General features: G+C 33.1%; 1 long non-coding RNA gene across 1 annotated transcript; it reads left to right on the top strand.

Annotated features, from left to right (window-relative positions):
- The first annotated feature begins 17,558 nt into the window (after positions 1–17,558).
- LOC140452916 (uncharacterized) lies at positions 17,559–64,827 on the top strand. Its single transcript, XR_011952247.1, has 3 exons — positions 17,559–17,925; positions 22,061–22,293; positions 64,455–64,827. It is a non-coding gene; the product is annotated as an uncharacterized lncRNA (long non-coding RNA).
- The last annotated feature ends 7,262 nt before the right edge of the window (positions 64,828–72,089 follow it).

Here is a 72,089-nt window from a genome sequence, read left to right as displayed (position 1 = left end):
GATCATTTAAACTAATAGGGTCTTGCAAAAAACTTGTTTTTTACAGAGAGGCAGCATTTACGCCACGAATCATTAATTTCGGATTTAACTTTTTTGGTTTAGTAACAGATTAAGTATTTCCTAGTTATTTGGTAAGGCACTCTTTTAATTTTTCTAAAGACATTTCGTTGTTACAGTAAATTAAAACTCCATTTTTTTTCAACTTAGTACTATCAACAGTAGCTTTTGTAGAAGAAAGATTAATTTTCGATTTAATATCGCTATCTACCTGAACCTTAGCAATATTTTGGTTCGTTGACCTTACAAGCAAAACAGAATCACAGTCAGTTTTATTTACTTTCAAGGCACCCGAGTAACTTTTTGCTGGCCTATCACTAATTGGCAAAAATAAGCTGGTAGAATTAGAAGGTTGTGCTTGAAAATCGTCACTTACCGTCGTTTTTGATTTAAGCAGTTTATTTGTGTATTCCAATTCAGCAACGTACTTATTTAAAACTTCCCTTTCTCGTGACAGACATTCAATCTCCTTCTCCAACACAACTTTTTCACATGATAACTTATCACACATTGGAACAGAACAATGTCCTTTATTAACCGAACAGTTACGACAATAGAACGAGTTTTTATCGACAAATACAACTTTCGAAATTGCATCAAAACATTTGACGTACAGAACAACATCACAGGTATTACCCAAACATTTAATGTCATTTGTTGAAGTAAATTTAGCACAAAATTTACATTTGTCAGGAGGTTCACTGATCGAACCACCTGCCATCGTGATCGAATCGATTAGTTCGAATCTAGCATTAAATGAGCTATAGGCTCTTGTCCGCGCTAGCCGCAACTCAGAAGGTTTAGCACCGTCGGTATATTAATAGGTTTTACTCAGTTCGTATCAATATTGTATCACCGACAAGTTATCTAGTTTTATAGTTTCATAAATCAGCTATTGGCGGCAGCAAGTTATCGGCGTCCAAAATACGTTGTTGTAATTGTTTTAATAGACTTGTTAAAACGTTCTTTTCGAAACTTTCATTTGTCCTAGTTTCCTGGGTGGTCCTTCAAAGAAGTAAAGTAAACATATTTCCCTAATGACAAAACTTGTTTCCCAAGGAAAAAACCAGCGACCTATGACTGGTTGGCGAAACAATGGCATCAGGACAAGGTGTAAGGACAAACACACCTGCATCTTCGCTCATGTTCCTTCGAACCAGGTATCTTCACATTTCAACTTCAAATTAGAGATCTTCGCATGTCTCACCTTCAAGTTAGACATCAACGCAGCATCTTCAGGGTCTTCCAGTAGAACGCCTCCAGACTCCTTCATCCTGGTAGCTGATTTAACGCCTAGCATCACACTCACAACAAGCTGTAAGTTTTTTAATTTTAGTAACATTTGTGAAATGCATACTATAAACTCTTTTTGGACATTTTCGTTATTTCGCTATTCTTTTTATAATTATTGGACATTATCATATTTTCGAATTTTAGTGGGAATTCTCAAATTTTCGCTATCTCTCTGTGTTTATTACTATTCTTCTGTTTTTTAATTTAAAGATCAAATTGTTTCGCATATTTCTCGCTCATCATATTTTTATCTAATTCACTCAGCTAGTCATGAATAAAACGGTTGATGATCTTGTTAAAGTAAAAGATTACCTTGTTAAGGCAAGAGGTCGAAGTAAAGCTTCGAGAACTAGATTGGAGAATTGGTTTAAAGAAAATGAAAAAATTAATATTTCAAAAAATGAACTGATTTCTAAAAAAGACTATTTATCAAAAGGTTTTGACAAATATCTCGAGGTTCAAAATGAATTAGAAACAATAGATGATGCATTTGCTGTTGACATGGCAGATGTAGAGGACAGATTTTTAACCTTAGAATCAGCTCTAAAGGATAAAATCGATAAAATTTCAGTAAACTCTGTTGTGAGCACCTCAGCTCAACAAAATCATTCAAATAACCATCATATCCGCCTACCGGAAATAAAAATTCCACATTTCGATGGAAATATAGCAAATTGGCCTAGTTTCATCGAGATGTTTACAAAACTTATCGTAAATGATTCAAATTTTTCAGATATTGAAAAACTAATTTACTTAAAATCAATTCTCAAGAACGAGCCTTTACAACTAATTGAAAATTTGGAAGTTGTAGGCTCAAATTTTTCCGTTGCTCTCGATACACGTCACTTAAGAATAGATTTAAAAACAAATGTTTAATAATTAACACGTATTTAAAACAACTTTTGAACGTTCCTTCATTAGCAATAAATACTGCTCAAAACTTGCGAGAATTCTTAACTCACATTAAAAAGAATTTAAGTGCGCTAAATAATTTAAATATCTCCAACAATCTTACAGATTTAATTTTAATTCACATATTCACACAAAAATTAGACTTGAATATGAAACGATCCTTTGAATCCGAAAGAGATTTCAACGAACTTCCTACAATATATGAGTTTTTAAATTTCATTGAAAAGAAATGTAAGATATTGGAAAATTTGATCTTTGAAGAAAAAACAGTTTATAAATCAAAACCGTCTCTTCATACTACTGTAAATAATAGGGATACACCTTTTAAATGTTTCGTATGCAATTCTAATAGCCCAGGGAAATAAGCATTTTTTCATGACACTCGTCCGGCCAGGCAAACGACAGTTGTTTTGAGTAGTATGGACCTCTGTAACAAAAACCTATATGTTTCCTGCAGTCGATTTTTTGAACTTAATTAGTTATTAACAAATTAAGGTCAAAAAACGGAAAATTTTTGCTTTTTTCGTCCATCAGCAAAAAGTGAAGCATTTTAAACGAATTTTAGAAGAGAAGAAACTTATAAGTCATATAAAAACCTTCAAAATGGCGTTTTCTAAATGTTTCTATCCTTATTTGTTGCTTGGAAAGTTGCAAAATAAGTCAAAATGTTCGGTTTTTTATAAATGTTAATAACTTTTTTGAAAATAAACTTATAACATATATATTTCATGGAATGCTGTGCCTTCTAGTGCTTAAAATATGGTCGAAATTTCAAAGTAATAAGTCAAATAGTTTAAAAGTTATTTTATTTGTTATCCCAAATTAATTTTTTTTGCAACAATATAAGTCAGAAAATTATATAGTTTTAGCAATTGTAATGATAGTTTCTGGAAGAAGAAGACTTGTTCTATTATCAACATTAAAAAAAAATTCAGAAAATTAATTTTAAATATTGCAAAATAATTTGGCAATAACATGTCGCTTTTTTGCTTATAAACAATTAGAATAACTTTTTAACCATTGTCTGCAAAAATATTATTTTTTTATATTTAAGAAGCCTGAATTATTTCACAAATTAAAAAAAAAATTTTGTCCTAAAATAATTTGCGACAAAGTTAGCCTCTTTTTTTATTTTATTCATAGCAGCTTTGTTTATAACAATTAATAAATCTAATTAGCGTTATTTAAAAGACCATACTTTATAGTTTTAACGTACCAAATTCTAAAAAGATTGCCCTTCAATAAAATCGTCCACAAAGCTTCAAAATGTGGTCCTTAAAATCGGCTGGCTTCGAAACTCACGGGAGCCGAAGGGAGGGGGAAAGGAGCTGTTATCTGTGTCTCTGGTTCTTATTTATGGATTTCGACGTTCCTTTTTTTAATTTGTATGTACTGTTTGCGTACATTACGAATATGCATTATTTCAATAAATAAATTGTTAAATAAACTTTTTTTTTATTTTTATTGTAATATTTGAGATAATTTTAATTTAAAAACATAAATATTTATAATTAATTTATACCTCTTTAATAAAATTGAAAATAATTTATTTATAATAGATTTTATGAAAACAACAAATTGTCGTAGTCAATTGTTTCTAAAAATAGTATTGCTTTGGAAATATTAATTAAAATAATTTTTCTAATGGCTATTCTTTATTATTTTATTATTATTCTTTTTAAGTTAATTTCATGTTATCGAATGAACTATCCTACAATAAATTCGTCCCAAGAATGCAACTCAGTAATATTGGGAATATCATTTTAAACTCATCTATATCTACCAAATTAGTACTTTGATGGAAAAATAAAAATATCTAGAAAACTATTAACTTTAGGTACTTTATAAAATTTGAAGTACGATATTATTACTTTTCGATAATGATATAAAATACAGGATGTTCTATTTAAAATTACCAAGAAAATAATGTACTTGCATTTTGACTTACCCTGTATTTGATTTAACGAATATTATAAAAACGAATATGTTTTAAAATTTTTAAAAATTTTTAAAAAACTACGGTTGCAATAGATCAATGTTACTATACTCCTTTTTAATTATACAGGGAGTTAAACTTAATACGATTTTCAGGTAATATTGGTTATAACTTTTTAAATCCCCGGTATAACATAATAAAACTTTACATTGTTGTGATGTGGAAGTGAAGCAGATTTCAAATTTAAAATAAAATACAGGGTGTTCCATTTAAAAAAACATAAGTTTGGTCTGCCATCATCTTATGGAACACAATGTACGATTTTAACTATTTATAAAATGTGGAGTTTAAAGCTGCCTATAATTTTTGTTAATAACTTTTTTTTGTAATTTTTACAACAACAGATATCTTAATTGTTATAAACAAAGCTGCTATGAATTAAATAAAAAAAGAGGCTAACATTGTCCCAAATTATTTTAGGACAAATTTTTTTTCTTTTAAATTTGTAAAAAAATTTAGGTTTTTAAATAAAAAAAAAACAATATTCTTACAGGCAATGGTTAAAAAGTTATTCTAATTGTTTATAAGCAAAAAATCGACATGTTTTGCAAAATTATTTTGCAATATTTAAAATTAATTTTCTTAATATTTTTTTTAATGTTAATAATAGAACAAGTCTTGTTCTTCCAGAAACTGTCAATATAATTACTAAAACTATATAATTTTCTGACTTATATTGTTGCAAAAAAAATTAATTTGGGATAAACAAATAAAATAACTTTTAAACTTTTTGACCGATCACTTTGAAATTTTAACAATATTTTAAGCACTCCAAGACACAGCATTTCATAAAATATGAATGTTATAAGTTTATTTTTAAGAAAGTTATTAACATTTATAAAAAAACCGAAATTTTTGACCTATTTTGTAATTTCCTAAGCAACAAATAAGGATAGAAACATTTAGAAAACGCCATTTGAAGGTTTTTATATAACTCAAAAGTTTACTATGTTGTAAAATTTGTTTAAAATGCTTCACTTTTTGTCGATAGACGAAAACAGCAAAAATTTTCCGTTTTTTGACCTTAATTTGTTAATAACTAATTAAGTCCAAAAATCGACTGCAGGAAACATATAGGTTTTTGTAACAGAGGTCCATACTACTCAAAACAACTGTCGTTTGCCTGGCCGGACGAGTGTCAAAAACAGGGTACTTTTTTTGCTTATTTCCCTGGTCTATAACTCACACAAAGTATACTCTTGCCAACAATTTTTAAATTTGTCTCGAATTCGAATTAAATTCGAACAATCTACAAATTTTACTCGCAACTGCTTTGGTAACTGTTTACGATGTTCAAAATAATCCCATCTCTGTTCGTTGTTTAACAAACTCTGGTAGCCAAGTTTCGTTCATAACAGACAGGTTAACCAAAAGAATTTGTTATTCACCCTATACAAGAAATCTTTAAATATCAGGTATAGCTCAAACTTCTTCTGTTTCAAACAAGATGGTAGACCTTAAAATCTATTCAAACACATCTCCTGGTAAAAACTTTAATCTGTCCTATGCTGTCCTCGAAAGCATTACGTGCCAGCATCCACAAGTCGCTCTGGATTTAAATTTATTAAAAATACTAAAAAATGTAAAACTTTTAGGAGCTGATATTTATTTCGACCTAGTTACTTATGGCTTAATAAAATTAGGCCCCAACCTTTCTATTCTTCAAAACACTCATTTGAGTTATATTGTAGGTGGAAATATTCCATACGCTCGTTATGCAATGTTAGGATCAAACGCAACTCCTTCAACGAACAATGCTCACTCACATTATTCAAATATTTCATTACACGCACAAACTGTTAATCTTGATTTTCTTTTAAAGAAATTTTGGGAAATAGAAGAGACTAAACCACTCACTTCTATTCATGTAAAAACATTAACTCCCTCAGAACAGCGAGCTGAGGACATATTCAAATCCTCGCTTACAATTCTTCCTAGTGACAGATTTCAAGTAGACCTACCTCTGAAGATCCCTAATGAATATCAGAAATTAGGTGAATCATTTCATTTGGCAAAAAGACGTTTTTTCAATATTGAAAAAAGGCTCAATAGGCTTCAATATTGAATTACGGCATCAGTACACTGAATTCATATCAGAATATATCTCTTTAGGTCATTGTAAATACGTTCCTCTTTCTAAGATTAATGAATCGTCCGAACATAAGTTTTTTCTCCCACATCATTGTGTTTTCAAGCATGATAGCTTAACTACTCGACTCAGGGTTGTATTTGATGGATCAATGAAATCAACCTTAAATGTGTCTCTCAACGATATTATGCTCAAAGGTTATACTGTACAACCTGATTTGTTCGAAATTATAATTCGCTTTAGACTCTACAAATATACTCTCATCGCAGACATCGAAAAAATGTTTAGGCAAATAGGAATTAACCCGAAACAAACATTTCTATTAAACATTCTGTGGCGCAATTCCCCGCAAGAAGAATTAAAATGTCTGGAACTTCAGACCGTGACCTACGGCACAAATTCATTAGCATTATCGGCATTAGCTGCTGAATCTCTAGAAAATTCTTGTTATGTAGATGATATTTTAGATGGTGCAAATGATATCAACACTTTGTACAAGACTTATAAGCAATTTTCTACGAGTTTAAATTCAGCTGGAATACTACTCCATAAATGGAGTTCTAATTCTTCCGAGTTTCTCGATTCTATTTCCTCTGAATCTCAAAAATCTAATTATGTAATAAAACGCGGTAATTCGTTAAATAAAGTTCTTGGAATATGTTGGAATTCTCAGTCTGACATATTCTCTAGGTCTAATAAATCCGATTACTCTATCTGCAAAGTTGTTAATGCAAAAAATATGGATAAGCAACTTAATTTGGAATGACAAACTCACAGGAGAAACATCATCAGAATGGTTGAATTTTTTAGCTCACATTCCTGATCTTGCAAAACTTACAATCTCAAGACCTCTGCTCAATCCGCTTAATATTTTTCGAATTGAAATCTATGGTTTCTGCGATGCAAGCATGAAGGCATATAGTGCTTGTATCTATTTACGGGTTTTACATAAAAATGGAGCCGTTTCGTGCAACTTAATCACTTCAAAGAGCCTTGTAGCTCCGCTAAAAACCATTTCCTTACCCAGGCTTGAATTATTAGGGACTGTCTTGTTTTCTACCCTGATTTCAAATATCGTTCTCATTATTTCACCAAAGGTTTTTTCCATAGCTTCGGTTAGGCTGTGGACAGACTCCCAAATTGTACTCGCGTGGATAAATTCTCATCCTTATGACAATACATTATGGTGGCATGGGCCCCACTTTCTAATGAACAAAGCCACTAAATTTAATGAATTTGTTCCAAATGTTTTTTTTTGTTTTTTTATTTAAACAAATATACCCGCATCAACCACTAAGGGTTATAAGCGGGGAGACATACACAAACAGCAAGATGCATATTGTTACATAAAAAAATATTTTTTACTATCTGGTATATAGTTTAGTCATTTTAAGATAACTTAATAAAAACTGTAAATTTGATGTTAGTATACTTTTTAAATTATCACTAAGGGCACACGCGATTCTTTCGTTCTGGTACACTGGACACTCAACAATTAAATGGGTCTCTTCTAGGCATATGACTAAAGGAAGATATTCGTGTATAAGAAGCTTAATGGATTCTATATGTGTAAAATAACCGTTGGGGTTCCACTGTAATATGAATGTGCTAGCCATTAACTCTTTATGTGTTAACTATATATTGTTGAGAACTTGATTCTTAGTCAGTTTCGTCAGTAGAAGAAGAACTGTTGAGAAGCAGTTTCTTCTTCAATCTGGTGGTATTGTTTTTTAAAGTTTTATTTTGTATTTGAGAATATATAAAGTTTAAAATTTCTTTTATTTCTTGGCTTGCATTTGAATAATTTTTAACAATGCGTTCAGGATGTTTTGAGTGAAGGGAATTTGCCAGAAAATCACATATTTCATGAAAGTAAGTGTAAAGGAAGGGTTTCTATTTTTAATTTTTTCTTTAATTTGATTTAGAATAATTGGAATATCTTCTTGGGTTTTAGGCTTTTTCTTAGGTTTTTGAGTATCGGGAGGAGGTAGGTCATTTTCAAGAATTTCAGAAGAGGATATTTGTCTTTTAGTTGCAGGAGTAATTTCAGTGGTTTTTCTATCGCTTTCAATTACTAAGGAATTATCTTGGAATATTTTTGGTTGATTCAAGATTTGTAATTCATTGTTTGTTTGTGAGGAAGTGGTTTGGTCCTTTGTAGCTGATACGTGATTTTGTATGGTATTGGGTTCTGGTTCCATTAATGTTTCGGTATCTTCTTGGTATTGGTTTTGTGGTTGATCTTGTAGCTGATTATATTTTTCATTGGTAGAGTTATGTATATTCACGTGATGGTCAGTTTCCATTTGATTAATTGAGTTACTTGATGATGATAAAGAAGGACAGTCAGAATCGTGATGTCCGACAATCTTGCATCTGGAGCAGTTTAGAACATCTATGGAAATGTATAGTCGATATGATGTATTGTCGAATGAGATTAGAAATTAGTCAGGCATTGATGCATTTTCTAAAGGACTTATGAACATTTGCCTCCTAAAGCTGAGTACGTTTCTGTATTCTGAGTCTTGCATACCTACTCGTAGAAACGTCATGTTGGAGGCGGATTTTATACCCATAGTTTTTAAGTGCTCTTCAATTATGCTATTAGGTATAGTAGGACATACATTAGATATGATGAGTCTCTGGGCAGGGGTTATAAGTCTTCTTACTTCAATCTGGTTACCATCAATATTTATATATTTGTGGGAGCTAAGAAATTGATCAACTATATATTTAGAGGAGAGGTAGATGCAGATGCGGTTGTTTGCTATTTTGGATGCCCAAACAACATTTTTGGGCTGTACTATTGATCCAACAGCTTTTATGTATTCGAAAACTTTTATTCTTTGTATGGTTGAAAGTAGTTCACATCGATACTACAAACCGAGCTGACGTTAGGTGGTTCTCCGTTATCAACGTGCGACCGGTTTTATCGAATTGAACAGATAAGTAAATGTTAAGTGATTAAAAAGCAATCAATTAGTAATAGACTTAAAAACAATAAACTCATCAAATTAAATTTAAAAACAATTCAGTAATTTAATTATAATGTTTCCAACTGGGAATGGACCAGGATTCGACAACTACATAGTTAGCCAACAAATGCAAAATGTAAACAGCCAGCCATTACCAATCCAGTATCCATCAAACCAAATGAATTGTTACCCACAAATGCAGATTCCAAACAACACACAGGGTCAATCAAAAATCAACAATATACAGGGTTATCCACAAATCTCATCACAAACACCAGGTATGTACAATATGCAAATAAATCAACCAACCACCAATTCTTCGACGAATATGATATTTCCGCCCAATCAAGAACAATATATAAATCAACAAAACGCGCCACACAACAGCAATATAAATAACAGAAATAGCCATCAATACTACAGAATGTCATCAACAAGCGATGACGAACCAGAAAGTGCAAATGTGTCAACAAAAAACTCATGGCAAGTAGTTAAAGCTACAAAACGCAGAAAAATCAGATCAAATGTAAAAACAGACAAAGAAGATGATGCCATTACACTATCGAACAAATATAATACACTAACGAATACCCAAGAAAATGAAACCAATCAAAATGAAACAGCGCCAAGAAAACCTAAACCACCACCAATATTTGTTTACGGTGTAAGCGACTTCCCAGAAATGAGGAAACAATTTACAGAAATAGCTGAAGCTGAACAATACAAAACCAGGACTATGGCAAATAATACAGTCAAAATAATTTGTAGCGATCCAGAAATATACAGAAAATTATCAAGATATATGAGAGAGAACAACATTATTCATCACACATATCAACCAAAGGAAGAAAGGGCCTATAGAGTCGTAATTAAATACCTTCACTATTCACATGCCACAAAAGATATCAAAGAAGAACTGACAAAACTGGGTCATAAGGTAAGAAACATCATTAATGCTAAACATAGGATTACAAAAGAGCCGGTAAATATGTTCTTTGTTGACCTTGAACCATCAGACAATAACCAAGATATTTATAAAATTCAGAAATTACAACACTGCAATATACAAATTGAACCACCCATCAAAAACAAAAATATCATCCAATGTATGAGATGTCAATAATATGGCCATTCAAAAACATATTGCAATAGACCATATGTCTGTGTGAAATGTGGAGGGCAGCACAGTACAAACAGCTGTAAAAAGAACAAGAACACACCAGCTACGTTTGCTTTATGTGGAGGAGATCACCCAGCTAACTATAAAGAATGCGAATATTATCGTAATTTAAATAGAAATAAAAATATAGCACAAACTACATATAATCATCACCAAAATATGTCGCAAGCACGTAACAGAAACTTTATACCCAATACAGTAAGACCAAATGTAAGCTATGCTAATGCAGCAAGTAATAGACAACCTCCTGCTGCTCCTTCAGATAACCAAGATTCAAATACTATTCTTATGAAGTTTTTAGAAGAATTCAAAGCCATGTTTAATCAAATCTTGTACCAAAACAGCATGGTAATAAAAATGCTAAGTAAACTCGTATGCAAATAAAATTCTTTTTACGAATAGCTGAATGGAACGCCAATAGCTGCTGAATCATAAGGACGAGGTGATAATATTTCTACAACAAAATTTTATAGATATATTATTAATAAGTGAGACACATTTTACAGACAAATCGTATTTTAAAATACCTCATTATCTAACGTACCATACTAACCACCCAGACAAGACAGCCCATGGAGGTACAGCAATCTTGATCAAACAATCAATTAAACATTTCATGATGGAAAGTTATATAACAGACTGTATCCAAGCTACAGTAATTAAAGTGTGCTCATTACCTTACGAAATAACAATAGCAGCAGTATATTGCCCTCCAAAGCACAATATTAAAAAAAAACAATTTCGGATCCTTCTTCAATACTCTAGGTCCAAAATTTATCGCAGCTGGTGACTTTAATAGTAAAAACACTTACTGGGGATCAAGATTAATAACAACAAAGGGAAGACAGCTCTATAGCTTATTGCAAGAAAATAAATACTCATATTTATCAACAGGAACACCAACGTACTGGCCAACGGACCCCAAAAAAGACCAGACCTCTAAGATTTTTGCATCATAAAAGGAATATCTAACACCTTAATTGACATAGTTCCAAGTTATGATCTATCTTCAGATCATTCACCAATTATTGCAACAATTAGCACATGCGTTATTAACAAACAACCTACTCCAAAACTGCATGGACCTAGAACAGATTGGAACCTTTACCGAAAAATACTGGATGAAAAGATTAAACTAAATGTAAGACTAAAAAGCCCTTCAGAAATAGAAGCAGCTACATACAACCTTATAACTTTATTGCAAAACGCTGCAAAAGAAGCGACACCGAACGATGCAGATAAAAATAAAATCGAGAAAAGAATAAATATTCCATAAGAAATTAAAAACCTCATTGCTGAAAAAAGAAGAGCAAGAGCCAAATGGCAACAATGTCGGAACCCAGCGGATAAAACGTTTTACAATCGCTTAACCAATAAATTAAAAACACAACTAAAAATTGCAAGAGAATGGTCAGTCAAAAAATATGTAACACAACTTAATAGATACGACCATTCAATATGGAAACCAATCAAATCATTCTTAAAACCTCAAGCAATATCCCCACCAGTAAGAAAAACCACAGACACACAGAACCAATGGGCAAGAAGCGATAAAGAAAAATCAGAATTATTTGCTGAACATTTAGCAACAGTATTCCAACCACACAACAATGAAGAAGATCAAGAAATTATTAATTATTTAAACTCAGAACAACCATCAGTAAATCCAATAAAATTAACAACACCCAAAGAAGTTAAAGAAAAATCTTAAGACTGAATATCAAAAAGTTACCAGGAATTGACCTAATAACACCAAAAATGCTAAAAGAATTACCAAAAAAAGGGTATAGTAATCCTTACATATATATTTAACGCAACATTAAGATGTAATTATTGGCCTAACAATCTAAAAATTGCAGAAATACTATTATTCCCAAAACCAGGAAAGGATCCAAGTGAAGTCTCATCCTATCAACTTATCAGTCTGTTATCAACAATCTCCAAATTACTAGAAAAACTTTTAATAAAAAGAATAGATCCAGACTTTACAGGCGCAGATTGGATACCAAATTATTAGTTTGGATTTCGACGAGAACACTCAACTATCCAGCAATGCCACCGAATAACCGATAAAATCAATACCGCATCAGAAGAAAAGGAATATTGCCCGATGGTATCACTAGATGTACGTCAAGCTTTTGATAAGGTTTGGCATAAAGGACTTCTTTATAAAATTAAACAAATATTACCACCATTCTTTCGAATACTTACATCATACTTGGAAAACCGACAGTTTAGAACAAAAGTAAATGGAGAAATATCCAAAACGCATCCCATTAAGGCGGGAATTCCACAGGGAAGCATCCTGGGACCTTTATTATATTGATTATATACGTCTGATCTACCAACATCACATAACGTAACAATTGGCACATTTGCAGATGACACAGTAGCACTTACAAGTCACAAACACATTAACATAGCTACACAACAACTCCAAGACTATTTGTATGATCTTGAAAACTGGCTAAAACAATGGAAAATAAAAATAAATGAAAACAAGTCAACCCACGTAACTTTTACTTTACGACGAGAAACACCACCACCAATATATATATCAACAATGAGGAAATACCCAGGACTAAAACAACCAAATACCTAGGGCTACACCTGTACCAAACCCTGTGTTGGAAAGAACACATCACCAAAAAAAGAAAACAAATACAACTAAGATAAAAAGAAATCAATTGGTTAATTGGAAAAAACTCCAAGCTGTCAATAAATAATAAAATTCTACTTTATAAAACAGTTATCAAACCAATATGGACATATGGCATAGAGCTATGGGGCTGTAGTAGTAAATCTAATATTGCTTTTATGGAAGGATGCCAATCAAAAATCTTAAGAGCACTTGTTGATGCCCCCTGGTACGTAACCAACCAAAGAATCTATGAGGATCTCAATATCTCAACAGTGAAAGAAGTATACCAGCAAAAGAAATTACAATATATTCAAAAAGTGAACACACACTCCAATCCATTAATTTCCGCAATACCTCAACATCGAGTTATCAGAAGACTAAAGCGACGTTAGCCAACAGACCAGTAACATGGACCCGTGATTCTCTCACTGGAGGGAACCACATCACGCCAGAACCAAGGGACAGGACCCAAACTCATCACATTAACTTATAGAATACATTGTTTTATTCTGATTGTTAATTTATTAGTTATAATAAAAAAAAATGGTTGAACGTATAATACCTTGGTCTTTTGAAGGATATTTGAAACTGTTTAATGCATTGGAGTAAGATATATGTGACGTAGTGGGTATATTTCGTGAGGTAGTAGCTGATTCCGGTTCATCCATCTTCCCGCTGAGAATTTACGTACATTGGCACAGAGAATCTGAAGCCGGACCTGGCCACTTAATAAAATTGAACAGCAGCCTAGCCGTATTACTTGTTAGAAGCAAGAACCAGCAAAAAGTTGTTGTCGATAATCGATAAGTTGAATTGAAATCGATAAAATATTTTGCCTTTTAAATTTCCGCTTTTTGTAAATTCTCATCTTTCACTCGGTTACAAAGAGTAATTGCATATTGCAATAGGTATATTTACAACCTTAAAAATAATCAAAACATTAAAGTCAATGATCTTGTACTCTTAATCGATGACAACGCTCCTCCTCTAAAATGGCCACTGGCAAGAGTAATCGAAACAATGCCAGGTAAAGACGGCAGGGTTAAAAACTAAGAACTAAAGACGGAGCAGTTAAAAGATCTATTGTTAAAGTATGTCCTTTACCTCATACTCATTTAGATGTAGGTCACATCAACCGGGGGACTATGTTGCGTAACAACAATATCTAATATTTTTATTTTATTTTTGTATCATATCATTATATCCTACTGTATATTAGTTTAAGATTTATAAAATTCTCTGTACCATCCAATAATCTGTACGGCGCCGATAACTTGCATTCAAATAACTTTCTAGACATAAGCTTCTAAAATCGTCAAAGAATCATAACAATGAAAGGATTTGCAATTCCAAATTATCGGTTTGAGTCATTTGAAATTTCCCAACATTAACGAAAATTACCCTTCTTAGGTAATTGTAATAATAAAATGAAAGTCGAAGGTATTTTAAATGTAAACATATCCTTTAGATACGTCGAGGGGTTCAGGGGGAGATTTCTGTATGTTAAGAAACGATTACTAGCCGAGTGATTGAAATCAGTTTTCATCAGTTTGAATCCAGCATTGGATGAGCTATAGGCTCCAGTCCGCGCCAGCCGCACCTCAGAAGGTTCAGCAAAGTCGGTATATTAATAAGTTTTACTAAGTTCGTGTCAATATTGTATCACCGACAAGTTATCTAGTTTTGTAGTTTCTTAAAGTTTAGTTTCATAAATCAGCTATCGTAAGCAAGTTACCGGCGTCCACAATACGTTGTTGTAATTGTTTTAACAGACATGTTAAAACGTTCTTTTCGAAACTTTCATTTGTCCCAGTTTTCTGGGTGGTCCTTCAAAGAAGTAAAGTGAACCTATTTCCCTAAGGAGAAAACTTGTTCCTCAAGGGAAAAAACCAGCGACCTATGACTGGTGCACGAAACAAAGGCATCAGGATAAGGTTTAAGAACAAACACACCAGCATCTTTGCTCAACTATTAAGTGCAAAACACATTAAAGACAGTTGTTTGGACTATCATCAAGATATTACGGGTGAACTTTTCAAATCGTGGTTTAGAAATAACTTATTGCCAAATGTAGCAGACAACAGTGTTATTGTTTTAGATAATGCATCATATCATTCTAGACAACTTAAAATTCCGAATTGCAAGATTTTTTATTATCACAAGATTTATATTTTGAAGATTGGTACACTAAAAACCAATTAGTAGAGGTACTTAACACAAAATTATTTGTAAAGGAATATATTATTGATGATGCAGCAAGAAAAAATGGACATATAACTTTAAGACTACCACCATATTACTGCGTTTCAAATCCAATAGAGTTGTTATGGTCTCAACTGAAATATAATGTGAGACAAAAAAATGTAAATGCAAAATGTTAAAACACTGTCGTGAAACTAATAGATTCTGAATATAAAAATATCTCTAAGGATAACTGGAAGAAAGCAATAGAGCACGTAAAAAATATCGAAAAAGAATATCTTAAAAACAGTCGTGTTTTAAATAAAATTATTATCAATGTGAAGAACAGTGATTCAAAGGAAGAAAGTGACGAAGTGTAATACCAAGACAACTTTCTCTCAATACTGAGCTTATCCGGAATATTTTCTTACATAATCAGATCTAGGGATTATCGACATATGTTCAACACCAAACTACTGCTTCAATTTTTTAAGAAAAACGTGGCCTTATTATGAAAACTTCACTTATTGTTGCAATATCTATATCTTTGAAAATCAGTTCTTAGGAGAAAATAATAATGTAAGTAAGTGTTGACTAGAAAAACTTTTAATTTTTACTTCAAGGTTTTATAAATTATTTAAATATATATTTTTTATCTTTAAGTGCCTACCGTTCGCTCAATTATTAATTAGTTTTTGTATATTAACCAATTATTGTTTGAACATTTTATAGAAAATGCATTGTAGAAATATGATTAAAGTAATTTAAACTTACACAAAATCATCAATACATACAATTTTCTAAGAACCTATTTCTTATAAAATATACCATATTATTATAATTCATTTAGGTCGGTACTATTCTGTTCCTCACTGATCATAGTGCTGCTTATCGCATTTTTCTCAAATAAATATAACCGACCTATACAAAATACTACATTTAATGATTAAACGTGACTATTGAAACGTAATAATTACAATAATGATAAAAATATTGATTTCTTCCTTTTTATAACATTGGACATCGGAATCTGCTGATTCTTAATAGTAGGGAAGCATATTTCCCCTCCCTCCATTGGTTGGGACTTCGTCCTCGAATTTTTGGTTACTTCGGCTATCAGCTCGTCCAATATCTGGATCTGGGCAGGATGCAATTTTTCTCCAAATAGGATTTTGGATTTCTTTTCTTAATTAGGAAGATTATTAGGAAAGCTAAAATAGGTAAAAATATTATAACAGAAGTGGTGCTCAGTCCTATTGATAATCGGGGTAGTACTTCTATGGTATCTAGTGGTTAAATTTGGCCATGTGTCTCTGGGATTGTTAACTTTTCGATTTTCATCTCATGGTTTGGTATCAATTTTATTGGAACAATTTTTGGAATGGAAATGTCTCGTGACGTCTTCAATCATTATTGGCACATCTGTCGTCAAGAGGCTGGTTGAATTAATTTCTATCTGCTGGATTCTCATCGGGTAAACTATTCCTAGCAATATGACTTTGCTGGTCTCTTGGAAAAAGTTCTATGTGATTAATGTTTTTGTGTAATTATCTACATTGAGTATGTTACATTTGGATTGTACATAGTTGAAACAAACTATGTTATCGCCTTGTCCTATACAAGTGTCGAACCATTTATTATTTGTATAGTAGCTTGCAGGTGGCAGAATCATAACATGATCTTTTTTTGGAATGGGGTAGATTTTATAGGTAGTGTAAGGAATTTCATGAAGCATAGGGATTTTAATTATTATGAGCATTGTATTTGAAGTTACACAAACTAAAGTTTTTGTTGACTCATAAGTGAATTAAGTTCATAAGGGTGTTCCCTACTATTGGGGATTGAATTTCTGGGATAAATTTTGAGAAGGATTTGTTTAAGGTCTATTATTTCCTTTAAAGTGAATAATTCTATATTAGAGATATTAAGTTCAGATAAGGTAATGGTTTTAATAAGTTTCATTAGAAATTCGTTTATATTTTGGAGATTTATTATCTCATTGTGTAGAATGATATAGCTGTCGAAATCAGCTGATAATTTATTAAGTGCAGATATGAGAATTGAATTATCAGAATTTAGTTTTTCTAAAAGTTTATCGAATCTCGTGTTAAAAGAGTTTCAATAAAATATTTGGTTATTAAATTTTTTAATAATTTCATTTTGTTTATTTTCTAAAGAGATTATGTGTGATTTTAATAAGTTAAGTCAGAGTCGTCTGGATTTCCAGTCACGTATTTGATGGCTGTACCTAGAAAATTAAAAAGTCCGCGTTTCTGTTTTCGCGTAATCTTGTGTAGATCTTTTGTTTGTTCTTGTATGTGAGTGTATTGGGAGTACAGTAGCGAGAGAGGTGCATTTTTGAAGTGATCTCTGAAATAGCTTGTCGGACTAGCGTCAATAGTGTCGGATAGCTTGTCTAGTAGAATGTGAAGAGTGTCTGTGGTAGTGGGAGATTTCTCTTGATTGCCTATCTCTTCAGCATAGTAACCGTTATTCTCCTGAATACTGAGTGGATGGACCAGGGCGAGGATTGTCCTGTGAAAAATTTGGGTCTTGAGTAGGTTTGTCCACATGTTTTCGTATTCGTTTTACATATTTAAGGTGAGTGCTTGTTAAATTTTGTTTATCTGTTTTACCGATAATTTTTGTTTTGTCTTGTTTTTCTGGATGAATAGTGGAGAAAGGGGCTTGTAATTTAGACATGTTTTTTCTTAGAAACATATTGGGATTTTGTAAGGTCTATTTCCGGAATATCTTCGGCGTTTTCGTTTTATCTATCTAAAAGTTATTGTATTTTTTGCTTTTGTTTATTATATAGTTCTGCAATAAAGGGTTGGAGTTCTTCTTCATGTCTTTAAATACATGTTTCGTATATTGAAAGATCAAAGTCGAAATGTATTTCTTCTGCATAGCGTCCATACAGAATTGAGAAAGGGGAATAATCTGTGGAACTGTGGATTAATTGGTTTTAAATGAGAATGGCAAGTGTTAGAATGTCATCTAACGAATCATTTGGATTTTGGGAAGTAAGGGCCTAAGTTTTTCAATAAGAGTTGAATGAAAGCGCTCTACTAGAGAGTTTGAAGAAAAAATGTTTACTGTTGTAAAATGTATTTCGATTTTGTGAATATTTAGGAATTCTTTAATGACTGCGGAATTGAATTCGGTGCCGCTGTCGCATACAATCTTTGATGGATAATTGTGGTGCAAAAAGTAGTGTCTAAATTTATTTAGAATGGAAATGGAAGTTTTGTCGGTAAGCTTACAGCATTGACCGTATTTGGAAAAAGAATCTATTATTGTGAGATACAGGTTTTTATTGCAGTGGAATAGATCGATATTTAATATCAAAAGGTTTTTGACCTACAATGGGCCTAATTGGGGAAGTTTGTAAGGACGTTGTTCGTATTTATTTTTTAGGCAAATTTCGCATTTTTTGATAAAATTAGAAATAGTTGTCTGCATTGAGGGCCAATAAAATTTTTGTTTTAAATATTTGTAAGTTTCAATCATTCCGTTGTGGTTTTCTACGTAATATTTCTTTATGCATTATATTTGTGGGTTTTCTTCTTCTATGTCCTGAAGTAGTATATTGCAAAATATTACTTTGACTGTGGAATTTATTTTTTCTTTAAAATAGTTACCGATAAAAGGTCTAAATTCGTGAGAGATTGTTATTACAAATTTTTGGTTTGGTCTAAGGATATTTTGGAAGGTATTTGCTATTACTGTTTTCCAATTTTTTGTTAAAGTGATAGTGTAACGGTGTTTGTTAAAAATTCTTTTGTATTTTATTTCAAAATTATTTGACTCTGGTTTGAAAATAATTTGGTTTGAGGATAAATTAATTTGGTTCAGGTGAAATCTCTATTCCTGTGATAGGGTTCTCAACTGATATATGTTGTGTATTAGTACTGTTTTGTAAGTTAACAAAGTCGGCGAGGAAATCGTCAATGTCGAAATTGTCTGGTCGTTCAGCACATTCTGAACCATAGCTTAGGGCATTTATTTGGACTCGGCTAAGAGCATCAGCGACTTGATTCTCTTTGCCTTTTTTATATTTAAACTTTAATCAGATAAAAGGCATATATCGAGCACAGTTTAATTTAATCTTGCCCAAGTACTTTCGATCCCTAGATCATCTTCACATTCTGTCTCCGGCTTCTGCACGTAATGTAGCCTTTCTTAAATAATTTTAAAGTGTTTGTTTGTCCTTTTGTAGTGTAGTGTGATGTACATTTATATGTTTATGACATTTTGTTCTTGTCGGATAGGCCGCAATTGACGAAATGCCCCTGAAGATGATCTAGGGATCGAAAGTACTTGGGCAAGATTAAATTAAACTGTGCTCGATATATGCCTTTTATCTGATCAAAGTTCATTTATTCGAGCACTCAACCTTATATTTATTTATTTTTTTTTTATATTCTACTTCAAAACCACATTCTTCTAGTTTAAGTCTCCATATGGCTAGTCTAGAAGTTGGATCTGTTTCTACAGAGAATTTTTGATTGTATATATACATACGGAAGTATTTACAAGAATCTAGTATGGCTAAAATTTCTTTTTCGATGGTGGAGTAGTTTTGTTCTGCGGAATTAAAAGTTCGAGAATAGTAGGCAATAGGGTGGTTATTTTGAGATAATACTGATCCTATAGCTATATTAGAGGCATCTGTAGTCAGTACAAAAAGTTTTTCGAAGTCTGGGTATTGTAAATCTGGGGAATCAGTTAAAAAATTGTTTGCATTTTGCAAAACATTCTAAATAATTTGGATAAGTAGGGTCAATAGTTGCTCCTTTTCGAGTACACCTCGAAAATGGGGACGTTATTTTTGCAAAATTTGGTATAAATCTTCGGTAGTAACCGATTAAACCAAGAAATGATTTAATTTCTTTTACTGTTTTTGGTAGAGGGTATTTTTGTATAGCTTCGATTTTTGCTGGGTTAGGTTTGATTCCTTTGGTTGTCACTACGTTATCTAAAGTTCTTTCGTGAAAACCTCTGATTTGTCTAACTGAATTTTTAAATTATTTTTTCTGAAAGTGCCAAAAATAGTTGCAATATGAACTTTGAAGCGTTTTTGCAGTGACTTAGAAAAAATAATGACATCGTCCATGTAGACGAAGCAAAACTTATGAATAAAGGGTCTAATTTCTTCATTATTTAATTGAGAAGTGCGTATCGAATTTTCATTGAAACCTGAGGCAATGTTTGCTATTTCATAATTACAGAAGTTCTCAACTTCAATTCTCTTATTAAATTTCATAGGCCTCGGTAATTCGATAGTCTCTATAAAACCATTTTGCAACGTGAATAGAATGGGGAATTTTAAAACCTTGAAATTGTCATTCAGGGAAAATAACGTCGCCATTAGGAATGTTTACGGGAAATTTCTGATATAGTGTTTGAAATGGAATACTGACATGAGGATTCTCAAAGGTTAATGTATAAGTCGCATAATTAATAGTGGCATGGAATCTTTTTAAGTCGAAGTTTCCTAGGAGAATATCAAAATATTGGCTGAAATCGGCGATTTTTACGTCGAATGTATGTGGAATTCCATATTCCATAAATAGTGGCGTCTTAATATTTAATTCATGCTTGGAAGTAATTTTCATTGATGTTAGCGAAAAAGGTTTTCGATAAATATGTTTTTTATGAAATAGTTTGAGAGCTCGCGGGTTTATAATTACATGCAAACCGCCTGTGTCAATCAAAACGCGTAGATGTGTTTTGGGTGTGACGAAGCAGGCAACCCAGGGGAACTTTCAATATTATGTAGGTTTATACAGGGGGTGGATGATCGTGTAACGGGATGGCTTGAAAATCCTGATGATTTTCATCATGCAATTCGGGCTCTTGTTCGGATTCATAATTTTCGAAATTATTGGATGTCATTCGAGTCTATATTAAAATTGTGGCTTCTATTAGTTGTGATTGTCATAGGCTGATGGTTTCTGGTTGTCGTAGTTTGAACACCGCTCATTGGAGTCTCAAAATTTGGTTGGGGTCGAGGAGCTTTGTATTTGTTTAATCTTTGTTGGGCATTTTTCGGGACATTGTTTCATTGGAAGGATATATTTTGTTTGTAAGAACCGAAATTTTGTCTCTGAAGAAAATTGTAGTTCTGTTGTGGAGTGAAGTTAAAGTTGGGCTCTGTGTTGTGGAAAGGTGTGTTGTGAGTCTAGGGTCCCACATAATTTGAATGCGTGGGTTGGAAGTTTGAGTGTGTGGGTTGGAAATTTGAGTGTGTGGGTTGAAAGTTTGTGGATCTTTGATTATTCGAAGATTAATGGGGTTTATTTTTTATTGGGGGCTTTTTGTTTTGTTGGCTCTTCAGAAAGTTCATATATCGTTGCTGATTTTTGTGATTATCGTATACAATACACTTTTGAAGGGCTTCCTCTAGGGAATTTAGTTCAAGATGCGATAAGTATTCCCAATAAGGCTCATTGATTCCAGTACAGAAGGTCTTAAAGGCAATGTTTTTAAAGTATGGAGTTTTAAAATTTACTGTCGCGGGATTGTCGTTTAGGGTGGTGTGTTGGAGTAAGTCATTCAGATTTGTAGTTATTCTTTGATGATAATTGTCGTAGGATTCACTATGTTTTTGGACGGTGGTGGATAATTGTGTTACTAATATGTCTTTGGAACGTCTCTCCGTATTTGGTTAATAAGGCTGGACGAATCTCTGTGCAATTGGTTTTATTAGAATAATTTAGGAAATTTCTAGGTTCTCCTTTACTTCGAGATACGATATGGGAGTTTAAGATAAACTCTTACGGATTTACGGACGGATTTAAATCTTGGGTGCCTAAGAAAACTATTAAATTATCTACTGCTTTAATAAATGTGGAGAAGTTGTCCCCAGAAGAGATTTCGGGCAGAGTTGAGCAAAGGCTAGCGATATCGCTATTGGTCATCGGCATTTTGGAATGTAATTTAGATGCAGGCTGGGATTTAGAGGTTTGTAGATTTTTTTTATTTTTAAATTCAAATTATCGAATAGTAAACTTAAATTTTCGATACTATTTTGGGAAGTATCATTCAATGTACTCATAAAATATATATGCAAACATGTAAAAATATTAATGCAAATATACATAAAAATTCGTTGAAGTAAAAATGTTTTAAATAATATAAATTTAATAAACAATAAGTAATAAATTCAATGTAAATGTTTAAAATTCAATAAAAATAATAAATGCTCATAAACAATGGTAAAGAAAGGAAAAACTTACGCAAGGATGATCGTGTTTTATTTCGAATACATTTTTCTCTTCTACCAGGTTCTTTAGAATTTCATCAAACTAATTTAGACCAGGAAACGACCAAGTTTCTGTATGAAATATCGTGTTCGCAGCGCCAGAAATGTTTCTTCAACGTTAAGTTTCCCAAAAGAAAATCTTTATTTCGAAATCTTTACAATTTTGAGAAATACTACAAACTACTACATTTAATGATTTAAACTTGACTATTGAAACATAATAATTACAATATTGATTTCTTCCTTTTTATAACATCGGACATCGGAATCTGCTGATTCTTAATAGTAGGGGAACTTATGACTACATTTCTATATATATTTGATTGCCTATATATTTGATATTAAGCGACTAACAGGGCAAGCGAACTTAGATTTTGATAAACACACATATATATATATATATATATATATATATATATATATATATATATATATATATATATATATATATATATATATATATATATGTGTATATATATATATATATTTCCCTTTATCCATTTTCTCTTTAATGTAATATTTTTGCAATAAAGAAAAATGTTTTAAAACTAAAGACCAATTTACAATGAGGCCGTATTAAGTAGCGCAAGTATGTTACTCTGCATAAAGATGCAATATCCGGTGCTTTACAAAGATTTCAAGAAACTAGAACTTTCTCAAGAAAATCTAAACAGGAAATACCAAGGGCAATAAACGCCGTGGAAGATGAGTTTCTCAGACTTTCGTCTGTGTTTTCGAAGTGTTTCGAGAGCGGACAGTAACTGCAACAGTTTTGACTAAAAGACTGAGAGATTTTCAGGGTAGCAATTGAAGAAAAAGGTTATTTACAGACGAGCCTTCATTTACAAGATATTTACATATGATGGTTGCCAAACAGTATGGAGAAAGCCTGAAGAACGCTATGCCCAATGTTTTTTCTCACATAACTGTACACAGAAACTCATTGCTGCAGTTAGTGATGTTAAAGTAAATGCCTACTGTAATGTTATTAAAAGTTGAAAAAAACGCGAAAATTGAAAACTACGATGTTTCAGCAGAATATAGAAAGCCTGAAGAGAGCTTGCTGGATTTAACAGAATCTAGTTTATGTGTGGACGAATCCTGCTCGAATAGTGCATTAAAATCTATCTTTTTGGATTTTCTTTACCTAATTCTTCAATTTTTGGTTATTGTGTGGAAATTTTATTTACTCCTAACGCAAAAAACTAAAAACAAAACCGGCCCAGGTAATTACCGCTAATATATTAGTTTTAAAAGCTAGAGGTGGGCGTTGCTACATCGAACCGTTCCAAAGTAACTGACAATTATTTTAATTGAAAATAATTTACCCAGGAAGAAAACGCGAAGATAAATTACTACAAGCTACTGCTTAAGGGAACCATCTTCCTTTGATGCGTTGAGCTTTGATGGGGGGGGGGGGTTGGCTCTATCGCGACTAGTAGCAGTAGAAATATGGATTCAGGTGATAATACATTAGATGACAATCGGAAAAGAAATAAAGAAGAAGAGGAACTGTTATTTGGTCCCAGTAAAAAAGTACAAACAAGTCCAGTCCAGAAGTGAAAGGCTTGATAGAATAATACAAGAAAATAATGTGATAATACAGGGAATGACAATATATAATGGAGATAGGAGAATACTAAAAGAAGTAATAGATTTTATGACAAAAGAGCTAAATATTACCGTAAATATAGAAGAAGCAGTGAAACTAGGAGATAAAACATGTTTAGTCAGACTGCCAAACAAAGAAGAAAAAACAAAAATTATGGAAAACAAAAGTAAACTTAAAGAAGTGAAAAAAGAAAAAATATATATACACAATGATCTAACGACAGAGGAATTGCAAATACAGAAGGAAATACGAAGAATAGCAAAAGATGAAATAAAGAAAGGTCAACGTGTCCAATTAAAAGCCAACAAACTTATAATAGATGGTCTAGAAAGGAGATGGAATAGAAACACCAAACAGCTGGAGGACCATCATGGAGGTGGTTTAAAAAACTAGCAAGGGATGAGAGGATGCATTATTCGTTAACGGACGAGGCAAAGAAACAGGAAATAACTGCATATAAACTCGAGTACAACAAAAGTGAAATAAAGAAAGATAGACAAGAAAACAAAAATAAAAGACGAAGACAACAGAACAAAAAAAATAAAGAGTGGAAAATAAGCACATGGAACATAAGATATGCTACCTCCAGGAAAAATGCTAGAAATAGGAAAAGAACTCAAAAAGTATATAATAGATATTACAGCACTGCAAGAATTACGCTGGGAGGGACAGGGACAGATTGATAAACAAGACTTTACAATGTTATAATCAGTAGGAAAGAAGCAATGACAAAAAGGCGTGGGATTCATGATACTAAGGCATCTAAGAGAGAAAATTATAAATTTTAAGCCAATATGCGAAAGGATGGCCTATGTTAGAGTCAACAGCAAACCATTTAATATATCAGCCTTGAATTTATACGCCCCCACAGAAACAAGCAATGCAGACGAAATCTTTTATGATAGGGTCGAAGAGGAGATAAAAAATACCCAAAGAAGATGTCATATTTGTACTAGGAGACCACAATGCCCCAATTGGAAAAGAGAACTTTTTACAACAAATTGCAGGAAAGCATACAATACACGAAAACACGAATGACAATGGGCAAAGACTATGTGACCTATCAAGAAGAACAAATTTGTTAATAAGCTCAACAAAATTTGAACACCCTAAAATACATAAGTAACATGGAGGTCACCAGATCGGAAAACATATAGTCAAATTGATCACATAATGATTAGTAAATGAAAACAATCGTCAATAAAAGATATAAGAACGTTCAGAGGTGCGTGTGCAGATTCAGACCACTACATGGTCACAGCCACTATAAGACAAAAAGTTAAAATTGAAAAAAAAAAAACAAAAAAACCAACATAAAAAGTTGAATGTCAATAAAATGAGTAATGAAGAAGTAAGAAAAAAATATGAAGAGGCAGTAACAGTTCAAATAAAAGAGAAATATAAAGCAGAAGATATAAACACAGAAGGGGAGACGATCAAAAAATCAATAGAAGAAGGTGCAAATATGCAGATAGGTAAAAGTCAGGCTAAAACAAACAACGGATGGTATAATAAAGAATGTAGAGAAATAACAGGAAAAAAAGTGCAAGCCAGAAATAAATGGCTAAGAATAGATAAAGAGGAAGACAGAGAAGAATTTTAAAAATTAAGAAGAAATGCTAAGAAAGTGATAAGGCAAAATAAAATAAGATGGGTAGACAAAAAAATGCAGGAAATAGAGTAGAAAAGAACAAACAGAAATACGAAAAGTTTTTACAAAAAGATTAAATAAAAAAACAAAAAATACAAGGGCAAAACAAACGGAATAAAAAATAGAGAGGGAATAGTGATAATAGAGGACCAAGAATACAAGCAAGTACGGAGAGATTACTACAGAGAGCTCTTGACGGGGGAAACAACAGAAGAAGAAATGCATAACGAGGAGAAAACGGTGCACGAAGAAGCAGATGAAGTAGATAAAGTAGACATCGAAATTTCAAAAGAACCAACATTAGAGGAATTGGATGAAGTAATCCGGAGAAGCAAAAATGGAAAAGCCACTGGTAAAAATGGAACTAATATGAAACTAATCAAATACGGAGGAAGGGAACTAGAGGAAAAATACTGGCACTATTGAAAAATATATGGAAAGAAGAGAAAATGCCAGGGGACTGGGAGGTGGGGCAGATCATAACAGTACATAAAAAGGGACACCAACAAATCTGTAAAAATTATAGAAGAATAACGTTAATAAATACAACATATAAAATATTGACATCAATAATAAAAAAGAGGTTATCAAAGATCACAAAGAAGACAGTAGGAAAGTACGAATGTGGATTCACAGAAGAAAAATCTACAATAGATGCAATAAATACAATAAAACAAATAATGGAAAAAGCAAACGAGTATAAATTAGAATTGGAAATGTTACTCATAGACTCCAAACAGGCATTTGATTCAATTAAAAGGAACTGATTAATGATAGCACTTAAAAAATTAAAAATTCCACATAAACTCAAAAAATTAATAGAAATGACAATGAGAACTACAAAAATAAGCATAAAGACACAAAGAGGAAAGACAGAGAAATTCAGTATAAATAAAGGGATGAAACAAGGAGACGCCTTATCAACAACTCTATTTAATCTAGCACTAGAATATGTACTACGAAATATAAATAAAGGAAATCTCAGAACAAGAGGTGGTCAAATAATTGCATATGCCGACGATATTGCTATTATTGTAAAGAACAGAAAAATAATGAAAGAAATGCTAGAAGAAATAAGAGAGAAAGGGGAGGTAATGGGGCTAAGATTAAATCAAGAAAAGACAAAAATATGAAGATTAGGGAAAAAACCAATGAAAGAAAAAATCAAAATAGGAAGTTCTGAGTTTGAAGAAGTAGAATACTTCAAATACCTAGTAGTTACAATAAGTAAATCCGGAGAAAGGAAATCCGAAATAAAAGAAAAAATAGCAGCGAATAAAGCTTATTTTGCAAACAAAAGATTACTTAAAAGCAAAACACCGACTAAAAAAAGGAAGATGAGTATTTATAACACCATAATTAGGCCAATATTATTATATGCAAGAGAAACAATGACGATGGTTAAAAAAGATGAAGAAGACTTAAGAACAGCAGAGAGAAAGATTATGAGAACCATACTAGGACCAATCAGAACAGAGCAAAATGAATATAGAAGCAGAACAAATGCAGAAATTAAGGAAGAGCTTAAGGAAGATCTTCCTAACAGATTGTTAAAATAAATGGAGTTAAATAAAAAACATATGAAGCAGAGTAGAAAATTCACAAATTGGGTTCCGATTACATGGCCTTAAATTAAAATTTTTTCGGCGGCACTATCTTACAGTGTACACTTAATTTGTTGATTTTAGAAGAAGAAAGGGACTGTATTTTGGGAATAAAACACAATGATTGTAACTAAATTAAGTTTTGTTTTTGATTCATTCCAATTTAGAAATTGTTCTCAAAGAAAAAATGATGAAGACACGTTATACTAGGGATGGCGGTTTTTGACAAAACACCGGTTTTCGGTTATACCGGTTTTTTTTTATTACGGTTTAACCTGGCGGTTATAACCGGCCAAAAAAACCGGTTTTTCCAAAAACCGGTTTTCGGTTTTTTTAATCCAATAGGTTACAAGTTTGCACTTTCAGTTTGCTTCTGTATTTATAAAATAAAATAAAATTTAAATTATGGTTTTGTTTGGAATAATTACTTGAGAATAATAATTATGATAGGGATCCCAAACAATACCTAACCTAATCCTAATTACCGTAAAAACCTAATAACCGGTTTTTACTTTAAAAATAAAAAACCGGTTATAACCGGGACAAAAAACCAACCGATAAAACCGGTTATTGCGAAGTAAAAAAACCGGTTTTCGGTTAAAACCGGTAGGTTTTTCCCAGCCCTACGTTATACCCTATTCATTTTACAAATTTCCAATCGACAATAGAACCACGTGTAAGCCAAACAGGGTCGTACTGATGTACGACCTATGTATCATATGATTTTTAAAAATATTTACTTTTGAAACTGTTAGTGTAAGAATTTCTTGAAATTTAATCATTATATCACAATTAAACTAAACCCAAAAAATAAGACGACCAGTAAATAACTTAACAATAACTATAACATAAATATAACACAATATATTAACTTAAAAATCAACACGATACAATTTGAATTTAAAATGCTGGCAAGTTGGGATCTGTAACATGAGAATCTGTCTCGCTTGAGGTAAGAAATTATATTTATTAGCCTCTTGACGAATGAGATGGCGAATATCAACACGTGTTTATGTTTAATGATGGGAATTTGGTAAATGAATGAACTTTATAAATAATTGATATACCCGTTCTGTAAAATACCGTTTTTACTTTATAATTGTTTTAGAAACATCCTGTATACAGTGATATAAGTCGTATGATTTTAGAGAACAGCTTACTATGCATTTTGCTTAAAATCAATAAATTTGTGTACAAAACTAAGGTTTGTTTACATTCCCAGACCATAAATTATTTTAATTACGTAGCGTGAGGTAATGAATTTCTTTTCCGTGTTATCATAAGGGACTTCTACCATTTGAATTTTTTTAAAAAAATACTTTTTGTTCATTGTAGATAACAAAAGAACCCGGAAATGTTCAGGTTAGTTATGATATGATGTTATTCATGAAATCGATGCTAATTTTAAATTAAATCAATTAATTTAATTTAAACGATGCTAATGATATTTATAATAGAAATATAATATTCATTGCCTAATAGACGTCGATGTAAATAGAAATCACAAGATAACAAAGAACATGTAGCTAAAAATGAAATAGACTATTTGATGATAAATGACAGATAGAGAAACAACATCACATCAATTAAAACATATCCTAGAGCTGATGTAATATCCAATTATGTTCTTCCTTGGTAGAACAATTTAAAATAAAATTAAAGAGAACCACGAAAACAACTGCAGAGAACACCGTCGATATTGGTTGATTATGGGAATTGGAAATTACAGAAAAGCTAAGAGAAGAAATCAATGAAAAACTCAACGCAATACAAATTACGTAAGAAAGATTTAATAAGGAAAGCATCAACGAAACATGGTCAAAACTTACGGAAACACTAACCTAACTATGTAAAATACAGCGCAGAAATAACGAAAAAACGAGAAATAAAAACTGGAATACTCAGCAACTTTCTAAACTTGAGAATAAAAGAAGAATATACAAAACTAAAGAAAACCAAACAAAACGAACTAGCTAGAAAAAAATTGTAGTGAAATAAAAATCTTACAAAATCAACATGATAGCTTTAATATACAAACATTTATAGAAATATAGACTTACTAGAAAACAAAGAAAGATAATCACAGCGTATTGGCCGTTAAAACGGAGATAGACATAGAAGACAAAATGAAAGACAAGCTGAGTTCAGATAAAGCCAACCCTATTAGAAGTCGGAACCATGGATTTCAGAGTAGCACACGGAGCGGTGTTGTCGCCATACTTGTACACAATTTTCACAGCGAGCACCCCAACTATATGCAGATCAATCCTGAGCCTATATGCTGACGACACTCCAATAGCAGCTAGTAGGAGCAATCCTGACCCAGCAACGAGATACTTACAAACGGCAATCAAGCGTATGCAATCCTTGTGTATTAAGTGGAAAATAGCGGTCAACCCGGATAAAATACAGGCCGTCAAGTACAAAAAAAGAAAAGAGTACGCTAAGAGAGTACTAACCCTGTTCAATACACCAATTGAATTGGCGAATAATGAAAATACATTGGCATTACGTTGGACAAAAGCTAACATTCATAGGACGTTAATCAAACGGTGCACAAGGCTAAGCTTCTTAGGAGTCAACTCTCATAATTACTAGATTGCACTACAGATTGGCAAATTCTATAATCTTGCCAACTCTTACATATGCCTGAGCGGCATACGTGACAAATCGGAAGAAAATTCAGACCGCACAAAACTTCATAGTTAGCGAAACACTGAATCTGCCAAAAGTCCTAACAATGATGAATTCATGGACACACGACATCTTTAACAACCTCAGGAACCATCCGAGCCGAACTTTAAGAAAGTTGACAGATTATGATCCAAAAGTGAGGTCGATACATAGACGGCCCAAACAACAGCTTGCTGCATATAGGGAGGACTCAGAAGACCTGAAATGAAAGAGATAGCCACAAGCTACCAAGAAGGCTCAAAAAAACAACAATACAAAAGAAAAAACAAAAGAGACTGCTCTCCAAAAAAAAATAACCTTTAACCACTCGTAATTATTTTATTTTTTTTTTCCTTCATTTAGTTATGTATATTTTTATTACTAACCATTTACACAAAAAAAAAGTCATTACTCTTTTCTTCCTAGTATTATTTTATCTTCACCTTAACTAACAACCTTTTGTCTACTTTATTCATTGAATTAAAAATCAAGTGAGTGTTGATGACTTTTCACAAAACATGGGCTCGGTGGCCAGACCTTTCGGGTTCTCAGCCGGCGAAGAGAACAAAATTTATTTTGTCAATTTGAACAATTGCACACCCATATATTTTAGACACGAAGACACCAACGTAGGTTGGTAGCTCTCTGTTCGAAACACACATTTTTTATGGATACAAGTCCCAAAGTAATGATATATATATGATATATATATATATATATATATATATATATATATATATATATATATATATATATCATCATCATCATGTGCAGCTTTATCAACCGTTTCCAATTACGGTGCAGCCTCCCTTATTTCAATGTTAATCTATATTCGACGATGTCTTAGTTATACGTTGTTCTAATAATTTGCGCTCATTTGCGCCCATATTTTTCTTTCCATCTTGTGCTATTCGAGACCACGTTGTTCCTGTTAATTTTCTAATATCATAATCCCATCTGAGATTTGGGCGCCTCTTTGGTCTCTTAGCGTTCCTGGCGTACCACATAGTTGTTCTAGTGGTCCATCTGTTATCTGTTCTTCTTGCCATATGTCCTGCCCATTGCCATTTCAGTGATTTTATTCTTTGGATTACATCAGTCACCTGGGTTTGCCTCCGTATCCATTCAATTCTTTTACGATCCCTCTTTGTTATCCCTAGCATACATCTTTCCATTGCTCTTTGAGTTACTTGGAGTTTCGACGTTATTTCTCTCTTTAATATCCAAGTTTCACATCCATATGTCAAGACGGGTAATATGCATTGATCAAATACTCTCTTCTTGAGGTATAGTGGCATTTTGGACTTGAAGACTATGGAATTTCGTCCGAATGCTGACCACGCTTGTTTTATTCGTCTGTTGATTTCCGGAAGTAGTGATCCCGATTTATGTATGAGCTGTCCCAGGTATATGTATTCATCTACTACTTCTAGCGAGGTTTCATTAATTTTTATTTCCACGTTGGAATATATATATATATATATATATATATATATATATATATATATATATATATATATATATATATATATATATATATACAATAACCCTTCTACCCTAAGGTGTTGGGTGTAAAGTCTCTTTATAGGTTTCAAATACAAACTCCCTCCATTTCTTCTTGTTGCTTGAGAATTTCTCCGCTTGCTTCTTGGTGACTCCTCTCCTGTCTAGGAAGGTGGCAATTTCATCATCCCAGGTCTTCATGGGTCTGCCCCTCGGTCTTTTCAAGGTTCTTCTCGCTTCCCACACTTTTTTCACTTGGCTTTTTTTATCCATCCTTACCATGTGGCCGTACCATCTCAGTTGGGCTTCTTCGATTTTCTTCTCTATTGATTGGACTTTAAGGCGTTCTCTTATTTCATCGTTCCGTATCCTGTCCATTCTAGTCCCTAGTACTCTTCTTAGATACTTTATTGAAATACTTTGCAGTTTATTTTTTAGTCTGGTGGTGAGCGTCCAGCTTTCACATCCAAATGTTAAAATAGGTACAAAAACTGTGTTGTAGATAGCTATCTTTGCTTTTTTGGATACTGCTTTTTTCGATAGGAATGTGCTCTTAATTGCGTGGTATATCCGGGAAGCGTTTGCTATTCGATTGTTTATCTCTGCTTCTTGTGTACCCCTACTCTCTAGTTGCCGTCCTAGGTATTTGAAGGTTTCGACTTGTTCTAAAGTATAGTTATTGATTTTAATGTTTGTATGTTGGTCTGTTTTCTCATATACCATGACCTTGGTTTTACTTTCATTAATTCTCAGGTTACGTTTTTCAAGTTTATCTCTCCAAATCTGGAGGTTTCTCTTAAGTGCGTCCTTGTTTCTTCCAAATACGACGAGGTCATCTGCAAATGTGCACTCCGCTATCTGTATCATTTCCAGGTTTCTATGCCCAACAAATATTCTCGATGTTTCTTCTCTAGTTTCCTTCATTACATCATCTAGTACAATATTCAACAGGATGGAGCCTAGTACACCTCCTTGTCGTAAGCCATCATTGACTTTAATCTCTTCTGATTCCATATTATCTGTTCTTACTCTGTTTCTTGTGTTCTTGTATAGGCTCATAATAGCTTTTCTGAGTTTGCTGTCTACTTCTCTGTTTCTTAGGCTTTTGTCTATTTCGGTTCGCGGGGTTCTATCAAATGCTTTTTCGATGTCTATGAAGGCTTGGTATAGTTCCGTGCTTGTATTTCGTGCATTTTGTATTAGATGCTTGAGTGTAAAAACATGGTCATGGATGCTTCTTCCCTTCCTGAAACCGCTCTATGACTGCTCCAGCTTATGGTCTACTTCTTGTAATAGTCTTTTCTTCAGTAGTCGTTCGTAAACTTTGGAAGGGATATTCAGGAGAGTTATACCTCTGTAGTTGCTGCATTCTCATCTGTCACCTTTTTTGAAAATGGGTAGAATAACGCCCACTTTCCAGTCTTTTGGGATCTTGTTCTCATTACATGCTTTATTGCAAACTTTTCTAAGCATTTCATTTCCATTTTCTCCCATATTTTTTAGCATTTCCGCAGTTATCTTATCATAGCCAGCTGCTTTTCCTCTTTTGAGCCTAAGTATTATTTCTCTTATTTCTTCTATTGTTATTTCGTTTTGGTTTGGGTTCTCATATGACTTTTCTTCAGTGTTGTCTATTTCAATATTATAGTCTTTTTGAGTCAACAGGTCTTCGAAATATTCCTGTTCATAATATTTTCGTTCTCGCAGAGGATGTGGCCATCTTTGTTTTTAATTTGTTTTGGTGTTTGTTGTCTGTTCTATGTTCTTAGGCTTCTCAGAGTTTTGTAAAATAGTTTTTGGTTAGTGTGGTAGTCCTTCTCCAGCTTATTCCCAAAATCCTCCCAGCTCTTCTTTTTTGCTTTAATCACCATGTCTTTTACTTTTGCCCTCTGTTGCTTATATTTTTGATAGCTTTCTGCATTCTGGTTCCCTAGATATTTCTTCCACGCTAACTTCTTGGATTTGACTTCTTCTTTTATTTCATTACTCCACCAGTTCGTACATTGTCTGTTTTTATTGATTTTAGCTATTCCGCAGTTTTGTTTGCCCCCATCTAGGAGGGATTCTTTAAGTTTTTGCCAAGTTTCTTCTAAGCCATAGTTCTGCTTTAAGTGCTTTTGTAGACTATTATTCACATAGCTTTTGTATTTCTGTGCTATTTTGTTATCTGCTAACTGGTATGACCTAATAACTGCGTTGGTGAGGTTTCTTGGGGTTATGTCTCTTTTTCTTGGTACCTTCTGCGTGCGTTTTTGTTCCATACCGATATTAGTTCAGGATACTACCAGATAATGGTCGCTATATATTTCTGCTCCCCTTCTGACTCTGACTTCTTTAATACATTGTCTTAAGGGTCTGTTTACCAATACATAGTCAATAATGGACTTTTCCCCTCTACTCTTGACTTCTCTGGTATATTTGTGCACATCTTTGTGTTGAAAAAACGAATTCATAATTATCAGGTCATTCTCTCTACAAAAGTCTATAATTCGTTGACCATTATTGTTTCTTACTTGTTCTCCGTGTTGTCCTAGTACATCCGAGGATTCTTGGTCTTTTACGCCTACTCTACCATTGAGATCGCCAATTATTATTATGTTACTTTCTCTGCTATCTATGATCTCCGTCGCCTTTTCCCAAAAAATGTCCGTTTGGTCCATATATAACAAAGATGTTGACTGGTTTCTTCTCTTCGGTTGTCATTCTAATTTTTAGGATCCTTTCGGTAATACATTCCCAATATTTAATGCTACTAGTCAAGTTTCTATTGATGAGACAACCAACTCCTTCACGTGATCTTTCTGACGAGGGTGTCCCACTGAGTTTTAAAAAATGGCCATTTTCCAGAAACTGTGTAATGTTACCTTTTCTTTTGGTCTCTGTGATTCCTAGTATGTCTATTTTAGCCTTATTAAATTCTTCTACAAGTTCAGCCTCCTTGCCGTTGAGACGTTCCTACGTTCTTACGCTCTTACGTTCCATGTTACTATTGTCCATATTTCAGGTATTCTGGTTTTTTGAGTTGCCGTTGTTTTCACACTTTTAGTCTCATTGATTGCAGTTGCTTTGTGTATTTGTAAGCGTTTCTCATCTTCCTTCTTTTTTAAGTTTCCATACTGGTCTTTGTATAGTGCTTTACTACTACTCATGTCCTTGTTCATTGTCTGTTTCGTCGTCGTTTTTCCATTGCCGTTTTTTATTAGTTTTTTGGTAAGTCTATCTTATTTTCTTTATTATTCCATTTCCATTCTTCCTTATTTACCCACAATTTATTTATGCCAATCTTTACGTCGTTGCCTTTATCTACGTCGTTGCCTTTATCTGTCTCTTCTCGTGCAATCATTCTTATAGTTTATTGTATTTCTCTTTCTTTCATTGTGGTGTCGTTGTTGATATATATTTTTTCTTCCTTGTGGTTTTTTAGCTTGTACTTGTTCTTCATGACTTTGATTTTTTCTTCCTGATCTTCTAGTTCGATCAGACAGATTTTTGTTCCCAACTTGTATGCATCTTTGATTTTGACCTCAATTCCCATATATGTTTTGAATATATTCAGCATCGCCTCTTTTATTACTCTTTGATCATAAGTATCTATTAATTCAACACTACATTGTTTTTCCTCCTTTGTTTTTCCATAAATTCCATATTCTCCTTGATTTCTTTCAATTCCTCTTTGATTTCTTTGTTTTCTTGTTTTAGGTCTTTGTTTTTCTTCTTTAACTTTTTATTATCTTCGATGAGCTGTTCTATTGCTTCTTTACTGCTCTTTTGGTCGTTCTTTATCTCTGTGACATCTTTTGCCAACTTGTTCATCATTTCAATTATGGTATCTAGTTTTGATTCATGCTTATTCCGTGGTGAGTTTGTTGAGAGCTTTCTATTCTTCGTATGCTCTCCTCTTTCTTCATCTTTGATGTCATCCTCCCTCATTTTTCTTTTTAGTCCGTCGTCCGTTACTGAGCTAGCGCTCTCCCAATCTTTTCCTTTCTTCAAAAACTTTTTCATTATTCGGCGCCAAGCTCTATCTTCCACCTCAACGGTCCAGAGAAAACAGTGTCTACCGTTTATTTATTACAACCAGCTAAAATATTGTCGCCTGGGATATTTTGCTCACAGTGGCAACGTCGCATAAAAGTTGGTGAAGACTTCAGTGAATGTTTTGCTTTTTATCGTGCTTATCAGTTAACCTCTTCGGTGTATTTTGGTTAATTGCTTATAATTATTTCACTGACTCACCTTTTAGAAGTCCACTTTTTATACTGCTGATTAGTTTTTAACTTTGTTTTGCACTCTAACTAATTTTGATTGTTTATTTCTCGTTGTAACTTTCGATAAATCAGGTTAATTACATCCGAAACAACAAACGTATTTATCTAATCGCTACCACGTTGCCAAAGTAATGATACACAATTAAATTCAGTAATTTCATAGGAAGAAAAGCTGTTTTTGAGCTACCCCTAAAGTTAGGTGGCCTAACCACAACCAAGAAAATCAAAGGACTCTCCTTTACCCAGGACATCCAAAGTAACGATCAGTACAAGCCTCCCCATTCGTAAGTCATACGATACGGAGAAGTGGTCGCACTGTTCAATGGAAAACATATGTTTCTAGGGGATGGGTTGTACGCGCGCGCGTGTGTGTATGTGGCAAACTTAAAGTACGGAGAAAGTATATAGGAGAGTTCGTTGATGATCAAAGAGGAGAAGCGAACAAAAAAGATAAGAAATACGAATTAGAACCAGACATAACAAAATGTTAAGTATAGCACACTTAAAGAAATAAAAACTAGTAAAGCCATTTTCCAAGCAGATATTTAAACACGGTGGAGAGCAAATCGTCAAATTGGTGCAAAAAGTAGTTTATACAATTTGGTCTGGGAAGCAAATGCCTTAAAATTATTGTAGCTTAAGCTTAATATGCTCTTTACATAAAAATGAGAACCAACTAAAATGTAATAATTACCGTGGAATAATTCTCCTGGACCCACCATAAAAGATATTTTTAAACTTCTTGCATGAGAAATTAAAGCCTTGTACGGAATTTCTATCAGCAGTAAATATTCAGAACGACTCGTCAACCCCATTAGATAAAGTTGACGAAATATATTGAAAGTTTAGACAAGGATACGTGCTGGCGTGTCAGATGTTTAAAATAGCCTTAGAAAAAGTCGTACCAGAAACTAATGTAGATAGCGGGGGGACTATATTTTAATAGATCAGTTCAAATTCTAGCATATGCTGACGACGTGGACATTATAACAAGAACCAGACTGAGAAACACAAAAATACTAATAGAACTAGTAGCAGCAACAGAACGAATGGGATTACATATAAATCAAAATAAAACCAAATCCATTCTATCTAACACAAAACTCGAGAGAGTCAATAACTAAAACTTCTAAGCGGTCAATGAGTGCTTATATCTATGGACATCGGTTAACTCCAATAATAACAGATTAGGAGAAATAAAAAGCTTAACCGTCTGCAGTAGGTAGGGCATGTAGATTAGCATTAGGCACCTGCACAGCCGGTGGGAATAAGAAGACGAAGCAAACCAAAGCTAAGGTGAATAGACAAGGTAACACAGAATGCTAAGAAGATCGTTGTTGCATATTGGAAAATGCAAGCAAGAAACAAAGCAGAATAAAGCAGAAATCTTGAGAATGAACAAAGAAGAGCTGTAGTACAGTGATGATAATGATAAAAGCCATTGTTCCAAGTAACTTTTAAGCAAAGTTGCTTCATATATATATTTTCGTCGATAAACATGCATATGACTCAATAAACAGGGCACATTTATACAAAATATTAATTGAATTTGAAATACCGTCCAAACTTGTTAGGCTCATCCGAATGACGATGACGGAGACAGTGGCTCAGGTACAGATACAACGTGAGATGGTATATCCATTTCAAATAACACAAGGAATAAAATGGGGTGATGGGCTGGCACCAACAGCGTTTTATTTAGTACTGGAATATGTAGTTAGAAAAACGGCAGAAGGTAGAAATAACACACTTATCAATAAATCAGTTCAACTGGTAGCATATGGAGATGGCAACAGTAAAAAATATGTATACGAAACTTTAGTTACTTGCTAAATAAATAGGCATATCAGTAAACATATAAAGGCTTAAATCCTAGCACAAAGTCAATCGTAGAGAGCAACACGACCCTAAGAGTAAACATCACAGAGGACAACATTGACGACGCAAAGCTTAGCAGAAAAATCATCGTTAGCCAATATGGCATACTTTGCTATGACCCAGATATTTAAATCACGTGACGTACATCGAAGGACTAAAATACGAATGTACAAGACCATAATCCGACCGATATTAAGCTAAGGATGTAAAACGTATGAAGGAAGAAAACAGACTTCCAATAAAAACTGTTGAATGTAAGAATCAGGGGAAGAGACCGAATGGAAGACCAAGAATGCGATGGAAGAATTATGTAGATGAGTACGCAAAAAATCTTCTTGGTAGTCGGTCTAGAGGAGAATGGCTACAGACTGTAATGATTAAAGGTGAGCACCAAGTTCACAGAATGGAGACCAAGAACTCGTTTGAGAGTGTGTCAAGCACTTTAACTGTCCCAGTAGTGTGTTCGTACAGTTCAAATTTGACTCTGTACAATACTTTGCGCTAGTCTATAAAACTAATGTCTTCTTCTTCCTCCTCCTTTTCTGCTTGTTTATTGGTGGAATAATACCTCTATAGAAGGATGTCACTCCATCTTTTGCGCAGTCGTTCAATACTTCTTCTGCCGATTGGTAACTTATCTCTTGCTATTTTGACGACACGGGCCTCCTTCATTCTGCTTATGTGGTTATTCCATTCTTTTTTCTATTTTGTGTCCATTCATTTATACACTGTATGTTACATTGTCTTCTAATGCCTTTACTTCTCTTTCGCTTTCTCAGCGTATTTCCTGTAATTCTTCTTAGTACTCTCATCTCTGCAGTTTCCAGTAGCCTTTGCGCTGTGGCTGTGTCGGGTCGTGTTTCTAAAGCATATGTCATTATTGATCTTACACTGGCTTTATAAATTCTTGACTTCACTCAGTGTTAATATGTCTGTTTCGCCATATAGTATTATTAAGGCATTCTGCCAGCCAATTTTCTTTTTGTACTTGATCTCTCACTTCCTTGTCCAGGTCTCCATAGCTATAAAGTGTAATTTTCAGGTATTTTATTTCCATTACTTGTTCAACACTGATGCCACCAATTTCTATTTTACATCTAGTTGATTCTTTGCTGACTACTATTGTTTTAGTTTTCTGAGATGAGATTGTCATATTAAATTATTTTGCTCTTATGTTAAATCTGTGGACCAGTCTTTGCAGAGTTTCTTCATCTTGGGCTATTAATATTGCGTCGTCTGCGTAACAGAGTATTTTTATTTATTTTTTTTCCCATTCTGTATCCTCTTCCTTAGTTAACACTTTTGATGATTTCATACATGATCAAATTGAAGAGCGTAGGACTCAATGAATCCCCTTGTCTTATTCCGCTAACTATTTCTATAGGCTCTGTAAGTTGTTCATCTATTCTGATTTTCATTTTGTTGTTTTGGTAGATGTTTTCGATAGTTTTTATAATATTTAGGGGAACTTCATTATACAGAAGATGGATTACATCTTTGAGTCTTACTCTGTCAAACGCTTTCTTTAGGTCAATCAGATACAGAAATGCTGGTCTATTATACTCTAGTGATTTCTCATTAATTTGCTTTATAACGAATATTAAATCCGTACACGATTTTTAACTACGAAAACCCTGTTGTTCATCTGATAAACTTATCCTCTAATTAATTTATTAGCACTTGTAAAATTTTAGTTGAAAGTTTTAGCGTAGTATTTAAGAAGTTTATACCACTGTAGTTTTCTAGTTGTTTTTTTATCTTGTATAAAACAAATGTATAGTGGGATATTAAATTCCATAGATTTTTCTATTATTTGTCTTATGTTCAGAAGATGTTCTCGAGTAAATTTGATAAATCCAGTTTGCTCTTGGGGTATTTCTCGTTATAGGAACGTTTTTAGTCTCTCATTGATTATATATAGCATTATTTGGCAGGCATGTGAGATAAGAGAGATGGTTCTATAGTTATCTCATTTATGGAAGCTGCATTTTTTATGATTTGTCGTTATTGTAGATTTTGTTCCGGTTTCTTCTGTAGCTTTAAGCATTTCTACTGAAATCATATCTGGACCTGGTGCTTTGTCGTTCTTAAGTTTACTGATCGCCAGTATTATTTCATTCTCGAGTACGTTAGGTTCTTCTTCGATTTCTTCAGGAATTTGGTAAACAACTTCCTGGAATTCATCATCTTTATATAGATCCCGGCAATATAATTTCTCTGCTATATTTTCTCTGTTGGTTCTTAGAGTTCCTGTGTGGTCTTCAACGTCCCAAGCTCTGGCTTTAATGTCTCTTGTTATGTGTCGTATTTTTCTAGATAGATCCCTTGGCTGATTGTTTTGATTGTTCAAATCACCATATTTTAAAAATTTAGCACTGAAAACATTTTGTACAGATGTAAACAATCCTTACTGCGAATATCTTTCTCACTCAACTAGATACACTATACACTAGACAAAGTCTTATAAAAATGTATAGCTTACGATAACCATAGACGTCAAGTTTAATATGAACTTACTTAAAAATCAAAAAGTTAAAGACAGAATACCATAAAAACATTTTAACCGACAAATTTCTCAAATTTCGAACGCAAATTTTAATAAAAATTCTACTACAACCAACAATAGGAAGAATAAGTTCAACTTAATACTTGTATCTCCTCCAACAAAACACTACAAAAACCCGACCAATAAGTACCAAAACTCAAATCAACCTTAAACATCACAAAAAACACTAAAAAACAATACGAACAGAAGCACAACAACGTTGAATCAGAGAACTGCCCTTAACCCCTTGAAAATTATCACGAAACACAATACTATAATCCCCAAGAGACAGAATACTATGATGAAATTGACAATACCCAAGAGTTTGCCTAAGAAAAAAATTTTCGCAACAGCTCATTACAAGAACAATCTCCACACCAACTGATTAATATTAAAATCCATTTAAGACACCCATTTTTTATACTTATTACCTAAAAGTCGACCAAAAATTCTCACCGATACAAGGGAATCTGATACAATCATTCCACCCAAAACTTCAAACTTATTTAACCCCCAACATATTTATAAAAAATACTTTAAGCGCTTACATCAATGAAAAAAGACCAAATATTTAGATAAAATCAAAATTCCCCTACTTAAAGAATTAAATATAGCTGATTTCACCAATATGAACACCGCTGACTGGAGTTAAGACATTGTATTAGACCATATTATGTACTACTTTAAACCAACCTAATGCACAAAAACTTACCATAGTATCAAAAGATGATCCACTACACATAATTGCAGAAATTCCTGGTCAAATTCAGTTGTTTGGTAGAGGATCCACGGACCGAGGCGACGCAGAATAGATCAACAACACTGCTTATATTCCTCTTCAGTCTTTCAGTATTCCTCTGTATACTGAAACAAATCTTAATATTATTCTTTGTCAATCTCCAAGAAATCATCTTTGCGATAGAAGCAATTAAATAGATTTTCTGTTATCAAATATATTTCTCTGATTCTAAAGGATAAAATGTCAATTTTAAATAGCTATGTTAGATATGGAAAGAATATTATGAGAAAAAATTTGATACCGAGCTAATAAAGGAAGACAATGTAATAAATGAAGGCAAAGAAAATATAGAGCTAGAGCAAATAAGTAGAGAAAAAGTAATGGAAGGACTATCAAATATAAAAATAGGCAAGGTAGGTGGAAATGATGAAATTGAACCAGAAATGGTAAAATAAAAGGGAGAACAAGAAATAAACTAGCTATGGAAAATATATAAAAAAAATGGAAAAAACTAACAATCCCTAAAGACTGATAGAACACGATCATCGCGTCAATACATAAAAAAGGAGAATATGTAAAGGATAAAATGTCAATTTTAAATAGCTACGTTAGCTATGGAAAGAATATTATGAGAAAAAATTTGATACCGAACTAATAAAGGAAGATGTTAAGTTCCTCCACATATATTCTCAGTTTTTATTAATAATTTTTATTATTTTATTTTTATATTTTAATTCTTTACTTAACGTGTGTGTATGTCTTGTCATCGTAAATTAATACGAACCTGTACAGTCCCCCCCTAGTCTTAAGGGAGCAAGCTACGGGACGACACGCATTTTCAATCTGAGTTTAGATATAGTCCTGTATAAATCGGCGCATTAAACACTCCAGTATTTTGTGTAACCTTGACCACGCGACCCTTTTGAGAAGATTTCTGTTCCCGAACCAGCCCAGTGCACTGAGGAAGAAGAAGAAGTATACATCAACATCACAGGTACCGTAATTTGATTGTATACACACATAGTATTTATATTAATTGATAAATTTACATATAACTTATTTTCATATTAAAATTAAGCCAGCACCTAAATAAACAATTATGAGTGAGTGCTTCTCTTATAGAACTTAACACATTCATTTGGTCCTTCAGATCCGCATTAAAATTAGTTTAAAGTAATTTATTCAATTAAAAACGTGATCAAATTATATAAAATTTTAAAAATATACTGCATAGCTTCTCTCAAAATTCGTTTAAAATCATTGAAAAAATTCCACTAGCGGTACACATCTGGCAACGGATGCGATAATCCCAAGCAAGGTCTCTACCTGATCTATTGTTAAATCGAAGTACAGCCGTTGAAACTTTCCAAAAACACGTTCAATTTCTGTTACAATCTACAATTTAGAATTCTTTAAATACAAGGGGTTTATATGATTATATATTTATTTTATATAACTTAGGAAATTAAAAAAACGCAATATTAATTGAACACTGGTTTTAAAAATATTTTATGCGTATATTTCTAGTTACAATTAAATAAATATATTTTGGATTTTGTTTAAATAATACTTGGAGTGTTTTTTTGTTTGCTAGATTATACATACTCATATATAATAAATATTTATTCTTACTGATACTTATTTAGTTTCATAACTTTAAAAGTATTACATATATTACATATACGAGTGCATACTGAATTTATTGAGATCATTCTTTAAAGGTTCTTTGTGTTACATAAATTTCTTTTTCTATATATACAATAATGTCTTCCAGAAATTCAAATAGAATTGTTCGTTTGCGTGCATTGAGAAACGTTGACATTTGTATGATTAAACAAATGGAAAAGCTGGCAGATGAAGTGTTGGTTGATGCTTCATTAATTCCAGGGTTTCTCTTTGCTGCAAAAGATTACGAAGCGATCAATAATAGTTTCAATAACCAGCATACTGAATTAATTAATTTAATTGCTGTCGAGGAAGACGCAAATTTGGATACGGAAGAAATAATTAGGTTTGAATTTGCCAATAGTATTAATAAAATAGCTTCTCTTTATTTTAAACATAATTCTTTATTAAACAATACTTCTAGTGGAACTCAAAATGTGTCCGCTGATCCACATATTAGATCAAAAACTAACGTGAATCTTCCTAAACTAAATTTAAGTATATTTGCGGGTGAGATTACAGATTTCCCCACATTTATAGATTTATATAATGCTCTTGTACATAATAATTCTGATCTTTCTAATATAGAAAAGTTTAGTTATCTTCTGCAATCACTTAAGGGAGTACCTTACAATTTAATTAAAAGCATTAAGCTGCAAGATTCTAATTATATAATTGTTTACAACACCTTAATTGATCGCTATGAAGGTAAACGAGACTTATCTAGAGCATTATGGAAAAATATTCAAAATGCCAGTGTGGTTAAAACTGATGATCCTGTTTCACTTAGAAAATTATTAGATATTTTCAATGAAAACTTAGCCTCTTTAGAAAAATTACTTTTTTCTCCCGCTCAATGGGACTTTATTCTAATGAATTTACTGATGGACAAATTGGATGTAGAAACAGTTAGAGCTTTCGAATTACACTTTGCTTCAAAAAATGTACCTTACTATGAGGAAGTTTATAAGTTCGCATTGCAGCGTTGCACTTCATTGGAGTCATATAAAAGACAAGTCAGCAAAAATGTTAAATCTATTAATTCCGATACTTCTAATAACGTAAGGTATTCATCTCGTCAACTTCTACATTTTTGACCAGTTCTATCAAAAATAAGTGTCTATTTTGTGGTTCGGATCATGCTTTATTTAAATGCAATCAATTTCTTGCTGAATCACCTCAAAAACGTTTTGACTTTGTTAAACAGAATAAATGTTGTATAAACTGCTTGTCTAAAACTCATGTTACGATCAAATGCCTTTCATCCAAAAGATGTACACATTGTAATAAAAAACATCATACTGCTCTTCATTTTGATAATCTCAATGCGAATGATCATTCTTCTTCTTCTTCTCACAACGAGGTTGCTAGCTCATCTAACGATCCTATGCCCTCTGTTTCCGCCTTATCAAATACTTTGACAAATAATGTCTTGCTAGCTACAGCTACAATCTATGTTCTCGATAGTTTTGGTAAAGCCTTGAAAGTTAGAGCCTTATTAGACAGTGCGTCTCAAGCTAACTTGATTAGTAAAGAATGTGCAGCCAAATTAAGTCTCCCTAAATTCAATGCGGCTTTATCGATACAAGGTGTTGATAGAATGTGCACCCCAGCCAAATCAGGCGTAAAATTGAACATTTCTTCGTCTTATGACATAAACTTTCATTGCAAGATAGATGCAATAATTCTTCCTCAAATCTGTCAAAACATGCCAACTGTTCCAATTTCTTTAGACAACTTGCCGTATCTTCAACATTTAAGGTTGGCTGATAAAATGGCAAATATTCCAGGTAAAGTTAATGTTCTATTAGGAGCAAATATCTTTCCTTACATCTTAACAGGAGGAATTATTAAAACCCGTAATGATCAGCTTTCAGCTCTTGAAACAAGTTTCGGTTATGTTTTGATGGGAAATATTCCACCTACAAATATAACAAATATTCATTCCTTTTTTACCTCATTTTCTGCTAATGATTCTGAGCAATTAGATGCGACAATAAAACAATTCTGGGCCATTGAGGAAGTACCAGAAGTTAAATCTTATTCTCCGGAAGACTCATTCTGTGAGAAGCTGTATACTCATACCACTTATAGAAATTCCGAGGGCAGATTTGTAGTAAAGCTGCCTTTCAAAAACGAAATACCTTCTTTTGGCGACACAAAACGTTTAGCCTTACAAAGATTTAGTTCTTTAGAGAGCAGATTTGCCAAAAATGAATCACTTAAGATTAAATACTCAAGCTTTATCAAAAGTTTCATAGATAATCATTATTTAAATCCTATTCAGCCAAGTACGGCAATAAATAATGCTTATTATCTACCACACCATTGTATTTACAAGGAGTCCAGTACTACTCCATTGCGCGTTGTGTTTGATGCTTCCGCACACGCCCCTAACTTTCCGTCTTTAAACGATACGTTATATTCAGGTCCAAAATTACAAAATGATCTTGTAAATTTATTGCTTAAATTCAGGTTTTATAAATATGTCTTTACTGCAGATATTAAATCCATGTTTACTCAGATTCTTATCGCTCCTGAGCAACAAAGATTTCAAAGAATACTTTGGCGTTTTTCGGAACAGGAATCTATTGCTGAATACGAACTTACTCGGGTTACTTTCGGTGTGTCGAGCTCACCATATCTTGCAATTCGTACTCTACAGCAGCTAGCACTCGACGAACCGGACTTACCTGTGGCCTCATCTTTACTCCTAAAAGATACTTACGTAGATGATGTGGTGACAGGAAAGGTTTCTTTAGAAAATAGTGTTCTTGCTATAAAAGAATTAATATCTTTATTGAAACGTGGTGGATTTGAGTTACGAAAATGGGCAAGTAATGCCCCTCAGTTATTCTATCTCGCTAATATTCCTTTGGATCATATTCTGCAACAGTCTTTTTCATTTGACTTAGATCAATCTTCGTTAAACGTATTAGGACTTGGATGGAATCCATCATCTGATGATTTCTTTTACAAAATTTTACCTCTTCAAGCTTCCTGTACAAAGCGAAATCTCTTATCCCAAATAGCTCGCATATTCGATCCTTACGGTATTCTTAATCCTGTCACTTTGATAGTGAAGACTATTATTCAACGTCTTTGGCTACTTAATTTAGATTGGGATGCAACTCCAACTTTGGAAATTACTTTAAGGTGGGAACAACTTAAAATTGAACTGTCTATACTGTCTAAGTTTACTATACCTCGTTATATTTCTTTAAATGCAATTATTTCCTGTGAGCTTCATGGCTTTTGCGACGCTTCTTTACGTGGATCTTCTGCTGTTACATACCTTCGTGTGTGTTATGATACAGGAGTCATCAAAACTTATTTTCTTTTAGCCCGAACAAAGGTATCTCCTACCAGGGTGCAAACTATTCCTCGTCTCGAGCTCAATGCAGCAGTAATTCTTAGCAAATTATTATCTTATATACTGCAGACTCTCACTATACCGTTTAGTAGAATTTACGCATGGTCAGATTCGACTGTTGTTGTTCATTGGATTAATTCACAGCCATATAAATGGAAAACTTTCGTCAGTAACAGAATTTCTTATATTCAAGACAGGATAGCTTCAAAACACTGGCGATATATTCCTTCTTCATTAAATAGTGCGGATCACGGATCCCGTGGACTTTTCCCTGAGGATTTCTTAAATACTCCTGCTTGGTGGGTGGGTCCGGAGTTTTTTCGCACTACTGAAGATAACTGGTCATTCTTCTTGACCGATTCTATCGAACATAACTTAGAATTGAAACAGAAAAGTTGTCTTTTGTCTTTTCCATCTGATGAATTTGTAGATAATCTCTGTAATCGATTTTCTTCCTTTTCAAAATTAAAACGTATCTTTTCCTATGTTCTTAGATTTGTTGGTAACCTAAAATCAGTCAATCAACGAACAGTTGGAAAGCTTTCTATTCAGGAACAAAGTAACGCCACTAATCAACTAATTAGATTAGTGCAACAAAGATATTTGAAGGAGGAAATAGAAAAGGTTAAAGGTAATTCTATAAAATTCAAATATTTGAAAAAATTAAATCCCTTCTTTGATTCACATGATCTCCTAAGAGTGGGCGGAAGACTTAGCCAGTCAGAATTAGCGTATGACAAGCGCTTTCCTCTTCTTTTACCTTCTAAAGGTAATTTTATCAAATTACGTATTTCGGAAATTCATATTGTACATCTACATGCAGGCATTCAAGGTACGCACTTCGCCTTGTCACAAAACTTTTGGATAATTTCATCCAAACGTGTTATTCGTAGTGTTCTTTCAAAATGTCTTTCCTGTTGGAGACTAAAACCTCAAAATTATCAGCCACCTATGGGGGCTCTTCCCGACCTACGGATATCCAAGGCCAAACCATTTTTTTGCGTTGGCGTCGACTTTGGCGGTCCTTTTCTGATACGAGCCAATAAGCTTAAAAATGCTAAACGAACGAAAGCCTATATTTGCCTATTTGTATGCTTGCCACTAAGGCTTTGCACTTAGAATTGGTATCTAAACTTAGTACCGAGGCATTTTTAGCCTCATTCAGACGTTTTATAGCACGCCGAGGACGTTGCTCTGATGTCTATTCTGATTGCGGAACAAATTTTGTAGGAGCAAAATCCTATTTAGAAGACATTAAGTCACATTTTGATAAAAAAGACGTCATTACATGGCATTTAAATCCTCCGACAGCTTCCCATTTTGGTGGATTGTTTGAAGCGGGTATAAAAAGCGTAAAAACGCATGTGTCTAGAGTCATAGGCGAACAGGTTTTAACCTATGAAGAATTCAATACATTACTCATACAAATAGAGGCTGTCTTAAATAGTCGTCCCTTATGTCCTGTCAGTAATGATCCAAATGATTTTTCAGTGTTAACACCTGGTCATTTTCTTACACTAGAGCCTTTAAAGATAATTCCCGATCGGGATTACAGTGATGTTCATTTAAATAGACTAAGTCGTTGGCAATTGCTGCAACGATTACATGCAGACTTCGAGCGTTCATCAACGCTCGAAGTGGCATAAAAATGAGAGTAATCCTAATATAGGTACACTCGTACTAATACGTAATGAGACCAAGCCTCCCTTACAATGGCAAATGGGTCGAATTAAAACTTTAATTTTCGGTCAAGATGATATTGCTCGCGTAGCTATCGTACAAACCGCGAAAGGTGAACTTAGGCGACCTTTGGTTAAACTATGCCCTTTGCCTTATATTGACTAAAAATGCAAATATGCATTTTGGTGGGTGGGAATGTTACGTCCCTCCACATATATTCTCAGTTTTTATTAATAATTTTTATTATTTTATTTTTATATTTTAATTCTTTACTTAACGTGTGTGTATGTCTTGTCATCGTAAATTAATACGGACCTGTACAGTCCCCCCTAGTCTTAAGGGAGCAAGCTACGGGACGACACGCATTTTCAATCTGAGTTTAGATATAGTCCTGTATAAATCGGCGCGTTAAACACTCCAGTATTTTGTGTAACCTTGACCACGCGACCCTTTTGAGAAGATTTCTGTTCCCGAACCAGCCCAGTGCACTGAGGAAGAAGAAGAAGTATACATCAACATCACAGGTACCGTATTTGATTGCATACACACATAGTATTTATATTAATTGATAAATTTACATATAACTTATTTTCATATTAAAATTAAGCCAGCACCTAAATAAACAATTATGAGTGAGTGCTTCTCTTATAGAACTTAACTACATTCAGAAGACAATGTAATAAATGAAGGCGAAGAAAATATAGAGCTAGAGCAAATAACTAGAGAAAAATTAATAGAAGAACTATCAAATATAAAAATAGACAAGGCAGATGGAGATGATAAAATTGAACCAGAAATGGTAAAATACAAGGGAGAACAAGAAATAAACTGGCTATGAAAATATATAAAGAAAAGTGGAAAAAACTAACAAGCATAGTCACGAGGAGAAAACTAGTATTAGCATTTATAGACCTAAGAACAGAATTGGACACGAAAGAAATAGAAATTATAGTAAAATTCGTGAGGAAAATAATGGTACCAAATACATTTTGGTAGCAAAAGAAGAGTAAAGATAACAGGGGAAAGATCGGAAAAATTCAATTGAAAGACATTTATTAAACAAAGAGATAGACTCAGTCCTTTGCTGTTCATAATAGTAATTAACGAATTGATAAGAAATACTAGAGTAAGAACCTACCAACTACAGACAATAATAGGACACCATAGATTACCACCCATAATAATAGTGTCGTTAATGTATGTCGACGACATAGTATTAATAGCAGATTCCAAGATTAAAATGCGGAAACTAATGGATATATGGATAGAATAAATAGAAGAACTAAAAATGGAAATAAACGAGGAAAAAAGTTAAGATAGTGAAAATCAGCGGCAAAGGAGATGAGGAAGATAATACAATGAAAATAAAGTGTAAAAACTCTTTACAACTTACAACTTACGTATACGGGGGAAGTATAATTACTAACGACGGAAAAATAGACTGGGAAATAAGAAAAGAGCACAGAAATCAAGCAAGTTATACTATACGTTAACCCCAATACTGGGAAAAGGGTAACTTACATGACAGACAAGGGTAAAAATATATAACACAATAGTGATATCGACTGTGCTTAATGCAAGTGAAAACTGAACAATTCTGGAAAACACAGAGCAGGATAAATGCAATGTAGATGAGGCACCTAAGAAAAATAGTTGGAAAAACAAAATGGGACAGATTAATCAACGAGACTATTAGGAGAATGGCCAACCAAGAACCAATAATGAATAAAATAGCCAAGAGACAAATGAATGCTATGGGCATCTGATGAGGATCTAACCCAATAGAATTACAAAAAAAGTATACGAAGCAAAGACTATCGTAAAAAAAGAGGCAGACCAAAAAAAAATGGATACAGTCAGTAGTAGAGGTGGGAAAAGTTAAAGAAAAATCACTCAAGGAATTAAATATAATGTCAAAAAATGGAAAAGATTGAAAGAGAAGGGCGAATGAAAAGAAAAATAGTTAGCCCAAATCAGACACCCTGAATACACAAGCTAAAATTTGTCTACCTTTATAGCATCATCCGATATATTAATTGAATTTCTACTACGCCAAAATCCTTCTGATGTTCAAGCATTCGTACTGAAAGCAAATATCCTTTCTCAAATGAAAGGTGAACCAAGAGGGTACATTAATTTCTCAAACAAAACTGTCTGGACAGATGTTCGTCCAGCACTATTAGCTAAATATGGCGACAGGAGATCTGAGGAAATCGTAGTCACACTCACACAACTAACTACAATAATTCAAAAACCTCACGAAACCTAGGAGGAATAGTATCAAAGAAAAACTATTCATTTAAACGGCTTGTTACAACAATATTTCCTTAGATAATAATTCGGGACAGGACTTTTCAAATCACAATATTTTAAAAATTTAGCATTTTAAATATTCGCATATTAGTTGACAAATAGAGCGTCCTATTTTAATTTAATTTAATTTGTATTGTATTTTTTGTAGTATTTTGTTCTTTATTCTGTTTTATTTTAATATGTTTTATGTTATACATAATTTTATGTTTTTTTCATTATTAGATATTATTATTATTATGTATGATAATGTTGGCCCGTGCAAAAACATACAGGTATGCTGAACGATAAGAAGTATTTACTTCAAAAAACAAAACAATTCAGTCTAACTCGCCATTCGTGTGCAAAGTAAATAAATGTGAAGATAACCAATGCTTTAGTGATTTTAATCCATAGAGATGTAATTGTTTGTAGGAGAAAATGAAGGCAGAGGTATAAAAAAACTTTTACTTCTGAAAGGCCGGTCAAAGTCAGAAATATTAAGTTAATAATAAAATATAAATAAATATCAATCGATAGTAAATTTAATTACATAAAAAATATAAACTAATTCAGAAATAATAATATAATATTATAAAATTAATTATATAAACGAAATAAGATGTTTAAAATAAAATTTGAGTATAGTTTGAGATACTTAAAATTATACATCGCAGATTATTCAAGCAATGCGAAGAGAAAATACAAGACACACAGTTTGGATTCATGAAAGGCGTAGGTACGAGAGATGAACTGTTTAGTGTACAGGTATTATTCTAAAAATGCAGAGATATGACTTGTGATATTTACACCTGCTTTGTGGAATACCAAAAAGTATTTGACACAGTTCAACACCGAAAAATGATGGACTTTCTAACAAAAGCCCAAATAGATGATAAAGACCGGAGTATAATACAAAATTTGTACAGGAACTTATCAGCAACAATAAGAACAAACCTTGAAGATAAACCGACGGAAGCGATCCAGATTCTGCCAGGCGTTAGACAAGGATGTATACCTTAACTTATATTATTCAACCTATATTCAGAGAAAATACTTAGTGAAGCTTTGGAAAATTGCGAAAATGGAATCCTTTTATGTGAAGAACGCCTAAACAGCATCCGCTATGCAGTTGACACCGTTATTTTTGCAGACAGTTTAAACAGTTTACAACAACTAATAAACAAAGTAAATTAAGTAAGTGAAAGATTTGACGTCCAACTGCCTATCAAGAATACACCAGTGGACCGAATAAAATAGTTTACCTATTTATCTATCTTGGAATAATAGTAAACGAATAATGAGATCACTCACAAGAAGTAAAATGTATAATAGAGAAGGCTAGGAGTGCACTCAACAACACAAGAAAGTTAGAATATCTCGGACACATAATGAGAAACGGCACTAAATGCAGATTACTGAAAATAATCCTTCAAGGCAAAATATTCGGAAAGCGAGGAATTGGGAGAAGAAGAATATTATGGTTACAAACCAGAGGAAATGGTTCTCCACAACAACAACTAATCTATTTAAAGCATCACTTAATAAAATAATTATAGCCAGAATGATCGCCAATATTCAAAATGAATAGGACCAAAAGATGAAGAATGGTTTGAGATGAATTTATTAATAACTAACGTTAAATATGTACTCTTCCAACTATGTATTTCGTGAAGCTAATTAAATGAAATTTTAATAATGTTTTCTAACGACCTCCCATTTTTCGACGTTTGTTAAACGTCATTTTATATAAAACATTTTGAATTTACAATTAAACAAAATAAGAGTCGTTAAAAGATATATATATATATATATATATATATATATATATATATATATATATATATATATATATATATATATATATATATATATATATATATATATATATTGCACAATGTAAGACATGAGAGATAATGAAATAGAGATCCCAACATAATAATATTGTTACACTTCTTGAAAATTAACTTTATTCAACACTAACAATATTACAATACTTTTTAACTAACTGACAACTATATACTTCAACATTCCAAATTAAAAATACAACTGTCCCTCAACTGTCAAAAACATCTGTTATATATATATATATATATATATATATATATATATATATATATATATATATATATATATATATATATATTATATATTTTCCGACGTTTCAAACTTCACTAGACATTTCAAGAATTTTCGATGTCATCTTGAATGTTCTCGAACTACTTCTTCTTTTTCGTCAATGGACTTTTCCTATTTGGGATAAATCTTTCGTAACACTGCCTTCTCCTTTATAGTTATTCTCCTCGAATAACTGGACTATCGGGGATCGATTGAAGCCAACGGGGTGGATCAGTTCCATGGTATGGAGCTAGTCTCTCGATATGAACTACCTTGGGTTTACTTCTAGCTGAAAACTGGATGCGATAGATTAGATCATTTATTTTCTGCAGGACGGTATACGGGTCTTCCCAGTTTCGTTGAAGTTTCGGACAAAGTCCTTTCTTACGTGTGGGATTGTATAACCATTTTTTTTTTAACATCCAATGTTTATTGCAATCTGTCTGATTATAAACAATAAGCAATATGTATAATATATGTACAATAACATAGTGGGAAGCTGCCCAGTGGCGAGCACCCAGGTAAAAGATAACATAAATATAATCTATGATATATCAACTAATTTAAACTTTCACTTAACAAACAGATTTTAATACAGGTAAACATCACTGACACACATATGAGAATTACAAGGCAAAAACACAAATTAAGGAAAGATTTAGAAAACACCTGAATAGAAACTTGATATTTCACCGCACCATGACACTATGTTCTATTTTTCCTGATTTACTAGAGGTCCAAAGGGTCTGGTCGTTTTAATCTTCTTACGTGTGAAATGTTGAGCAGATCCGTCTCCAGCGGATTTGGATGGCAGTATAGTCTGTTCTTGTATACAGAGTTTACAGCAGATATTGCTTCGCAAACTGTTGGTAGCTGTAAATCGTGGTGTAATCTGTGGTTCGTGATATACCAAGGGGCATTACAGATCTGGCGCAGTACTTTCGATTGGAAACGTTGAAGTTTTTGTATGTTGGTATTACTTGCTGTACCCCAGATTTGTGCTGCATATTGCCATACCGGTTTTAAAATACATTTATATATCAGAAGTTTGTTCTCCAGGCTAAGATTTGATTTTCGACTCATGTACCAATACATTTTCCTGTAGATTAAGCTGAGTTGAAGGCGTTTCTTCCAGATGTGGATGCCCCAATTAAGTTTGCTATCCAAATGGATTCCTAAGTATTTAACGACGTTATTAACTGGTAGTGGAGTGTTGTTTATAGAAACCGGTGGCGCGACACCTTTTTTTAAAGTAAACGTTATTTGTGTTGATTTTAAACTGTTAACTTGGACCCGCCACAGCTTAAGCCAGCTCTCTAGTTTAAGTAGGTGATTTTGTAATACCTGGGCTGCTTCAGCTGCTGTAGAATTTGAAGCCATGATAACTGTGTCATCGGCATATGTAGCGATTGTTGTATTGGTCGTCGTTGGGAGATCTGATGTGAATATTAAGTAGAGGGTGGGTCCTAGTATGCTTCCTTGTGGAACTCCGGAACAAATTGGAAACAGGTTAGTGATTTCCCCACCTCTTTTGACTTGAAAGAATCGATCTGTCAGGTAGGATCTTAAAAGTGAACTTATGGGATGAGGAAATATAGATTTAATTTTGGAGATAAGACCTACATGCCAAACTTTGTCGAATGCTTGAGAGACATCTAGAAATGCAGCAGTACAGTAATTTTTTTGTTCAAGCGAATTTCTGATAGTCTTTACCACCCTATGAATTTGTTCGATAGTACCATGTTGTTTCCTAAACCCAAACTGATAATTCGGTAAAACATTACTGTCATATAAAATAAGCTCCAGTCTTCTCAGAAAAAGCCGTTCAAATACTTTAGAAATAATAGGCAACAAGCTAATAGGACGGTATGAAGATACTTCCGTGTGATCCTTATTAGGTTTTGGAATCAGAACAATTTGAGCAACTTTCCATTGGAGTGGAAAATAACCTGTTTTTAATATTGAATTAAATATATAATTAAACTTACGCCTTCATTGGGTAGATTTTTTAGTACTAAACTAGATATTAAGTCATATCCAGGTGACTTTTTAATTTCCAGATTATCAATTATTTCTTTGATTTCAGATTTCTTAACAGGTTTAATAGGTGGAGCCATTTGATATGGTGCATTTATGACTTCATGGATAGCTTGTTCTTCTTCACCTGAAACTTCCCTCTGATGCGGTTGAAATACCTCGCATAGATGATTTGCAAAAGTATATGCTTTATCTATGTCAGTTTTAGCCCAAGTGTCATTTTGTTTCCTGATTGGCATATTCATTTGTTCGTTGTGTTTAATTTTTTTTTGTTAGTTTCCACAGCGAATAGTTTGTATCATCTGCAGGTGAGAGGTTCTTTAAATATTTGTTGATTCCACTGTCTTTATGTTGGATCAGTTTTCTTTTGAGTAGTCTGCAAGCTCTATTCAGATTTGTTTTATCTTCTGGATGCCTAGTGAGCTGCCATATCTTTCGCAGTTTTCTTTTTTCCAATATGAGTGTATTTATGTGTGCAGGATAGGACTCGGAATTGTGTTTGTAATAAATTTCTGGGGTGGACGTCCAAGCAGCTTGCTGAATAACTGTAGTTAAGTGAGCAACTGCGTTTTCTATGTCACTATCACTTTTAAGAGGCAAGTTTAGATTGATGGATGTTTTTATTTCTTCTCTATATCTGTTCCAGTTTGTTCTTTTATTAGAGAGTGTTAAATGTTTAGAACAGTTATGAATTTGGCTTTGTAGATCTATGAAGAAAGGGGAATGATCTGATGAGAGGTCAAATGAAGGAGAAATTTGGAGGTAGGTATGTGATATTCCTTTTACTATAGCAAAATCAATAAGATCAGGAATTTTTTGTCTATCAGTAGGCCAATACGTAGGCTCTCCAGTAGAGAAAGGAATTAAATGATTCTCATTAATACTTTTTAATAATTCTCGTCCACGTGAGGTTACGATTCTGGAACTCCATTTATGATGTTTGGCATTATAATCTCCAGCAGAAATGAAACGGTGTCCTAGCATCTTAAAGTATTCAGTAAAATGATCAGCTTTAATTATTTTATTCGGTGGACAGTAAACAGCAGATAGAATAATCGAGCCTTGTGAATTTTCGACCGACACTGATGTGGCTTGGATGTTAACTTTACTAATTTTATTTGTTTCATGATGCTTAATGTTATTTCTTATAATAATTGCCGTACCTCCGTGGGCTTTACCTAATGGATGTTGAGTTACATAGGTTGAATATTTGGAAATATGGAAATGGCTCTTATTAGTCATGTGTGCTTCGGAAATAAACATAACATCTAGATTATGACAGTAAATAAATGCTTTAACTTCGTGGAAATGAGTGGTTAAGCCATTGGCATTCCAACAGCACATCTTTAGTTTAGTGTTGAAGGTTAAGCAAACATCTTATCCATTCTTTCCATTAACTTATGTACTAGTAGTTCTAGATTATTTTGTGTATGTTGAGGAGTTGTTGTTTCTATTATATGAGGAGTCTCATCTATGGTAGATGTATTTCTATTATCTCTTCCTGCAACAATTTTCGCATAGCTTGTAGTTGGTTGAGTGCTTGAAGGAAATTCTGCACGAGGTGGTTGACTTGCGTTTTTATCTCTAAGTGTTGAAAATTTTTTTTTCTGTAGCTCTTTGTATATTGAGCATCCCTTATAGCTGGCAGGATGATTTTCTAGACAATTTACACATTGAACATCTTTTATATTTTTTGGTTTTGGGCATTGAGATGATAGGTGATCGCCCACACATTTTACACAGCGCGGACTCCTGTGGCAATAATTGTGGGTGTGGCCAAAATTTTGACATCTTTGACATTGGGGTAGTTCCCTTTTCGGATGCGGTGGCTCAACTGTGACAATAGAGTTTAGTAATTTTGTAATATTATATATATATCTTTATTGTTACTTTGGATAGCCAGTTCTATATTAAATAGTGGCAGATCTTTCTTTGTGCCTCTTTGCTTAATGTTGGAGATGTTCAGTGCTGTATGTCCGTGCGCTAGCAACGCTTTTTTAATGTCATCTGGATCTGTTGAAGGATGTAAATTACGTATAACAACTCGGAATCCACGGTTTTGTTTCAGTTGGTATGTATGGTACTGAGTATTTTTTTCTGCTAAAGATTTTACAATTAATGAATAGTTTTTGGATGAGTCAGCTTGAACTTTAATTTGGTTGTTAGCAAGACATTTTAAAGTATATTTACCTGGAGTTATCTGCTGTAGTAATTCCTGTAGTGGTTTGATACACTCAACATTTTGGATAAATATAGGTGGTGGCTGTTCATCTTTTTTTTCTTCCAGCATTTTATCCTCTTCATTAGATTTATCATTTTCAAGTGCCTCGTATCTGTTAGATGTAAGAACAGTTTTACTTAGCCAATAATCTTTGAGTGTAGCTTGTTTGGTGTTTTTCAATTCAGGACTATCATCGTTGCGTTGACGTTTCTTGTGGTGGACTGATACCCATTCACTACCACTTTTTACCTCTTCTGCATCTGTGAGATTTTTTTGTGGTTTCTCTATTTGAAAGTTTGATAATTTTGTTTGTAGGTCGATGTTGCGTATTTTAGATTTTTTCTGCTGTTCATCTAGAGAGTTGTAACTGTCTTTTCGATTTCTTTTAGGTGGAGGAGTGCGGGCTAGGCAGGATTTTCTAATGGCTGGATTTGGTTCTTGGTTATCTAGTTGGTGATCCATAGTTTTCCACTAATTACAACTAGGAATTGTTAAGACATTCCGGCATATTTTGTTAATATACCGGACTATTTTATTTGTATTTATGTTAATAAATGTAGTAATTAAACTTGTATTAGTTCTTTGTTGGATAATTATAATAACATTGAACACAATCACTTTTTCGGTTGTTTTTAACTTTCTTGATAACAAATGGCTTATACTAATTATAGGTTCTAATTACAAAAAGATAAGATAATTGTACACAAGTACTTCTTCGATGCTTGTTTCCAACACGAAGGTTCGAACGAGACTGACTATTGTATAACCATACTGGGTCACCTCTTGCGAAAGTTGTACCAGTAGCATGCATGTCGAGCCTGGCCTTGGCTTTATCACTTTGAAGCTATAAACTTTTACGAGCAAATTCGTAAACTTTTTCCAATTTTTCTTTCAAATTATCAATGTAGGTCGGGGATAAACGTTCTTCTTCGCAGGGAGGAAATCTTCCGAAAATAAGATTTTGAGGAAGCTTCATTTCTCTTCCGGTGATCATCATTGATTGAGAATAATCAGCTGCTTCATGTTCGGAACTTCTATAGGCTAACAGGGATAGAGGAATTAAACTATCCCAATCTTTTTGATTATCAGAGACAAACATTGAAAGGTATTGACAAACATTTCTATTATGTCTTTCGACCATTCCGTCTGATTGAGGATGGAGAGGCGTAGTGTGAGTTTTCTTAATACCCAAGATTTTTATTAATTCTTGCCATAATTCTGATTCAAAATTTCGTCCTTGATCAGAATGTAACTCTAAAGGAACTCCATGTCTTAATACGACGTGTGTTATAAATGCTTCTGCTACTGTAGTCGCTTCTTGATTAGGAAGGGGTACAATTTCAGGCCATTTTGAAAAATAATCCATTTCGACCATTAAGTACTGGTTCCCTCTCTCTGTCATCGGAAGTGGATCAAGAATATCCACTGGAAGTCGTTCAAAAGGCTCTCCGGAAAGATATTGTGCCATTTTACCACGACTTCTTGTTCTTGGGCCTTTTTTACCATTACATAAATCGCATTTCCCACACCAATCTTCTACATCTCGGCGACAATTAATCCAGTAAAATTTGTCTCAAACTCTGGCCAGTGTTCTTTTGACTCCAAAATGTCCTCCAGAAAGGCTGCTATGAAGTTCTTGCAACACACTTTTAATTTGTGCTTTCGGCAGTACCACTTGTTGAACTACATGTACTCCATCGAGACTTTCCAACTTCCGATATAATAGACCATTGGAAAGATACTTCTTCTTCTGGTTCCTATCCGTTTCGGATGTTGGAAATCATATTGGCAATCATGACCTTGCTCGCTGCGGCTCGAAACAGCTCCGTTAAGGTTTTCTTAAACCATGTTCTTAAATTCCGCAGCCATGATATTCTCCTTCTACCGGGTCCTCGCTTACCTTTGACTTTACCTTGCAATATAGACTGCAGCAGGGAGTAACGGTGCTGATTTCTCATAACGTGTCCCAGATATTGCAATTTTATGCGTTTGATCGTAAACACAATCTCTGGTTCCTTCTTCATTTTTTCTAGAACTTCCTTAGAAGTTCTAGAAAAGAAAGATACAGAGATTCCCATTGAGCCCAGTACGCTTTTATAGTTCCACTGTATTTGGTTATTTCCTGCCAAATAGGTCTTACTCCATTTTTAAGCCATTCTCGTATGACTTTCAAGTCATTATCTTTCTTTTGACTCTTTTTAAGGTTTTCCAAGGAAGTCTGATCATTATCTTCTTCCTGTATAACTGTGGTTACCTGGAGACTTACTTCTTCGATTATGTTCTCTTTATCTTCAAGTCTTTTACAGTACTGGCATTGTCGTTCCAAACAGGGTCGCCTAGAAAGAATATCGGCATTGTTATGGAGACGCCCTTTTCTATGTACTACGACGAAGTTATACTGTTGGAGTCTCTCTATCCACCGAGCCACTTGTCCCTCTGGCTTCTTAAAATTCATTAGCCACTGTAAAGCGCTATGGTCAGTTCTAACTATAAAATTTTTGTTTTAAGAAAAGTATGAAAATGTTTTAGGGCTTTTATAATAGCTAGGAGCTCTTTTCTGGTAACACAATAATTCTTTTCAGCCTTTCCCATTGTTTTACTAAAATATGCAATTACCTTTTTCTTCGCCTTTCTGTTCTTGTGGTAAAACTGCGCCAATACCATGCTGAGATGCGTCACAATCCAACAGAAATTTGCCATCTTCTCGTGGATATGCTAGAATTGGTGCTGTTGTAAGTCGTTTATTTAAATCTATGAAAGCATTTTGACAATCCGGTGTCCAGTCAAATTCAATGTTGTTTTCGGTTAGTCGATAATGGGGCTTAGCTATGCGGCCAAAATCTTTAATAAGTTTTCGGTAATATGAACAGAGTGCAAGAAAACTGCTAATTTCCTTTTTATTTTCTGGTTTAGGCCAATCTTTAATAACTGAAATCTTCTCTGGATCAGTTTTAATTCCTTCTACTGAAACGATATGTCCTAAGTAGTATGCCTATCTTTGAAATAGTGAACATTTCTTATAATTTAACTTTAAATTGGCATTTCTCAATCTGTCAAATACCTCGCTTAAGTTTTTCAGATGTTCGTCAAACGTTTTGGACATCATCATTATAATATCAAGATATACTAGACCCGTTTTCCAAATAAGTCCTCTTAAAACCATCTCCATCAGGAGTTCAAACGTAGCTGGAGCATTACACAGACCAAATGGTAAAACCTGAAACCTGTAGAAACCACGGTCAGTTGAAAAAGCTGTTTTGTCGCGATCATCAGGATATACTTCTACTTGCCAGTAGCCACTTTTTAAATCTAGGGTAGAAAACCATTTAGCACCTGATAGAGTGTTTAGTGTATCATCCATTCGTGGCAACGGTTAACTGTCTTTTTATGTAACCTGGTTTAATCTTCTGTAGTCTACACAAAAGCGAGTAGATCCATCTTCCTTAGTAACTAAGACTACTGGTAAACACCAGGGACCCGAAGCTTCTTCGATAATATCAGCATTTATCATTTCTTGTATTATGTTTTCAACTTCTTTTTGTCTAGCAAATGGCAATCTCCGTGGCGCTTGACGAATTGGTCTTGCATCTCTAGTATAAATTCTATGTTGAACTAAACTAGTACGCCCTGTAGATATCTCGGATTCAAAAATGTCGTAGTTTTCATTAATAAATTCGTTAATTTTGTTTAATTCTTTAGTTGTTAAGGGGTCAACATTTTTGATTAGTTGTTTTACTAGGCTAGCGTCAACTGGGTTACTGGAAGCTGTATTCTTTTTCAAATATTTTTCCCACTTGCTTATTTTTTCTATTGGTGTACAGAATGCTATTTGTTGTTCTTTTTTCAATTTAAAAGACTTTTTAGATAAATTAGCAACCCTTACTGGAATCATCTCATCTACATTAATGAGGCATCTGGCTATTAAAATTCCATCACTAACTAGTTCATCACTTTCCACAACGCCGAAATGTAGAGCTTCAGGTTTTTGTCTCAGTCTCGCCAGGATGATACTTTCAGAATTTTGAGGAATTTTGGTATCCTCGCTCACTATAACTCTTACTTGAGGTTCCGATTCTTCCAAATTTAGGTCAATTTCTTTATTTTCAATTAACAACATTTTATTTTGAAGATCTATGATAAATTTGTTTTGCATAATATCCATCCCAAGAACGCATTCGTCTTTAATATCGGCTACAAGGAAAATGTGTTTTATCAAGGTGTTACCAATCTGTATGGTTGCCGTTATGTCTCCATAAATTGGAATAGTGTGGCCCGAAGCCGTTTCAAGAACTAAGTTTGTTTTAGTGGGTTTTAGTTTCTCATTCAGAAATCCGGTTCGAATAAAGGATCTGGTTGCACCGGTATCAATAATAAAGGTGCATTTTTGATTCTCAACGTAGCCCTTAAGTAATAAATTCTGTTCATTTTGTGTAAAGTGTAAGTGCGAATTTGGGGGCTTTTATTAGATACAGCCGACGCCCGCCCCTTAGTGTCGACTTTTATTCGTTTCCCTGGCTATTGTTTGCGTATCTGTGGTCAGTTGTGGGAGATCAATTTCTTAGAGACCTATCTCTACTAGTATTTCTAATAGGACTATGTGATGGGCTTCTGGATGTCGATCTAGGCGACCTTCTAGCCTCATTCTTTGGATGTTCTCTCCTTGTTTGGGATCGGCTTCTGCAATTGTTTTGAAAATATCCTATTCTCCCGCAATTAAAACATCTTCTGTTTTCGTTTCGAGGTTTTTGTTGAAGATTTTGCAGTGCGTTTAAAATTTGGGATAAAATAGGTTGTTGGTTATCTGCGGTTGTGATTTCTTCATTTTCTTGAAATCTTATTTCTCCTAATTTTGGGCGAGATCTGGAAATGCTTTTTGCCGCTTCATACTTCTGGGCTGAGACTAGTGCTCCATTTAGCGATTTGTGATGTTGTAATCAGAGAGCTTGTTGCATTTCAACATCCTGTAGTCCATCTATGAATGTCTGTATTCCAATTTGTTCCAGAAAATCTTTAGGTGCCTGAGGGTGTGCTAAGTGCAATAGTCTTTTAATATCGGCTTCAAATTCTTGCAGGCTTTCGTTATGTTTTTGATATCGAATTTTTAGCTGACTTTGAAAAACCTGCTTTAGATGCTGCTGGCCATATATTGTCTCTAAAGCTTCAACGAGAGAGGTATAACTGGGTGCATCTTGGGGAAGGCATTGCAAAACGGTTGCTGCCTGTCCTCGAAGCGACACCACCAAAGAAGTTGCCATTTCTTTTTCATTCCAGTAGTGATTTGACTTATCTTTAACTGAAAATCTTCGTGAATTTGGGATAAACCATCTATGATTTCTACCTCTATTTTTTTACGCCTCTCCTTTTCCTCTTCCTCTTCTTGCCTGTGCTTCTCATTTTCCGCTTTCTCTTCTTGTCTACGCTTCTCTTCATCTTCTTTCATTTTTAAAAACCAAACCAAACTCAGTGGATCTTATATTTACCATTAACAACTGCTAAATATTTCTTTATCCCACCGCTGTGACCAATGTTACACTTCTTGAAAATTAACTTTATTCAACACCAACAATATTACAATACTTTTTAACTAACTGACAACTATATACTTCAACATTCCAAATTAAAAATACAACTGTCCCCCAACTGTCAAAAATATCTGATATAATATATATATATATATATATATATATATATATATATATATATATATATATATATATATATATATATAGTAAACTCTTAAATATTGGGGAAATCTGCAAGAAAGACTCTAATGTGTATCAATTGTTTCGCCGAACGTTTTCGCCAAAGAGAATTAATTTGGCTTCTTCAGGGCTGAAAGAGAATAAATTATAATTAGCTACCATATATTATCTATTAAAACATTATTGATCTTACCGTAACTTAGAATTGTAGAGTTAGGATATTAAAAAACTTTGCTAGTAACATAGTGGTGTTTTTTGTTACTATGTGCAAAAAAAGTTTTTTGTAAGGTTTGAAATGTATGGTAGCTTTGAAATTTGACACGTAAAGGCTTACCCAAGGTTAATCGAAAAACCCAATGTACCCAATTTGTACCTATGTACCTAATTATATATATATATATAAAAGTAAACGTTAAATAGTGGGTTTGCAGCAATAAAAAATGAAACGTGTACTCTTTTAAATTTTTATTCCAAGCTTTCGGACATTGGTTATGTCCTTCATCAGGGAGCTACAAATGAGATGAATAAATTGTTGGCGTTGGTATAATTAATTAAAAAATTCACTACTTACAAACTTAATGAGGTTGTATCAACGAAGATGTATTATAATGTTGATAAAATTTATCATAGTCTCTCATCTTTTTTCAATATATAAAACCTATTTTTATGTTAAAAAATTTAAAAAATTACTGTACATTCAAAAACACTTAATTATTTTAAATAAATATATGACATTATTCTGACAAAATTCTTTTAAATGTCAATTTATAAATTATTGTTTGTGTTATTATTGCATTTATCTAGTAGTAACAAATAGGAGAACATTTCATTTAGATGACCAATATCCGTTTTATGATTCATATTATTATTATTTTGGCAAATGTAGGCCATTTCAAGAAAAAGTCTTTTGGTGATGTTACTTTCCTGTTCTACTACTTTGACGTTATTATAATCTATCTGATGCCCATTTTTAAATGCATGTTCACCCAATGCACTTTTTTCAGGATGCAGTCTATTATCTGACTTGTGGGATGTAATGCGGTCTTTAAGGCATCAATGCACTTTTTTCAGGATGCAGTCTATTATCTGACTTGTGGGATGTAATGCGGTCTTTAAGGCATCTTGATGTTTGACCATAGTATACTTGTTCACATGATCAAAATGCAATTCACATTCTGCAATGGTATGTTTAAACTTCTTCATGTTAGTTTTATTATATTAATGTGTAAACCAGAGAATAGATAAATTGTTTATAGCAACAAATTCCAAAATTAATTCTAGTTATTAATTAATAATGAGATTGGCAACTCTGGTATATAAGGGATAGTTTGAACTATGAATCACCAATCACTATATAATAACTCTTGTACTGGAATGTAAGTAGTATTTTGTTTATTTCTAATTTATTACAATTCAACAGATTTTTTCTCCTACCAATTTGTGGGTTGTTACTCAGTCTGCTAATGCAATTTATGCGTATTAATTAACACAGACATGTAACATTGGCATAATTACTAAAAACTTTTTTTTGATCTATAACTTCTTTTGATCTATATCCTTATAAGACAGCACCCTAATATGGGCTTTTTATAATTTCAGCATTTAATTTACTTTGTACCACTAACCTGATGATGCTTTGCAAATTTTAGAAAGCAAAACCGGTCGTCTTAGGTAGTAAAATTAAACTGATTGTGAGTAAGTCTAATTTATTTCTTTTTTACCCCTTTTAAAATGGACTCACACAAGCAACACATTCATGATTTGAAGAACTTACTTTGCAACCGTAACCTTAATCTAGAGATCCGCACAAGAATGCTACGTTGTTACGTTTTTTCTACTTTACTATATGGCATGGAAGCGTGGACAATAAAACAGTCTGAAATCAAAAAATTAAACTCCTTTGAGATGTGGTGTTACAGGAGAATCCACAGAATATTGTGGACTGAAAAAGTAACTAATATAGAGGTGTTACAAAGAATGAAGAAAGAATGTGAAGTCATAAAAACTGTTAAAATTAGAAAGATTCAATATCTGGGTTATATAATGAGGGGCGAGAAGTACGTATTATTTAGATTAATTATGCAATGGAAGATACAAGGGAAGAGAAACCCAGGACGACGCAAAATATCCTGGCTGAGAAATTTGCGAGAGTGGTTCGGTTGCAGCTCATTGGAATTATTCAGAAGAGCGGCCAATAAAATTAAAATAGCGGTGATGATTTCCAACCTCCGATAGGAGAGGGGACCTGAAGAAGAAGAATATCTAAACTGTAAATATCCTTTCTCATTCAAGTCTTTTTTAGATCATACACCACCCGGCAGAAATCCCAGGTAAACTCCGACTCACTACCGTCACCTACGACTCGAAGTTTCCAGAAGCAGGTCGAACAAAACCAGTCCGAGTGACCTTCTCGTCTGTTCGAAGGGAAACGCCGGAATTCTCCATTAACGGCATGTTATATTTAAAGAGGGAATTTTGTTGAGGACAGTTAGTCTGAAAAATAACATCGCGTCGGGGTTTTAAAATGTAACGCGCGTATTGTAATAAATGTAAATAGATTATATAAGTATTAGTGTGAAATAAATTAGCTATATTGTACAAATAAAGACTTTAAATAAACTTGTAAGTGTAGAATGTTTGATAATAAATAAAGACAATAAATTAGAATAATAAAAATACTATAACTATATGGAATTTAAAAAGATGAAAAAAAAAAAATGAATTATAAATCAATTATGCAAAATATAAACTTATGATAACAGTTTTGTGAAAATTAATTGTTGACTTCTTGAGAAAAAATAAACATTTTTATGATTTTGTTGTTGAAATGATAATAAACATTTTTAAAGACTTTCATAAGGTTTATGTTTTTATTTACCTGATTTTTACATGCATCCTGTATTCATTAAACATTAAAAGTGAATCCAATGTATTAAGTAATTGATAACAATGTATTGAATAGAAATATTTTTATTAAATTATTAGTAACCCCATTGTTTAAATAGGACTAGTTAGACAATCCTTATGGAACAAACGTTTGACTTTTATTCTGCCGTCATATGGCGGCCTCTAGTCATTAACAGAAACTTAATTCACTGCAGGATTCTATTCGAGTATATTTTTAACTGTCTCATAATTAATGCAAACCTGTACACGGATGCCAGATTGTGAAGAAAATATAAGACTTTAATAAAATGCTTATTGTTATTATCGTTGTATGCGTCTAGTGAAAGATAACTTGACTATTTCGAGCGAATATTTCAATCTATTTAAATGAAGTAGGTAAATGCTGACTTTTTTTTAAATTTTTATTAGTTTACCAGATATTTAATTTGGTTATATGATTTGCTAGAAAAGGATTAAATATTTAATTGAAATACACTCGATTACTATCGTCTTAGAACACTCATGCGGAGGTTTATTTTTTAGTCAAGACTTAAGTTTTATAATTGTTTAAAAAAGAAAATCTTTTTAAACAATGGTTTTATGTATGTTTTGAGAAAATTAAATTTTCAATCTTTTAATCTTTAAAATGACGTTTGAAAATATAGTAAATTTATGGGTATGGTTTTTTGATAATGGTTTTGAAACAAATAAACACATCGATATGCCACAACAAGAGGCAACACATATTTAGGGACAAATTAATCTATGTGTTGGGATAAAAGGAATAATAATTAACAACACTTTAATAAATAGTATCCTTTATTTTATTTATTTATGTATTTTATAATATAAACACAATTTTTGTATTTCTGTTTACATAAATAAGAATGTTTTTTTTATTCAACTCGCCGATTTGAGCTGTTTATTAATGAAATAATTTTAAATTACAAAGTGATAGATATTGCAAAAATTAAATTCGCATTATTTTAATAGTTATATACCACTAATCAAAGTTCTAATATCTACACATAGACAATATTAACGAAATAATAATTCTAGGTAAAAAAACAAAACAAAATTGTTTACATTAATAGTTATAGAAATTGATTGTAACATTGTTTTCATGAAATAAAATAAGCAATGTATGTAGTGCGAAACACTATTGGCACTGGTTGATGGTTGTTTTGCTATCGAATACGTATGAAAAACGCGTGGTGTCGTTAACAAACCTTCCTCTTCTACCTCAATATATTTTTTTGGTTTGCATTTAGATATTTTTGGTCAAAATGCTTACTGCATGAAATTTTTTTTTTAATCGGGTAGCTCCAGACTTTCCAATGCAGCATTACCTACAACAATGTTATTATTAACACAACTGAAAAAAAAGCAACTTTCTGCACAATAAAGTAAAAAAACAATTTAAGTTCTGTATTCAAAATATAAATAACTTGGCAGTTATGCCAATATATGTTTAATATATATATATATATATATATATATATATATATATATATATATATATATATATATATATATATATATATACAAACAACACAGTTTATTAGGGCTGCAGTCAGTAGGTTTGGTCGGGATGTTATAGAAACACTCTTTTGACTTTTGGTCGAGCTTTCGGAATTCTTTTATTCCTTCTTCAAGACACTGTAATTAGAAGAAAGTGTAAATATTTACAACATATCTCAAATTGTCATTACAACTTACTAGTCGTTGAGATTATTTTTGTAAAGCTACGACACTCAACATTAAAAACACACATATAAAATATAACATTTAAAATAATGGACAATATACATTTTAAAATTTAGTTGGAAAGTTAAAATTTTGTTCACATCTTTTCATGGTGTGTTTTGACTGATCCATAGAGAACAGAAAAAAAAAACAAAAATAGAGTGATTTAAAAGTAATTAGGAGTTCTTGCTATTATATTAATGGAAGTAGTAGTAGTAACAAGAACTCCTAATTACTTTTTAATCACACTATTTTTGTTTTTTTTTTCTGTTCTCTATGGATCAGTCAAAACACACCATGAAAAGATGTTACTAACAAAATTTTAACTTTCCAACTAAATTTTAAAATGTATATTGTCCATTATTTTAAATGTTATATTTTATATGTGTGTTTTTAATGTTGAGTGTCGTAGCTTTACAAAAATAATCTCAACGACTAGTAAGTGGTAATGACAATTTGAAATATGTTGTAAATATTTATACTTTCTTCTAATTACAGTGTCTTGAAGAAGGAATAAAAGAATTCCGAAAGCTTGACCAAAAGTCAAAAGAGTGTTTCTATAACATCCCGGCCACACCTCTACCGACTTTTTAAAAACGAATTTCGAGATTCGTTAGCTAGTTGAATTGGAGTGACTTCAGTCACCCCATGGTTGGTAGCTTCTTTGGCAAAATGATCTGCTGTTTTATTACCAGTAATTCCGGTGTGAGAAGGCAGCCATATGAGAGAGACTGTTACATCGTAAGCAGAGAGATTTTGGTATATGTCATGAATGTTTTGAACTAATAGGTGCTCAGTGAAAATTGTATTGACTAAATGGATATATGAAAGTTAATCTGAACAAATTACAATATGTCTGTTTTGATGTGAGATGCATTTAAAAGCCCACAATACTATATAGTTCACCTGTGCAAACGTTGCATATTAAGGGTAACCGAGATGATCTTACAAGTTCATATTTAGTGGTTACTGCACAATCAATACCAGTGGTAGTTTTAGAAGCATCTGTATAGAGAATTAAATTCTAAAAATGCTTTCTTTATAAGAAGGTTAGAAGATTCAAGTTTGTTAAAAATAGTGAGTGAGGTATATATTGAAGGGAGATCTTTAGCCCAGAGGGGAAGTAAAGGTAGAGGAAATGAACTAGTCAGAAAAAGGTCAATATTTTTAAGTAGTGGACAAATTAATTGAGGTATAGGTTTTATGATAAGGTGTTGGTTATTGTTAGTGGAAGAAGACGGCATTGTGGCAATTAGGGAATGAAAGGGATTAAATGGATTTGCAGATGTTGATACAGCATACGAAAGTAGAAGTGATTATCGTCTTAGGGTAGGAGAAAGTTCATTAGATTCACGGTATACACTCTCAATAGGACTAAAGCGAAAAGCGCTCAGACCTAGAAGTAGTTTTATTGGCACCCCATTGAAGATGACTGAGGGTTTTAAAAATATTCAACCTTTTAAAACAATTGATTTTATGTTCAGAGATTTGATCTTTTCAATTTAATCTGGAGTCAAACATAAAACCGAGAATTTTACAATAATTAACACCAGAAAGTAGAGAATTGTTAAATAAAATTTGGGGTAAGGGAGTGGAAATCCCTATGGAAAATTTTATTAATTTGGTTTTGCTCTCAGAGAGTGACAATCCTAGTTCGTTAGATCTATCTTGAAGTAGATTTACTACACTTTGTATAAGTTTATATGGGGATGGGACAGATTTAAGATGGCAGTAAATGATTAGGTCATCAGCGTATTGAACATATTTGATGGGAGGCAAATTTCGTTGATGGCAAGAATGAATAAAATTAAACTTAATGCAGATTCTAAAGGGACACCTTAATTTTGAGAAAGAGATCGAAAAAGTTTACCCTTGGCAAGGACTTTAAAGATTCTTTCAATTGGATATTTTTTTACAAATGAGAAAATATTACCATTTAAATTATAGTGGAAGATTTTGTCAATGATTGCTTTTCTGGAGATTGAATAAAATGCCCATTCAACGTTAAATATAGTTGCTATGACATCTTGTTGATTATAGATTGCTTAAGAAATGTGTGTTTGAAAAATAAAAAGTTATCAATAGTAGACCGATTACGTCGGAAGCCGGATTGAGCATCGGGAATAATATTATACTGTTTAACGAACCACGTGAGTATTTCATTGATCATTGTTTCAAGAAGTTTGCAGGTAATACAAGTAAGAGAAACCAGACGAAAGATATTGGAGTTATAGAGGGCTGGTCAGGTTTTTTAATTGGAATGATTATAGAATTGAGCCAAACATCTGGGAATTTTTGTGTGTTCTAGATAAGGTTATAAATTTCGAGAAGTTTGGAGAGAGATGTATTAGAGAGATTTTTTAAAAATATATAAGGGATATCATCGGGATCATCAGCAGATTTTGTACATGAAAACAAGGTAAATTTTAGTTTATTTAGGGTAAACAAGCCGTTCATAAACTTGACATCGTGTGGAGTTGACGAGATGGTGGAGAAAGATTCAGCGCGTAAAGAACTGGGAGTAAAAGCCATATTACTTTGATTGAATCTGTCTTCAACCCTATTAGCGAGTGTGGCGGAAATGAATTGACTGTCAGAGATAACTGTGTTGTAGAAGATGATAGGAGAAATAGTTAGGATATAGGAATGAAGGATGACTAAATTCATAGGATGAAGGTTAGTTTTATTGACTTGGATTTGTGAAACAGTTTTTTTTATAAATGAGAGTGGAGTTATCATATCCACTGGTAACTTTAACATCCTAATATATAAAACTAAATAATGTAAACTAAATTGTAACATATAGAAGGATTTGAACAATTTTTTTTTTGTAATGATCTTTCTTTTATCTTAGTATAGATTAGAGCAAGATCTTTCATTAACGATTGTCAGCGGTATGTCAGTGGTAAATTTACTGGCTTCATTTAGACTTTAGAGGGTCGTTGGTGCCTAAGGAATTTTCGAGAAATTTTTCAATATAATTCTAGAAAACCCTAATTTTTGTGTTTTTATAGGATTTGAGTGCAGCTTTTAGTTCGAAATAGTTTATACGAGAGTTCGGATAATTGGTATCTTGTGAAACTGAGGATGAATAATGAAAGGGCGAAGGAAGAAAAGAGTATATATGGTTAGGTCCAGATTTGTTGCAAATCTGGACCCAATTGGACATATAACTCACAGCTCTGGGGTTCAGCTAGCAAATCTAATATTATGATAATACAAAGATTCCAATCAAAAAGTCTGAGAACAATCGCTAATGCACCTTGGTATATCCAGAATGATGCAATACATAGAGATCTTCAAGTACTAACAGTCTCTGAAGAGTGCAAAAAAACTTCTGAACAATATCAAAACAGGTTGCGGGCGCATCCTAATACCCTGGCACACAATCTTCTCAACAACCAACAAGCGAAGAGATTGAAGCGACATGACCCCTTGGACCTACCTCACCTATACTGACAGAGCCTACAGCAGTGGGAGTTACGCCTTCAACAACACCCAGCCATTGTGATCAGTGCCGCTATCAGTGCTTTAGTGCTCGCGTATCAGTGTATGTGCGCATCCTACCGGTAAAAAGCCAATTTGTGTCGTGATGATTTGGTCACTGGACCTTACATCTCTCTGTCATGTAAAGACAAAAAATTTTACTTATTGTTTTCACTGCAAAACAGATTGTAAAAATCTTAAATGTTAATAAAAAAAAAAAAAAAAAAATTTTTTTCCAAACTGGACTTAGGCTAGTATTTGAAGGACATAAAGTTTTCTTACTTAATTAAATAAAATCGTGTCTAAATTTGGCAAAAGATGAAGTAAAAATATACAGAGAGCAGAAAAAATGAATAAATGCGAGAGAAAGAGAGAAATTCTATTTATCATGTATGCTGTGATTAGATTTGACATCAGAAGATTTATCAGAGGATGCTGTTATATATACTCTTGTAAGACGGAGGTAGGCTGTTCTTTTAACTTTTTTAAGATTCTAGTGATACGGTTTTTTAGTGACCTTTTCCTTGTACCTATGTAGAGCTGCGATAAGTCCTTTTAAATACCATCTTTGTTGGAGGATTTTTAAGCTTCTTGTAGTGGGGTGATACATACAAAAGAGTTCTCAAGAAATGTAATAAGTTGCGTGGAATTGAGTGTAAAATTAGTCGGATTATCTTTGTAAATCATTTTGATAGCGGAAATATAATAAGGTTTCATCAAGTAATCCAATCAAAGATTAGATTTGGACATTTTTTGGCTGGTTTGGGTGGCATCGAAAATGTCGAAGGAGGAAAAGAACTTAATAGAGCAAGAATACCGGATGAAGATAGAATGGTAGGAGTATCAGGAGGACTGTCATTGAAGTGTCCCCTTTTTTGTCCTACTGCCAACATGCGCTTTGAATTAGTACCACGAGAGATGGATAAATCCATAATGGCAGCCAGGATGGGTATGTAGTTAACGGAGATGGACTCAATTTCCGAAGATAGAAATTCTTTTGATGAAGGTAAGGATTCAGGATTAAGGACTCCTTAGAGTCAGCTGAAAATGAAGAAGAGGGAGGAGCATTAGCTGCAATGAGTGTGTGATCTGGTCAACTGGAGACTTTGCAATCAGACTCCACGGTACGACCCGTAAGCTTACAAAGAAAACAGTATAGTCTGTCAGAGAATAAAAATATTTTAAAGGATGTATTTTCATGGTTAATTAACAGAGAATATTGCATTTTTAAGTTCACCTTGTCAGCTATTACAAATGTAACCCTAGTAAAACTCATAATATATGCCTATTGATCATCTGATGTTCCGTATTTTTTAGGGACTGCTCGATTAGTGAATGCGGGATGGAAGGAGATACATTTGAAATAAGGATTCTTTTGGTCGCAGAAAGAAGCCTGCAGATAAAGATGATGGTGGAATTAATTATGACGTTCGGTGTATTAGTTGATCAACGATGTCGGTAGAAGTGAGGAAAATGCAGATTTGATTATTCGAAATGCGAGATGTAAAAGTAATATTTTTTGGATAAACTATTTCAGCAATTTCTTTAATATATTTAAATAAAACAGTATTCAAAATGGAGTGCATGACAATAACTTGTCCTCTTTTAGAAAACGAACGGGAAGGAGGTCTAGAGACTGCGGCAACGACATATGATTTTGGGATGGAATTGAAGTTGTTTAGTGTAAATGTAAATATTTAATTGCTGTTCATTATGTGTAGTCCTGGTTACCCAGACCGTAACACAATACCTAAATGTGAGTACCTAATGGACCCTCTCCCAAACTGGAAAGAAATAAAAAAAGGATCTCACCTATTTC

The sequence above is a fragment of the Diabrotica undecimpunctata genome, chromosome 11, assembly GCF_040954645.1.
Source record: "Diabrotica undecimpunctata isolate CICGRU chromosome 11, icDiaUnde3, whole genome shotgun sequence".
Taxonomy (NCBI): Eukaryota; Metazoa; Arthropoda; class Insecta; order Coleoptera; family Chrysomelidae; genus Diabrotica; species Diabrotica undecimpunctata.
The sequence above is the reverse complement of the archived record's forward strand: the minus strand, read 5'-3'. Positions and strand labels throughout refer to the sequence as shown.